General features: G+C 42.5%; 3 protein-coding genes and 1 pseudogene across 5 annotated transcripts in view; all 4 read left to right on the top strand.

Moving 5' to 3' along the window:
* pogza (pogo transposable element derived with ZNF domain a) overlaps positions 1-19304 on the top strand; it is a 31428-nt gene extending 12124 nt beyond the window's left edge. For all 3 annotated transcript variants that reach the window (XM_065471503.1, XM_065471504.1, XM_065471505.1), the window contains 13 exons: positions 8582-8716; positions 8908-8982; positions 9818-9915; positions 11498-11638; positions 11742-11801; positions 11897-12012; positions 12595-12673; positions 16743-16905; positions 17387-17788; positions 17876-18166; positions 18261-18461; positions 18538-18668; positions 18779-19304. In XM_065471503.1, coding sequence (XP_065327575.1) covers positions 8582-8716; positions 8908-8982; positions 9818-9915; positions 11498-11638; positions 11742-11801; positions 11897-12012; positions 12595-12673; positions 16743-16905; positions 17387-17788; positions 17876-18166; positions 18261-18461; positions 18538-18668; positions 18779-19040 — 2154 coding nt within the window. In that variant the 3' untranslated portion in view covers positions 19041-19304. The remainder of the gene's footprint in view (positions 1-8581; positions 8717-8907; positions 8983-9817; positions 9916-11497; positions 11639-11741; positions 11802-11896; positions 12013-12594; positions 12674-16742; positions 16906-17386; positions 17789-17875; positions 18167-18260; positions 18462-18537; positions 18669-18778) is intronic.
* An 11315-nt stretch (positions 19305-30619) lies between these two features.
* Positions 30620-47770, top strand: si:ch211-191i18.2 (uncharacterized protein LOC564095 homolog). Its single transcript, XM_065469985.1, has 5 exons — positions 30620-30826; positions 39550-39636; positions 40275-40444; positions 44365-44429; positions 47050-47770. The coding sequence occupies exons 1-5, from the start codon at positions 30748-30750 to the stop codon at positions 47054-47056; spliced, it is 408 nt and encodes a 135-aa protein (XP_065326057.1). The 5' UTR covers positions 30620-30747; the 3' UTR covers positions 47057-47770.
* Positions 47771-54440: 6670 nt separating this feature from the next.
* Positions 54441-56770, top strand: cart4 (cocaine- and amphetamine-regulated transcript 4). The gene is made up of 4 exons (XM_065469977.1): positions 54441-54549; positions 54623-54785; positions 55593-55676; positions 56476-56770. The coding sequence occupies exons 2-4, from the start codon at positions 54645-54647 to the stop codon at positions 56581-56583; spliced, it is 333 nt and encodes a 110-aa protein (XP_065326049.1). The 5' UTR covers positions 54441-54549; positions 54623-54644; the 3' UTR covers positions 56584-56770.
* A 1700-nt stretch (positions 56771-58470) lies between these two features.
* On the top strand, positions 58471-58586 carry LOC135933359 (5S ribosomal RNA; annotated as a pseudogene).
* Positions 58587-72089: the final 13503 nt, after the last annotated feature.

Below are 72089 nucleotides of genomic sequence, written 5' to 3'. Positions count from 1 at the left end.
AACATGTTCCTCCGAGTCCCTGAAGATGGTCATAGCAGTCATATGTCAAAATCAATGGAAACTGAACTCTATGGACATTAAAGCAGCTTTTCTGCAAGGTAAAGATTTAACCCGAGACGTGTACATCCGACCACCTGAAGACGCACAGAGCAAAGGAACTATATGGAAGTTGAATAAATGTGTTTATGGCCTGGCAGATGCTTCATTACAACAAGGTGAAAGAAACCAAACACAGTGTCAAAAGTCGATCCAGCTGTCTTCTACTGGCTAGATGATCTCTGTAAGGTGACAGGGGTACTTGCAAGTCATGTAGATGACTTTATGTGGGGTGGTTCAGACATGTTCTCCACAGTAGTCATCCCCAAACTGAAAGCTGCTTTTCAAGTTGGACGAGAAGAACATAACAGCTTCAACTACATCGGGATGGAGGTTCACTCTCTTCAGAATGAAATACAAGTACAACAAGATACGTACATAAAAAAACAAAACAAAAAACCTACAGCCTGTTCCTATTGATCCCACCAGGGGGCTCCTTTAACAGATACAGAGATGCGCATGTTAAAATCCAAGATTGGGCAGATACTGTGGGTAGCAAGACAGAGCAGACCCGACATCATGTGTGACATTTCCATCTTGGCATCAAGCACAAAACATGTTGTGCAACATCCTGGCGTCCCACCCACAGGCCAACCGGCTCATCATCCACATCGGCACCAATGACATCCCCAAACAGCAATCTGAGCTGCTGAAGCTGGACTTCCTCCAACTCTTCAGCCTCCTTGGTCAGTTGCAGGTGAGCGCTTTTATCTCCGGGCCCACCCCCACCTGCGGCAGAGGGATAGGCCGTTTCAGCCGGCTGCTCAGCCTTAACACCCGGCTTTCCTCCGCCTGTGTCTCCCACGGTGTGGGTTTTATTAACAATTTTGATGCCTTCTGGGAGAGGAGACATCTTTTTGGGGCAGACGGACTCCACCTCAACGCCTGGGGACGCCGTTTGCTGTCCGCCAATTTGGTATTTGGCGTACAGCACTCCCGCACACCGCCCTGTCATTACCCCAAACCGACACTACCCGCTGATCTGTCCGCCACTGACTGATGTCCCCCTGGTCCCAGCTCCTACATTTGTTCCACTTTTAACAGTAATACACAAAACTCTGGACTCGGACCTCTCTCTCCCACAGTCAACACAATACCCGTCATAATCACAAACAGAGAGCAACACAATTATCATAAATCCAGTAACTCCAAAAACATTAATAACCTCCGGCCTCTTCAAAACTGTCAGCATTCATTGAACTCTACTGTCAAAAATCCACCAGTCTCAATCAGTATGGCACTTTTAAATGTCCGCTCTCTGTTGAATAAGTCTTTTATTATTAATGATTTAATTTTAGATAATAAACTTGATTGTTTATTTTTAACTGAAACATGGCTGGGTTCGGATGCACCAGTTGTTCTCACTGAGGCCTCCCCACCAAATTTTCATTTCTCTTTTTCTATTAGAAGTGGTAAGAGAGGTGGTGGGACTGCATCTTTAACCAATAACACACTCACCACCAAACAAGTTTTATTCGATCATTTTACCACTTTTGAATTCCACGCTATTGTTTTTAGCAGCCCTCCAGTTTTATCTGTCACAATTTATCGACCACCTAAAGACAGTGCTGCTTTTATCAAGGAATTCTCAGAATTTTTAACAAACATACATTCAAAGTATAATATGATAATTCTAACCGGTGATTTTAACCTGCACATAGATAATCCTTCTGACCCTGCATCAAAAGAATTCTTAAACATTCTTCATTGTATGGATTTTACCCAGCACGTCACGCAGCCGACTCACAACAGAGGACACACTCTGGACCTGGTCATCACCCATGGGCTGTCCACCAGTGTGTCCTCTGTTGTTGACTTGGCTGTCTCTGACCACTACTGTGTGTTTTTTAACATCACCGGTTTTATTCAGCGGGAGACCTCGGTGCGAACTGTGAGGAGGCGCTATCTAACCCCTGAAGTGGCTGCAAATTTTACCAGGGTTTTAGACGAATGCCCCCCTGTGATTCTACCTGCACCCTGTGATTTTATTTTTAATCATTTTAACCTCAAACTGAAGAAAAGCCTTGACTCCGTTGCTCCACTCACCACCAAAAAGATTAACGTAAAACGTGTATCACCCTGGAGAAACGAAGAAGTCAAAACACTCAAAAGAAATTGCAGGGCAGCAGAAAGGAGATGGAGGAAAAATGAAATCAACCATCAAATACTTTGCGAGCATCTTAAAATTTACAATAATACACTAAGGAATTCAAGAAATTCATACTGCGCCAAAATAATCAGTAAAAACAAAAATAATCCCAAGGTCCTCTTCTCCACCATAGATCACTTATTTAACCCTGATTTTAACAGCTCCCAAAGACTCCCACAGACTCACTCTGTGAGCAGTTTGCAGACCACTTCAGGGGAAAAATCAACACCATCAGATGTGATATTTTATCTTCTCGTGTTATGATTTTAAACACATCTGAGGGCTCGATTGTACCTGAGGAGACACTGGACAGCTTTGTCCTGGTTAATGCTGAGAACCTTAAGTTTTCTCCACAGTGAGACCCACCACATGTCTTTTAGATCCAATCCCCTCTTTACTTTTTAAAACACTTTATGGATTTTTTGAAGCTGAGCTTTTATACATGATGAATTGCTCTCTTCAGTTGGGTGTCTTCCCTGCTGCCTTTAAAACGGCGGTGGTGAGGCCCCTTCTGAAGAAGAGCAATTTGGATTGCAATAATTTTAATAACTACAGACCTGTATCCAACTTACCATTTTTAAGTAAAATTTTAGAAAAACTTGTTTTTACTCAGATTAATGATTTTCTGAATGATAAACAGATCCTAGAGATATTTCAGTCTGGATTTCGGGTGAACCACAGCACAGAGACGGCTCTACTAAAGGTTTTAAATGATCTTAGATGTAACTGGGACTCCCAAAAGCTCTCAGTCCTGGTGCTACTGGATCCAAGCGCAGCCTTTGATACAGTAGACCACGCTATACTTTTAAACAGACTGAAACACATGGTGGGCCTCTCTGTGCTGTACACAACTGGTTCACTTCCTATCTCTCAGACAGAACTTTTATGGTGTGTATGGATACATGCTCCTCTAAGATCCATAAAATGACATGTGGTGTGCCTCAAGGGTCGGTTTTAGGCCCTGTACTTTTTAATTTGTATATGCTCCCTCTTGGCGGTGTCATCAGGAGACATGGAGTGAACTTCCACAGTTACGCTGATGACACTCAGCTGTACATCTCCGTGTCTCCTGATGACACCAGATCAATGGATGCCCTTTTTAACTGTATTCTAGATATAAGATCTTGGATGGCAGAAAACTTTTTACAGCTTAACCAGGACAAAACTGAAGTTTTAATCATCGGTCCTGAGGCTCAGAGAGAGAAACTCTTGTCTAAATTACAGGCATATTCACTATGCCCTTCACTACAAGTGAAAAACCTGGGTGTTATTTTCAACTCTGAGCTTGGTTTTATCCCTCATATTAAACATGTAACCAAAATTGGATTTTATCATCTAAAAAATATAGCCAGAGTCCGCCCTATTCTCTCTCGGCCAACACGGAGATGCTGATGCATGCTTTTATTACCAGTCGCATTGATTACTGTAATGCCCTGCTCTCTGGTCTCCCCAAAAAGAATATTTCACCTTTGCAACTTTTGCAAAACTCTGCAGCTCATGTGCTGACGAAGACCAGAGGGCGGGCCCACATTACACCAGTTTTAGAGTCGCTGCACTGGCTCCCCGTGTGTTTCAGGATCGATTTTAAAGTTCTTTTATTGGTTTTTAAATGTCTTAATGGTCTTGGGCCTTCTTATCTTTCAGATCTGCTTTTATCATATGAACCCTCGCGGACCCTGAGGTCCTCTGGTACTGGCCTTTTGATTGTCCCTAAAGTCAGGACACATACTCACGGAGAGGCAGCTTTTCAGTGGTATGGTCCTCGACTGTGGAACAGCCTGCCGGAGGAGCTCAGGGCCGCAGAGAACGTACATGTTTTTAAAAACAGGCTCAAGACCCACCTTTTTAATTTAGCTTTTAACTAACGTTTATTTATTTTATGCTTATTTATTCTATCCTGTTATTCTATTTATATTATTAATTTAGGTTTTACCTAATATTTATTTATTTTATTCTTATTCATTTTTTATTTTCTTACTCTGTTTATACTTATATTTATATTGTATCCCACTCTTATTTATTTTATCTTTTTATCCTGTTTATATTCTTATTAGGTCATATCTCCAGTGTTTCCTCAGAGGGGGCTCTCTGCACCGGGGCTGTGATCGACCGTGGCTGCTGGGGCTCTGTGGACCCTCTCAGCCTGGTTCGGGGGCTTCTTTGCCTCCCTCCTGCTGCGTGCCCAGCCTCGAAGCTGCGGTCTATGACCGGCTCCCGGTGCAGACGGCTCCCTGTGATAGTGTTTCCTCACTTGGCTAATGCGTACCCAGCCCAATTTTACTGTTTAAAAGTGTGTGTGTGTGTGTGTGTGTGGGGGGGGGGGGGGGGAGAATGTGTGTTGGGGGGGGGAGAGAGAGAATGTGTGTATCCATGACCGTTTATGTTAATGAGAGTGTGGGGAGTGAGCGGGAGGGTGGGGTGGGGTGGGCTGCTTTTAACCATGTAAAGCACTTTGTGCTACAGTTTTTTTTTTTTTTGCATGAAAAGTGCTTTATAAATAAAGATTGATTGATGTTACTATTCAGACAATGCACAAACAAACAAACTGATCAGAAAACTGAAATCAGAGGAGGTTATGCTGAGGTTTCAGTTCTTGGGTGAAAGCAAATCCCTCAAATTAGTGGTGTTTAGTGATTCCTCCATGGGCAACCTCTCAGACGGAGGCACACAAATGGTAAATAAATGGTCTGTATTTGTATAGCACTTTGGGGTCCTTAGGGACTAAGTAAAGCGCTTTACACATTCAGTCATCCACCCATTCACACTCACATTCACACACTGGTGATGGTAAGCTACATTGTAGCCACAGCCGCCCTGGGGCGCACTGACAGAGGCGAGGCTGCCGGACACTGGCGCCACCGGGCCCTCTGACCACCACCAGTAGGCAACGGGTGAAGTGTCTTGCCCAAGGACACAACGACCGAGACTGTCAGAGCCGGGGCTCTGACCAGGAACCTTCCGATTACAAGACGAACTGCCAACCCTTGAGCCACGATCGCCCATACACAAGGTGGACATTTTATCATGTTGACGGGAGAAGGTGGAAAGTTTTTGCCCGTATGTTGGCAGTCGAAACGGATCAGGAGGGTGGTACGGAGTACACTAGCAGGAGAGACTTTGGCCCTTGCAGATGGGATCGACAGTGCTGTTTTTCTGGCTGCACTGTATTCTGAGCTCACCACTGGTGATGGTACACTCAACATCTTGCCAATCGTCTGTGTAACAGACAACCATTCCCTTCTTGATGCTGTCAAGTCCACAAAATCTGTAACTGAGAAGAGGCTTCGGCTCAACATCAGTAGCATCAAAGAACTTATGCACAGAGGGACTATTCAGCACATCATATGGACATCGACCAAAGAGCAGCTTGCTAACTGCCTGACAAAAGTGGGAACATCAGCACTTGGGCTGCTAAGAGCCCTGAGAGAAGGGGAATGGCAACTGATTCTATCGCTGTGCCATTGAGAGCATCCTCACTGGATGCATCACCACCTGGTACGGCAACAGCACCGCTCACAACCGCAAAGCTCTCCAGAGAGTAGTGCGGTGTGCTGAACGGATAATTGGAGGTGAGCTTCCCTCCCTCCAAGACATCTACAGGAAGCGGTGCCTGAGGAAAGCGGAGAGGATCATCAAGGACTCCAGTCACCCCAGCCATAAACTGTTCAGACTGCTTCCATCAGGAAGGAGGTTCTGCAGCATCCGGTCCCGTACCAGCAGACTGAGAGACAGCTTTTTCCATCAGGCCATCAGACTGCTGAACACTTCATAGACACCTCACCCTCACTACTGGAACTTCAACATTATGCACTCCATACTGTATATAAATACCACTGTTTTGCACATACCAACCTCTGTATATTTTATATATCTTATTTTATTGTTTACTTTATTTCATTTGTAAAACATGTATATACATACTATATACACACTCAAACACACACACGTAGAAAAACATATTTAGTATACACATTCAGTAATGTATATACCTTTACATATTGTACATATATTTATTACTTTTTAGATTAGCCATTTTTATATTTTGCTTGTTTTACGTTATTGTATTTTGCACAACTCTGTTGCTTGTGAAGCTCGCACACAAGAATTTCACTCACATGTACTGTACCAGTGTACCTGCACATGTGATGTGACAATAAAAGTGATTTGATTTGATTTTGATTTGAAAGGACTAATGACTAAAAATAAAAAATAACACTCATAAAAAAAATTATTATTTTTTTAAACACTAGTTTGGAGTGTTATATTATGTTAAGCTGTTATATTGTTCAAAAAGAAAAAAATTGTTCTAATCTGTTTTCTTTTCCTTAAAAGAAAAAGGGGAGATTGTTAAGATGTATGTGTCCTACTGCGTTAGTGTCCAGTGGGAGTGGGGCATGGCTACGCGCAGGCGGGAAAGGGGCAGTAGAAGTTTGGAGTGTCAGTTTTTTTGTGGTTGTACGAAAGAAGGCAACCATTAAAGTAGGGGTGGGCGGTATAAACGGTATACGGTAGAAACAATATAAATTTGGCCAACGGTAGAGATTTTGACTATACCGCGATAGCGCATGTTGATGGTGTCATCAAGCTGCGCCTGTTTTGGTCAAAAGCATTGCAGCGGCTAAAAACAACATCATCTGCAAATTATGGCGGGCGACAGTAATAGCAAAGAGACGAAGCACTTTTGGAACATGGGGAAAGACGAAAACTGTGCTTCCTCCACTTCCGTACCATTGATTCATTAATGCTGAATTCTCTGCAGCTGCTCTATTCCCATGTTGTTGCAGTATATTAATGACTAACTCAGTTGTTCTCCTGACTGAAGTTTGGTCCGTTTACAGCATCCTGCCATGTGATAGCATTTGTCCCTGACCATCAGGAACCCTCACGTTAACGTTTGTCGAGTGGAAAAAAGTTAGCGTTCATCCTCCAGCTTCACTGTGTTTGTGTTATGCTAACATAGCTGTGTCGCTACGTGATATAGCAGCTAGCCCAACTTCAGTAACCCTACAAACGTCACTGCTGTTTAGTTTCCTGTCTTCATTTATGTTGGAAGTGATAGCAGAGCTGTACGTTTGAATTTTTTAGAAATCTCTCAGTCAGAACATGCTATATCATGTTTAGGTGGAAGCTAGCGAGCTAACTTCCTGCTAACTTCTAACTCCGTTAAATGTAATAAATTCTGTTTTCATGGATGTTAAACTTAATTGTTACACCTGGTAAAGCAACAACGCTGATCATTTTATTAAAGATGAAAGAATTTAGACAGTTTTTAACTCTCAGTGATGCTGCAGTGTTCGTTTGACTTTGGGACCTGAAGCTGACAGAGTTTAGGACCCAGATTACTCCCCAAGGCTCCTGACTATGGCAGCCTAATGCTCCGACAATCCATCAAGCGGTGCGGCTTCATAGCTTACCAAAGTCGGACTAAAACATTTTTTTGACAGATTTCTGTGCGCCGTGTACCACATAAAATCAGTTCGAGGTCAGTAAGCACAACCAGAATTCATATATAAGGCGCACTGTCGATTTTTGAGAAAATTAAAGGATTTCAAGTGCGCCTTATAGTTTGTAAAATACGTTATACAGAAGAAAAGAATATATTGCAATATATATTGTTACCGCACATGCTTCAAATTATACCGTGATACGGATTTTAGGCCATGTTGCCCAGCCCTACATTAAAGTTGGAGTTACTATGCCAGTTGTGTGATTATTGGACTAACACCATGATGACGTGGGTCCTTGGGTAGAGAGATTTCCAAAGGGTTGGTCTAGACTCTGAAACTCCACGTTCCATGGTTTTTAGCCTGGAGATGTAGAGAGGAAGAAGACCAGTGAGTGAGTTAGGAGGAACACCATCGGTGTCCTTGTAGTTGATATATCCCCGTTTCTCCTGGAATATCCAAATGTTCTTCCAGACCACATAAGACCACATTGGATATAATCCCTCCAGTAGGTTCTAGGATTTCGTCCTGCAGGTAAACCTCTGTAACCTTGTATGGCTTCACAGATATGCGAGCAGGGAGCCAGGAGTCAAATTCCCTCAATGTAACGTCCCTCTTATGTGAGCACACACAGAGCCTGAAACAGGAAGCCCGGCTTAACAGAGAAAGCTGACATCCACTGGTGCGATGCCCGTTATCCCTGACTGGGGTTTTAGGTTTTATCAGACCAGCTAATGCAAAGAAAGCCTGGCTTTGTTGAACTGGACAGATACCACCATCAGCTTTTGTTTTTGGAGATAAAGTCTGAGGCACTGAGGGTTTGTTGATGTAAAGCAATGTATCATCTGCACGGAGGTGGAGTTTAATTCTGTGTGTTGGTGCACGTTTGCAGAAGAAGCGCGAGCTTGGCTGTGATAAATGTCGTCTCCACTTCCTGTACATAAAAGAGCTGGTTGAGCACAGAGTTCTGTATCACAGGACGCACATCAGACCACCTCAGCTCAGCGGACTCAAATCTGGAACCAAGGTAGACCTCACACACCTGTCCACAGCACACCTGGCACACATGGCCCAGATTTGATCATTATTAGTGTTAAAAAATGAGGAAAATATCCTTCGATAATTACAGATAATTAATAAAGATAATTAAACTCCTTAAAGATAATTAAACTCCTGTTGGAGAAGCCTCACCTTTACTGAGTATCTCTCTGTCTGCAGGTGACAGTCAGGGCGTATTCTGTGGTTGGGGAATCTGAAGGTGAAGGACCTAAGACAACTGTTGCTTCATGCAAGGTGAGCAGCATGGAAACGCTCATCGCCTGAGCTTTCAGATCCAAATCATCTGCTCTCCCATCCAAGACCATTTTTTAGTTCGTTCCTGTTTAGAGACAGAAAATCAACCAAAAGGTGGTTGGTTTGTTTAGAAACAACTGACACGTTAACACAGACACACACTGTATGGTAAGTGCAAAGATGTTAGAATAAATAATTTGTCACACCTGATGGTTAAAGAACAGTTAAAATAAAACGTGTCAGTTCAGATTTTTTGAATTCAAAGCAGAAAAAAACATTGGATGGTCGATTTGAATGAGTTAAGCGCTGAAATTTTAGACACTATATGGTTGAAAATAACATTTGTCTTTGGAGGTTATTTAAACATATCGTGATGTGTATCGTGATGTAGCCAAAAAATATTGTGATGTTAGATATCCCCTCATATCGCTCAGCCCTATCTCTAAGTCTGGGTGCCTCCTGGCTGAGGTGTTTTGCACGTCCTACCAGGAGGAGGCCCCGGGGCAGACCCAGGACACTCTGGAGAGATTAAATCTCTCGGCTGGCCTGAGAACGCCTTGGTGTTCCCCCGGACAAGCTGGGGGGTCTGGGGTTCTCTGCTTAGGCTGCTGCAGAGGATGGAAGGAAGGAAGGAAATCCTCCATCTTTTCAATGGATTCTGTTTATTTCTTCTTTTTCTCCTCTGCTTTCATTTAGCTTTTTACTGTTTGTAGTTTTACCCACAAAATGCAGAAGCATATGGAGATGGGTGTATGTGTGAATAAAGTTTTTCTTTCACTTCTTTTATTCCCTCCTCATGTTCTTCTTCACGTTTTCTTTTTCTGCTGTTTTCCAGGTGGTGGATGTTGCTCTTCCTACGTCTTCGCAGGAAGTTCCTCAGAGGAAACCAGTGGAAACGCTGGGATCACTGCTGCTCAGCCTGAACCCGGACAGGTATCAGAGCTGGGGTTCCCCGGGTCATTGGAAAGTCTCAAGAAAATAAAAAGGGAAAAATAGTCCCAAAGCCCCCGGTACCGGATTCAAAGGGGGTCTTTTATGTAAATATGGACATGTGTGGCATCCACAGAAACCTCAAAATCTCAGCTAAATGCTCATATAAATAATTTCTATGACCCCCAAACAGCGAAAACAAGCCATGATTTTCAGAGCAGTTGCGTAATTGCATCCACTAAACGCATACAACGGAGCTACGAACTCTCCCGACTATGTAACGGGTTACCAAGCCGAGCTCTCACGGATTCCAAGCCTTCAAAGTTTCACCACGCTCCGACCAAAATTCACTGAACCAGCCGCAAAAGAAAACCACAAATACACGTAGCGTACCAAGTGCGCTAAAGCGGTAGCCGAAAGCTGCTGTAGCTACTGATAATGGCGCTCCCCGCGTCAGAGCCAGTTCCATCAACAACCGCCATTTTCAGCCCAGTTACAGACGCATGACTGGATACATTTAGGGCCACGTGGGGTATTCGCCTTACAACTTCTGATTGGAGGAACTGACATGAACACTACCTCATTACCGTGATTTTTATTGGCTCAAACGATGAACCAATGGATCAACCAATGGAAGCTGAACGTACAGCTCCTCAGAGTTTAAAGCGCCAGAGTCCATTTAAACTCGTTGATTCTGTTCATCTGGACGTTGCGTTTTCACTGGGAGAAACATTTTGTCACTCATCCAAGTGACTACTTCTTCCATTTAAACTGTTTAGCGCACGGTGTGAGGGGAAATCTTCAAAAAACAAGCATTTTTAAGAATGTAAATGACATTAAATAATTACTGCTGTTTAATACCTGAAATATTCTACTCGCATATGGGTCGTAAGAAGCACTTGTTTAGATAAAGATGTTGCAGAAACCCCAACAGAATTGTAGAAGAAAAATTTTTCATTAGCCCTTTTCCACAAGTACCTGCTTGGGTCGGTTTGACTCTGTGTTTAAGGTTTTTCATTAGAGGAGTCGCACCTTGTACCAGGTACTTGTTTAGTACCTGCTCAGCTGAGGGTCCAAGCAATCTAAGGCAAGCCAAAATGTGACATCAAGAGACTGTGTGCCACCGATTGGCTGGTCAGTGGCGTCACTCGTTGAGTCACGAGAGCGTGTCTTTCACGAATATTAAATCCAACTTCTTTTTTTTAACGTGGCATTCGAGGAAATGGTTGGATAAAAAACACTGTGGTCCACTCAGACTGACAGAAAGCCGTACACGAATCAGCAGATATACGTGGAAGTGCTCCACTGTTGTGATGTTAAAGTCACATACCAATGACGTCACAGGACTTTCGGCTGCAGTGCTCTAACAACCCCCCATGCACATTATGTGGGTGTCAACTGTAGTGAAAAAGCACCAACACCCAGTTGAGCAGAGTAGATTCTAGTAGAAAAGGGCTACATGTTATATCTCTGTGGCTCAGACTCTGCTGACAGCTTCATCCACCCAGCAGGGCGGCGCCACTGCACAAAACCTTTGTTGTTCAGCCTCTCTCTCACTCCCTCACTTCCTCTCTCTCTCTCTCAGGCTGTCTCGGCCGCTTCAGCGCTGCCTCGAGTGTCTGAACTCAGTCCCTGACCTCAGGACGCACTACCCTTCTCTGGTCCATTGCTCGCTCTGCAGGTTCATCACCTGCTGCTCCACCTCCTACGCCAACCACATGATCAAGTATGCTCCTCTGATTGGTCATCTCACAGTCTCTTTTAAATGTCTTGTTTTTGTTTGTTTGTTTTCCTGAACTGTGCGACTGTCTTTGTTTTTGTTTTTTTAGTAACCATGCGACCTGCAAGAAGGTGCCGCCGTACCAAACCATCTTCCAGTCTGACCCCAAGTAACCAGACCAGCAGAATCAGACCAGTGTGATCAATTATCTACAGGTGAACAGGAATACCTGAATAGTTGACCTGCTCTCGTGTGTGTTTATAGGCTGCCAGACATGTTGATGTGTGTGACATGCAAACTCTTAACCTGCAGAGGAGACTTCATGGCCAATCATCTGACAGAGAAGCCAAAGCACACCTGCATCATATTAGCGCACACAGGTAACGTGCACAGGTGAAGCACACACACTCAAGGTATAGGGCATAAAAAGGAAAAGGTTTTCATGCTGTGGGAGGTAAATGCATGGGTCAACACCTTCTGACCTTAAAAACGCTGCTGCCTGATTCAGATAATTATTTTGAAATGATTTAAAGTATTCTGTCAGGAACTGGTTCCATGTCCTGCACAGCTGTTCGTGATGTGACCACAAGGGGGCACCACAGCAAAATAACTCACCCTGATTGTGAGAGGGTCAGAGCTTCAGGTCAGGAAAGGCTGATCAGAGTGAATCAGCTCTATCAGGAATGGAGCTAAATAAAGGGCAGAACTCCATTTGAATACAGCGGACTACGTTAATGTGAACCTGGACTTGTTTTAATCACTATTATCCACTCACACATCCGTCCATTTACTTTCTTCCACTTACTCCACTCAGGGTTGTGGAGGGCCCGGAGCCTATCACAGCTGTCACATGCCTGGAAACCTCCCCAGTCTGTTACACAGCTCATAAATCTGACTTCAGTTTTCCCTGATAGATGATAAAGATGGAATCTTCCAGATTTGACACTCTTTTCCTCTTTCAGAGAGTGGGATGACTTATCAGAATGAAACTGTATCAGAGCCGAGAGAGAGTGGAGCCGACACACAATCACAGTCTGACAGGTAGCATGTGTGCGTGTGTATATTTGAAAACATGTTGCTACAAAAGATGTTTACATATTATTAAAATATGACAAATTAACATCAGAAAAACCAACCACACACACACTCTTTAACAAATGAATAAATCCCCCCCTCGCCCCTGTGGGCGGTTTATCCTTCAAGCTCGGGTCCTCTACCAGAGGCCTGGGAGCTTGAGGGTCCTGCGCAGCATCTTAGCTGTTCCCAGGACTGCGCTCTTCTGGACAGAGATCTCCGATGTTGTTCCTGGGATCTGCTGGAGCCACTCGCCTAGTTTGGGAGTCACTGCACCGAGTGCTCCGATTACCACGGGGACCACTGTTACCTTCACCCTCCACATCTTCTCCAGCTTCTCGTGTTCCTTCTTTCTGATGTTGCTGTCATTCGGAACCGCTACATCGATCACTACGTCCGTCTTCTTCTGTTTGTCCACCACCACTATGTCCGTTTGGTTAGCCACCACCATTTTGTCCGTCTGTATCTGGAAGTCCCACAGGATCTTAGTTCGGTTGTGCTCAGAGCTTGTTCCTGTGCTGCCATTATTAGTGCCTCTGTGCTGTCTTTCAGTCCAGCTTTGTCCAGCCACTGGTAGGATTTCTGGATGTCCATCCGACTACACTACACTCCAGTCCGAACGACATTCCGATGTCATTGCTGTATATCCTGGTGGTGTGGATCAGTGAATCATTGTCCCGTTCATTCTTGGCATACATCATGATGTCATCCATGTACAGGAGGTGGCTGACGATTGCTCCATTCCTTAGTCTGTATCCGTAGCCAGTCTTGTCAATGATCTCACTGAGGGGGTTCAGGCCTATGCAGAACAGCAGTGGGGACAGCGCATCTCCTTGCTAGATACTCCTTGATGGTGACTTGTGCTATGGGCTTGAAGTTGGCCTCTAGTGTTGTCCGCCACATCCCCATTGAGTTTCTGATGAAGGCTCTTAGGGTCCTGTTGATCTTGTATAGTTCCAGGCATTCCAGGATCCTGGTGTTGAGTCATAGGCCTTCTTCTAATCAATCCAGCCAGTGCACAGGTTGGTCAGCCTGGTCTTGCAGTCTTGAGCAATTGCTCGGGCTACCAGTAGCTGGTGTTTTGCGCCTCTGGTATTCTTGCCCATCCCTTTCTGTGCCCCACTCATGTATTGACCCATGTGCCTGTTCATCTTACCCACTATGATGCCTGACAGGAGCTTCCATGTGGTACTGAGGCAGGTTATTGGCCGGTTGTTGGATGGTACCGGTCCCTTCTGGGGGTCCTTGAGGATCAGGACTGTCCGGCCTTTGGTTAGCCATTCTGGGTGTCTCTCATCAACTAGCAGCTGGTTCATCTGTGCTGCCAGACGCTCGTGGAGTGCAGTCAGCTTCTTCAGCCAGCAGGCGTGAATCATGTCGGGGCCTGGTGCTGTCCAACTCTTCATACTGGAGACTAGGGCTGGGCGATATGGCCTAAAATTCATATCGCGATATAATTTGAAGCATGTGCGATAACGATATATATCGCGATATATTCTTTTCTTCTGTATAACGTATTTTCCACACTATAAGGCGCACTTAAAATCCTTTAATTTTCTCAAAAATCGAGAGTGTGCCTTATGTATGAATTCTGGTTGTGCTTACTGACCTCGAACCGATTTTGGCGTGCAGAAATCTGTTAAAAAAGGTTTCAGTACAACTTTGGTAAGTTGCACTGCTTGATGGATTGTCAGAGCATTAGGCTGCCGTAGTGAGGAGCTTCGCGGAGTAATCTGGGTCCAAAACTCCGTCCACTTCAGGTCCCAAAGTCAAACGAACACTAAGAGTTAAAAACAGTCTAAATTCTTTCATCTTTAATTAAATCATCAGCGTTGCTGCTTTATCGGGTGTAACAATTAAGTTTAACATCCAGGCATCCATGAAAACAGAATTTATTAAATTTAACGGAGTTAGAAGTGAACAGGAAGTTAGCTTGCTAGTTTACACCTAAACATGATATAGCATGTTCTGACTGAGAGATTTCTGAAGAATTCAAACGTACAGCTCTGCTATCACTTCCAACATAAATGAAGACAGAAAACTAAACAGCAGTGACGTTTGTAGGGTTACTGAAGTTGGGCTAGCTGGTATATAATGATGTGCTACGTGATCGCTAGCGACACAGCTATGTTAGCATAAACACAGTGAAGCTGGAGGATGAACGCCAACTTTTTTCCACTGGATAAAAGTTAACGTGAGGGTTCCTGATGGTCAGGGACAAATGCAATCGCATGGCAGGATGCTGTAAACGGACCAAACTTCAGTCAGGAGAACAACTGAGATAATCCATCCACAATACGAGGTTAGTCATTAATAAACTGCAACAACATGGGAATAGAGCAGCTGCTGAATCAATGTTATGGAAGTAGAGGAAGCGCAGTTTTTGGCTTTTCCCATATTTCAAAAGTGCTTCATCTCTTTGCTGTGACTGTCGCCCGCCATAGTTTGCAGATGATAATGTTTTTAGCCGCTGCGATGCTTTCGACCAAAACAGGTGCAGCTTGATGACACCATCAACATGCGCTATCGCGATAGAGCGATATAGTCAAAATCTCTATCGTTGGCCAAATTTATATCGTTTCTATCGTATATCGTTTATATCGCCCATCCCTACTGGAGACCCTTTCTTGGATGTCTGCCACTGTGATGGTTACTGGACCCTGCTGTGGTCTGCCCTCAGATCCACAAGCCACTGAGCATTGCTGTTACAGGTTGGGTCCTTCTCCCATATGCTCTTCCAGTATTGCGCCGTCTCCAGCCTTGGTGGTGCTGTTCTCATATTGTTCCCCTGCCACTGAGAGTACACCTTTGCTGGTTCTGTGGAGAACAGCTTATTCTCCTGCCTTCAATCTCTCTGGTGTACCTCCTCAAGCGGCACGCCAAGACTGTGAGTCTTTGCTTGGCAGTTTCCAAGGCCTCAGGTATGGACAGTTTGCTGTACTTCTTAGGCACCTCTGATAGTCAGCTAATCTCCCTCCATGGTCTTCCACTCCCTCTCTCCCATATATATGTACACGTGTACACACACACACACACACACACACACACACACACACACACACACACACACAGAAAACCGGTCAAAAGTTTTAGAACACCCCGATTTGTCCAGTTATTTATTGTAATTCAAGTTCAATGAATAGTTTGAAATGGTACAAAGATAAGTGAACTGCCAGAGGTTAAAAAACAAAACCAAACTGAAAGATAATGTGCATTTCAGAATTATACAAAAAGGCCTTTGTCAGGGAACACAACATAGATTAACAGTTTAAAGCTGTTCTGCAGCAATGGAGGTTGATCAAGCCTTGAAAGATGGTGCTACGAACTCCTACAGCTGTACTGCAGAAAGTAGTGTGATGCTACAAAAATGGCAAGACAAAAGCAATAAACACTGGAAGAGAGACAGACCATCATAACACTTATAAATGTAGGTCTGTGCTACAGAGAGACTGCGAAGAAAGTCACAGTGTCAGTGAGCACAGTTTCCTTCACCATCAAAAGGCTCAGAAACTGGGGCAAACTGGGTAATAGTGGTCGTAGTAAGAAAGTCTCAGTTTCTACTGTGAAGACTTCGAGGTGCAGGTTTGACAGGACGAGCTGCAGCAAGAAAGCCATCGTTAAGACATCAGAATAAGACAAAGAGGCTCGTCTGGGCCACTGATGAATCAAATGTGAAATCTTCATCTTCATCACGCAGGATCTTTGTACACTGTGGAGTAGGTGAAAGGACGGTTCCACCGTGTGTGGCATCAATTGTCAAACATGGAGGAGGAAGTGTGATAGTCTGGGGATGTTTGCTGGATCTGACAAAGGTGGCTACTTTGATGAGTCAAAGGTTTAGGTCTATTTAGGTCTTTGGTCTATAAACTGATTCTATGATTTCTGTTTTAACTCAAATTGCTTATTTGTACTATGCTTTGATTTCAGAGTGCAATGAGACATATATATCTGGGGACAACGATATTCAATTATTTTTGTTATTTAAAGGTTTTCATTGTTTTCCCTCCTGTTTGTTTTTTAAATATTAACCCTGCAGCACCACATGTTCTGGCAGTGAGGGCGGAGCCTTCATCCCCATCCACCTCCTCCCCTCCAGCTCTACCCAGCTGTCAGTCAGACCCCTTCTTTCCTCCTTCTCCTTCTCCTCCCAACCAGCGATGACCATCAAGTTCCTGGGGCCCCGCTCAGTCCCTGGTCAGGTGAGAGCGACTGTGTGATTCAATCCATCCAGTTCCGTTTTATATTCAGTTTAATTTTATCACCAAATCACAACAATCTCCTTAAATCACTTGAGATTGACAGTAATGAAGAGAAAGCCCCAACACTGCATTAATGCAACTCACTGATCCGTTCACTCTCTTGGTCTTCAGCTGGGATTTCATGCAGATTCTGACCACCAGTTTGTGTTATGATGTTCGGACTCGGGTGATTTTGATGGGAGGTGTTCTCACAGCATAACTGGTTGGCTGCCAGCTCTCATTGCATTTGCTATCCATGGATGTTGTGGAAGATCACATGTATAACTTTACCAATGTGCACAAAGGGGGGGTTATGATGTCTTAGCATGTAGATGGTGGTACATATGACACGGAGGACGTCAGGACAAGGACTCGCTGTGGGAGAGAGCCATACTCTGATGACCAGGATGATGTTGATGAAGGTGGTGTTCTTACTTCTCAGGCTCCGGTCCCTCTGTTGCTCTCCCAGCTTTCCATCGTGCTCTCTTCTCTGTGCCACGGCGTCACAGTGGCAGCTCATCATCACTGCACATCTCCCACCACGATCCGTTCGTGGATCCGACAGCAGCAGCGCAGCCTGAGGCACCGGATGTGGAGCTGGAAGACGGAGGAGATGGCGGAGTGGGTGCTGGAGCGGTGGGAGCAGCAGCAGATTGTGAGTGAGGAGTTACTGCTCTTGGCAGCGAGGGCAGCTCTGGGAGGGGATGGCCGGCCGGAGGACTGGTACAGCTGGACCGTGGACTTCATGCTGAGACACGACCTTGGACCGCAGACCACCAACAGAAATGTGCCGAATAGCCTCAACGACAAAAGCCGCTGCTTCATCGACATGCTCCGCTCACAGGTATCGACAGTTTATTGATTGAAATGCACCAACCAAACTTTGATTAGTCGTTGACGTTTATCGTTCTGGTTCTCGGACTGTGTGCAGAGTCGGTCTCCTCACTCTCTGGGCTGCATGGATGAGCTCCCCGTCTTCATCGATTTAGACAAGTTCTCCTGCCAGAGCCCAGCTTCCTTCCAGCTGTATGGTTTGCCTGAAGACAGGCCCGTGTTTGACGTCATCATCTCTGCTCTGTCTGATGGCGGCTTCCTCCCCCCCCTGCTGTTCTTTACGGGAGCTGCACCTGATATTCCTGAAGGGTTTCCTGAGAATGTGGTGCTGGAGGCTCGACCAGAGGGATTCACGGATCAGGACCGCCTGCGCATCTGGATTGAAAAGGTCTGACACTAGTTTGTTGTGCAAGCAGGAGGATTGGGATTGGTTCACCAAAAACTGTTGCAGATGATGTGATGTCCTGCTTTACTGCCTGCAGGTGTGGCACCCCTGTGTGGCCGCGCAGCGTAACAGCAGTTGTCTCTTGATAGCGGATGTCCATCGAGGCCACCAGACAGATGCGTTCAGGCGTGCTCTGTCATCGGTCTGCACAGACGTCATCTTCATCCCGCCAGGATGCAGCTCTCGTCTGCAGCCGCTCGACGTCTGTGTGACACGGGTGCTTAGGGACTTCCTGCAGGTAAGCTCACCTGTGCGACTCTGGCCCCCGTGTCCGCCCCTCTGATGTGTCGTTGACGTGTTTGTGGTCTCGACAGACCCAGTGGATTCAGCTGGTGTCCATTGGGGGTTTGGATGGTCTGGGTCTGGATCAGCTGGCTCTGACTCTGGCCTGTTGGCTCAGCGAATTTTCTTCCACGCTCAGCTCGGAGAAGCACATCATGCACAGGTGGGAATGCCTGGATTGAGGTATAGCTGGAAGGTATTTGACATCAGCTGTATATCAAGTGACTGTGTCATGTGACTGTGTGATGGCAGTATTGTTTTTTTTTTCTGCAGGTCTTTCACCTCAGTGTGTAGCCTTCAGCAGATGGACGATCAGGTGGAGATGGCAAAGATGATCACAGCTTTAACCACGGTGCTGATTCAGCCTCCGGATACAGGAGAACCAGAGCCGGGACCAGGATCAGAGCCGGGACCAGGATCAGAGCCGGGACCAGGATCAGAGCCGGGACCAGGATCAGAGCCGGTGGAGCTGCCCAAGCTAAAGGAGGAGGGCAGACGGGTGGAGGAGGAGGTGGAGTGTTCTGTTAGACTGTAGTACGTCACATTTGACCAGGATACGTTTCGTGGTTTCCATGACAAACACTACAAACACACCTTTTGCCCGCACTTTGATAAGAGAGAAGCTGATCAGTGTTATTGATCCTTGGCTGTACAACGGCAGGAAAAACCTCACATTCTCCATCATGCAAACAAGAGGTTGTCATAATGTCTCGAGTAAAATCTTTTCTAACAACATTTTTGTTCTGTTACTTTTACATTGAAAAGAATGATTGGGATGTTTTTGTATTGAAATAAAGAAATGATGCTGAAGGACTGCTTAATGCTTTTATTGATCAGTAACAAAGGAGAAAACTGGAGTTGCTGCTTCTCTGATGGTTGGAGCAAACACGACTGCATTGTTCACGATATTTGTTGGCAGGAAGTTGTTTTCCTTTGTCTTCAGCTGTTTGAAAACAAACTTCAGTCCCACTTTGTCAACACAGAGGTCGTGACCCAACCGCTGTGTGACACAGAACAGGAAGTTGGTTCAGTGTTTTCTGAAGCCTGTTCACATCTCTGCTAATATGACATCATTCTGATTGATTTAATGTAAAATCAGCTCGAGATGATCCAGACCAAACTCCACTCACATACTTGTCAATTTAATGTGGCGCTGACCAAAATCGGTTGTCCTGATGTAGAAACGCTCCAAAAAAGCAGCACGCTGACCTCAGCAGCTGCATTAATGTCCCCGTTGTCACAATCAAATATAGAAACCATGAGAACACTACCACTTTCCCAGCATGCCCTGGAGCAAGGCAGCGACCCTCACCCCCCAAGGGCAGTCTTGAGCTGCATCATAGGAAGGATTTGAGAATCGTTTGGCCTCCGCTGTCCTGTTTAAATATAGTTTTGCATTTACAAATTGACTCTGCATTCATGTTTTCCCAGTTGGGAACATTTTTCTGGTTATTCCACGACCACGCAGCAGCAACACTCTAAAACAAGTACACCCTCACAGCTGTTTAATCGTCCCTCACCGGACTCCAGCACAGCTCATTTATAAACCAGGTACAGTGGGCCAAAAAGGATTTAGTCAGCCACCAATTGTGAAAAGATGAGAGGCCTGTAATTTTCATCATAGCTATATCTCAACTATGAGAGACAAGATGAAGAAAAACAAATGCAGAAAATCACTTTTTTTTTTTTTTAAAGAATTTATTTACAAATTATGGTGGAAAATAAGTATTTGGTCACCTACAAACAAGCAAGATTTTGGACTCTCACAGACCTGTAACATCTGTAAGAGGCTCCTCTGTCCTCCACTCATTACCTGTATTAAAAACTCTACTTGTTTTGTGCTGAGTTGCATCCAAAGAACAGCATACCTGCTGTGAAGCATGGGGGTGGAAACATCATGCTTCATGCTGTTTTTCTGCAAAGGGCCCAGGACGACTGATCCGTGTAAAGGAAAGAATGAATGGGACCATGTATCGTGACATTTTGAATGAAAACCTTCCATCAGTGAGGGCACTGAAGATGAATCGTGGCTGGGTCTTTCAGCATGACGATACCGAACACACCACCCGGGTAGCGAAGGAGTGGCTTTGTAAGAAGCATTTCGAGGTCCTGGAGTGGCCGAGCCACTCTCCAGATCTCAACCTCATAGAAAATCTTTGGAGGAGTTGAAAGTTGCAGAGCGAGAGCCCCAAAACATCACAGCTCTAGAGGAGATGTGCATGGAGGAATGGGCCTAAGTACCAGCAACAGTGTGAAAACCTTGTGAAGACTCACAGAAAACGTTTGACCTCTGTCATTGCCATCAAAGGGTATAAAAAAAAGTACTGAGATGAACTTTTGTTATTGACAAAATACTTATTTTTCTCCATAATTTGGAAATAAATTCTTTAAAAATCTGACTGATTTTCTGGATTTCTTTTTCTCATCATAGTTGAGGTATAGCTATGATGAAAATTACAGGCCTCTCATGTTTTTAAGTGGGAGAACTTGCACAACTGCTGGCTGACTAAATACGTTTTTGTCCCACTGTAACTGTTGATGTTGGCAAAGAAAGAGAAGGCAAACTGAGGCAGGTCAGCTGTTAACATTTAATTTCCAAAGAAAGTTGAGCAGAGCACAGCTCTCGCATTAGGGATAGTTTAGGTGTGAGCAGCTGTTAAAGACAACGAGTCGGCGTCAGCTGCGACTCCACATCGATCAGAATGACCCAGCACACCTCGACGATTATTGTGCGATCTACTGTACAATATAAAGCGCCTTGAGGCGACTTTTGTTGTGATTTGGCGCTGTATAAATAAAATTGAATTGAATTGAATTGAATTGACACGGTGAACTGAAGAGAAAACAGCCAGACAAGCCTTTCTAAATGATGTGACACAGGCCGTGTGGGAGATATGAAAGGCATTATTTACAAGGCCAACATATTTTAAAACAGGATTTCACAGCTTAACTTTAAAATGTTGGTAGGGTAGGTTGGTAAGCTCTGCAGCAATGGCTGTGTTTGTTGAGCCTTGTTCTAGTCCAGGGTGCAGGTTTTAGATGTGTCCTTGATCCAATACAGCTGATTTAAACGGCTAAATGACCTCCTCAACATGTCCTGAAGTTCTCCAGAGGCCTGGTAATGAACTAATCGTGTGATTCAGGTGTGTTGACCCAGGGTGAGATCTAAAACCTGCAGGACACCGGCCCTTAAGGCCAGGCCCTTGAGCCAGGGGCTGTTAAAAAACTGAGATGGCCTGTTTAAGATGTTTTTCTACCACAGGAACCATCAATACTTCATACAAATGATAAAAAATAATAATGCACTTTTAAGCTCTTTGGAGCTTTAAGTGCCCCCACCAACAACCAAAAGTTTTTTTTACTATAAACTATGCTAACTGCATTCTAGAGTACAATAAGAGATTTTAAATTATGAAGTCCAGAGCCACCGAAAGGTGACTTTCAGGGTTCAGAGTTCACCTGAACACACCTGATTCAGTTTTTAAGGTAAGTTCAGCTAAATGTCCCCATGTATGCAGTGTGGCTTGTGTGATAGAACTAGCAGCACTGCAGCTAACAGCTGATAATGATGATATAATTGTTTTAGAACCATTTGTCTGTTAACTTCAGTTCCTACAATATTTAATATTTAATCCATTATTTACCTTTTACATTGTCTTTATTTTAATTTAGTTAAATTATTATATATAATGGTGTGTGTGTATATGTGTGTGTGTATATATATAAATATAATATATATATATATATATATATATATATATATATATATATATATTTAAGTGTTTGTGTGTGCGTATTTGTATACATTTTTTTTCTTTTCTTTTTTTTTTACCTGGGTATGAATCATTTCAGCTTCTGTTTAATTTTTATTGCATTATTTTAGTATTTTTATTTTGCAATAAACTGATTGGCTCTCGTCGTTCAGGTGGTTGTGTGTTTGTAGCTGGTGTGTGAGTGTATGTGTCAGACCCTGGAGGTGCAGACAGGAGTGTTTAGTTTGTTGCTGCATGGTTTTAATGGTCGTTATTGGGTGGCTTTATCCTGCTTATGCTGTGTTTCCCACGATGCATTTCAGCAGCTACACTGAGCCTTTGATCCTGATGTATTAAAATGAAGAAGTGAAAACAGCCTGAAAGTCACTCATCTGCAGCAGCAACGCTCCAAATATTTTCCCGTTTCTAACAGCTTCATCTGAGTCACACGGGTAAAATGAACACAGTGACGACGTTTTATTAGAAATCGTCACTTTATTGTGTGCTTGAGCTTGTGTGGTCTCGCACGTTTGCATCCTCAAGTGTTGGCTGCTGTGACCTCACATGTGTTTGGTGCACAATAAACAAAACAAATTACCATTTAAATATTGTTCCTGTGCTTTATCTCACATCATGTCTCAGAATGAGCAGGCCCGAAAGTCCCCTCAGACCCCCGTGCTTTTGTCCCCTTGCAGCTGCCGGTCGTCGATTACAAGAGCCATTAGCATCTATTAGCATGTTCATCCCTCTACATAGCATTGTGAATGGCATCCCAGCATGCAGTCTGCTGAGAGGGTGAACGACAGGAAGTGGATCAGAGCAGCTCAGATTAGTTGATTCTGGAGACAAACTGATGTTCTGCTTCTAAATGCTGCTCCAGCCTTTAATGTGATAATCCTCGCTGCCTCGCAGGGATAAAACCTCCAAATCTCAGATAATTAAAGCCAAATCGTGTGACCCGAAGCCCAGGTCTGCACACAGCTCCAGCTGATCTGAGGTCAGCTTTAATCCCAGCTAGGTAATTTTCCTCTGGACAAACCTCTTAATTCTGTAGGAAGAAAAAAAATCAGGCTGCTAGTTTAATCTGACTTAACCCATCTCTCACAGCAGCACCAACCATGTGACGATGGTCACCTAAGTTAGTGCCTCAGTCCTGGTGGTGCCTTTAGTTTCCACACTGTGAAAGAGAGATTAATAATAACTAGAATGGTGAGTAAACACATTTGAAAAGCAGTGAAAATGTATGCTGTGTCTTCTAATGATGCTGCCTAAGGGAAGCATGTATAATATAAACAGAATTGGTCCTAGCACTGAACCCTGTGGAACTCCATAATTAACCTCAGTGTGTGAAGAGGACTCTCCATTTACATGTACAAATTGGAGACTATTAGATAGATATGATACAAACCACTGCAGTGCAGTACCTGTAATACCTACAGCGTGCTCTAATCGCTCTAATAGGATATTATGGTCGACAGTATGGAACGCTGCACTGAGGTCTAGCAGGACAAGCACAGAGATGAGTCCACTGTCAGAGGCCATAAGAAGATCATTTGTAACCTTCACTAAAGCTGTTTCTGTGCTGTGATGAGCTCTGAAACCTGACTGAAACTCTGCAAATAAGCCATTCCTCTGCAGATGATCTGTTAGCTGTTTGACAACTGCTCTTTCAAAGGAATCAAAGTAAGCAGTGAAATAATTAGCTAAAGAATTTCAATTCAGTGTTATTTATATAGCTCCAAATCACAACAACAGTTGCATCGAGGCACTTAATATTATGAGATAAAGACTCAATTAATACAGAGAAACCTTTGAACTAAACAGACAAATGACTGAAAGCTTCAAATTGGCTTAATTGTTAATCTACACGGACAGTCTAGTTGAAAAAGTATTTATGGATAATTTGATTTAAAGAAAATGGATAAAGCATTTGGCTCATAGCAATTCTACTGACCTAAAGTATTCATGTTAGCTTAGCCACCCGTAATTAATTATAAGCTAAAATTAAGAGAAATTATTGAAAAATGTAATAAATATTGGCTTAATGTTCACTGTAAACAGCTGCTCTCCATCGTGGACGATCCATCCCAGCAGCTCCTTCTCCCTCACGCTGATTTAACCTCGCTGCCATGAAGAACACTTCAGGAAACATCTGCATTCTCTATAAAGCTGTATGATAACTCTTCATTCTGTGACAAGATCCATAGAGGCTGGGGTCTTATGGGCAGGTGCAGGCTGTGTAAAGATGCCCCTGAGACAATCCAGCACATAACAGCAGGGTGTAAGATGCTAGCAGGAGGGCATACATGGAACACCCTAACCAAGTGGCCGGCATAGTGTACAGGAACATCTGTGCCGAGTATGGCCTGGAAGTCCCGAGGTCAAAATGGGAGACGCCCCCTAGGGTGATGGAGAATGACCAAGCTAAGATACTGTGGGACTTCCAGATTGACAAAATGGTGGTGGCTAACCAACCGGACATAGTGGTGGACAGGCAGAAGAAGACGGCCGTAGTGATCGATGTAGTGATACTGAATGAGGCAACATCATTTGATTAATGGAAATAATAGTAACAGCAAATAATACTGTAGAAGCTATGGAGAGGAGAGCTGCCTCTGTCAGCACAAAGATTGGGGAAAAAGTATGAACTGTTAGCGCAGTGTTATTAAAATAATATCCTTTGGCTGTATTTTGTCATATCTCATATTTTCCTCTCGCTAACACTCCTGGTAAAGCGAATAAAAACATTTTACACTTTTTTTAATTGTTAAGAGTCTCTGATTAGTGCTGCCCTCTGCTGGTCAGTGGGAGTGGTTCTATAAAAGGACAGCCGCTACATCTCGTCTGGAGGCTGAACAGAATGGGAACAAATGAACAGGTTTCCTTACACACCTCCATATTTGGTCGTGTCTGACATCAGCAGTGAGGTCACCGAGCAGTAGATTTCCCTGAGAGCTGAGAATAGAAACCAGAGTCTATTGTTCAACATCCAGCTGCAAACAGAAAACAAAGGGCCTTTTCTGTTTTGCAGGTTTTACCCTGAAGATATGGAGCAGATCAGTGTTGACTTTGATGCTGTGGTGGAAACACGAGCTGCAGCTGTGGCTTTTTCCTGCCATCACTCAATGTGAAGAAGACAATAGGTTTGAGGAGAGGGAGACAGGACCAGGCAGGAACAGTGACATAACAACATACCTGTTTGAGGTGGAGGCCTGGAACTGATCTCAGAGACCTCATAGGCTGATGCTCATAACAGCAAAGCACCAACAGCTTGTACACCTAACAACAGGAGCTCCACTATCAGCACAATATCTGCTGTTCGTTTTATTTACAGTGAGCAGGTGTGGAGGCGGTCTGTGGGTCTGTTTAAACTGTCAAACGAGGCTCAGACGACCTTCAGACGAGGGAAACGCTGACGTCTATGAATACAGACGTGTATCAGTATGAGACATTATAACAGACTTTTCTCAAAACTCCTTTTGTTCGCTGCTAAAATCTTATTTTTGAGTATGAATTTGATGTTTCCTGGTTCCCGCACTGAGTGATGGATCTGCACAATGTTTACAAATATGGACACAGACAAACACACACATGTTCATGGTCACAGTCTGTGTGGTTATTACCTGACACTAAAAATAAACAGGTCTTGTGAGTGTTTCTGTGTCTGTAACACCAACATCAGCAGAGAAGTTTAAAATCCCTCCATTCTGACTTTTGCCCCCAACAGAGGACGGCAGACTGCAGTGAATGACAGACGTTGATGGTACTGCTGACACTCTCAGGGCCCTCGTTTACATTCTGTGAATTGCTGCGTTTTGGAAAGGTAATTTTCTTAAAGCGGACAACCATAGCTACATTTTGATATCTATATTATTCACATAGAGCAAATGAGGGACCTGTTTAAAGTTTGAACGTATGCTGAAGTAGTTCCATTTCAAAGTAGTATGGGTTTGAAGAGGATTTGCTCCAATGGAAAAAAAGTTCATAAAAAGCAAAACATTTTGAAAAGTTACAAAAAAGAGACAGACATGGTGCCAGGGTAGGGAGGGGATAGGAACTGATAAGAATTTAGTGATTCCATTATCAATATAACTTATAGATTGGATTTTCTCGTAGCAGTTTCTAGCACCAATGCCCAAAGAACAATCACCACGGCGATGCTACCGTAGAAACACGAGCAGGTAGAAACAGAGGCTGAAGCTCATCCTCTTGTTACCTGTTAAGGTTCAGGCTCTGGCTGCTGGTCTGGGGTCAGCATTTACTCAGCTTTAACCTCACTCTGGGCTTTTGACTAGCTTAGCGTTAGCATCCATTAGCATGCCTGCAAAGCGCTGAAGGTGTGTTAGCAGTTTGTTTCTGTTCTGGATGCAGTTTCCACTTTACCATCACACTCCCCTCCTTGTGTGCAATTAAATCTGAAAATGAAAATGGCCATGTACTCACCGCAGAGTAATTTCCTCCAACATATGAACTGACATCAGCTGATTGTAGCGCAAATGGAACTGATAAGCAGGAGTGACAGACAATACTAAGGAACTGAAATGGGAACAGGTTCTTGTAGAGAACTGGGTCTCGATTCCCATCCCACAGATCTACAGACTGGTCTGATACCATCTAGCAACCATCAGCAGTGAGAGGTTGCTGGTTGCCTCCCTGTGATTGCTTTGGTTGCTAGCATATTGATACATCGTAGTTTGAATGAAAGTGATGGCTATAAACACTGTCCAGCTTTCTGTGCACTGAAGAAACTGAGATACAAACCAGAAAGAGATACTGTGTTCTTTCAAATGTAAAGCTTCTCTGAAGCGTCCAGCAGAGTTGTTAGCTAAAAATCACTTGTTGGTGTGTGAATGTGCAAATGAGGCATGTTGTATGCTGTGCTTTGAGTGCTCAGGTAGAGTATAAAGGCCCTATGTAAGAACCAGTCTATTTAGCAAGACTGTTAGCCTAGTTAGCATTTGTGCTAAGCTAGCTGGAAGCACTGTTAGCACACTGAAACAGAAATATACTTCTGGGGCACTTTGTTATATTTTGTTGAACGACAGGTGATTACATCTATAAAATAAAGATGTAAACAACTTAAATGTACACTAAGACTAAACTTTTGTATCGCAGGTTGTCTGCTGCTGCTTGCTCCACTGCCTAAACAAAAATGTTTATTTCCCAAGGAAATGCCCCCACCCCCAGCTCCTTTTTGTCCCCCAGGTTTAAACGATTGTAGAAACACCTCTGCTCTGATAAATATCTGGGACCTGAACTGTTCACTGATTTATGGGCATGCTATAAAAATATTTAAGTAAACATGCGAAGGCTGGAAGTGCTCTGGGCTTGTCTGAACACACACGTACAGGCAGCAGCTGCATTATTCACATTCAACTTATATCTTTATTTGGACTTTCTGTCTTTATGAGAGATGAAAACATCGATAATTTGGTCAACGTGTCCCTGGTGAAGGTCACCAGTGCTGGGAGATGACGTATTCAGGGACAACTGAGAAATCAGAGTTTCCCTAACACAATTAAATGTCTGATTTCCTCCTCATAACTCTGGAAATGTTTTCCCACAATTATTGGTTAGTTGTCATTTTGTTTGTAACAGAAAGAAAGTTCACTGTTTTGTAAACCAGCAGATAACTTTGACTGAATTCATGCCACTCCATTATAAAGTTGGTGAGGTAATATATATATGTATGTATGTAGTCAGGACAGAGAGGATGATATTGTGAGAAAAGTCAGATTTTGTGTGATTAAATGAAAAGAATGTGAGGAGGTGCAGCAGCAGCAGGGATACTGTAAACACTGATACTCTTCATCTGTCCTTTTTGTTTGAGTTTTCTCCAACATAGAAAAGATTCACAGCATGTTTGTCTCCGATCAGATGGAGACTGTGGGCTGAAATCACTTATGAATGATTGTTGTCATTGGGCCTAAACAGGTTTTCTCACTGAGCTAATTTGAGAGAGCTGAGAATAAACAGAGTCTGAGATCAGACAGATGATATTCACAAACTAAGAGAGCGTGTGTGGGGCTGCTGATATTTGTTCTGCTGCTGTTAAACCATTTATTTCAAAGCGCTACTTCTGGTGCTGGAACAGTGAGCTGGGGAGTTTAGAGGACGATGGTGTTACACATGTCTGTGGAGAGTCACCGTCTTTCAGGATGGAGTGCAGATCCATACTCACTGTTGTCTGCTGACCTGCTGAACCTGTAAGCAAACGATGTAAAAGTGATATAAGGCTGATAGACTGCTGCCGCCCCTCCCCGGCCTGTGCTTTGAGGATTCTGACAGCATGATTCAGGCATATTAATCCATTTAAACTAACATAGTCATCCTTCTGTAAGCAGGCTTCAGAGAAGCAGGATATTTAGTACAGTGATCATTACAACTGAAGGATCTGAAGAAGCCATATATCATACCATGAAAGAAAGAAAAACTGAAGGAGAGCTGAGGAGCAAAGCACTCATGATCAGTCAGTCTGGACAGGGTTACAAAGCTGTTTATAAGGCTTTAGTATTTCATCACTCTGTATTGAAACATGTGTAACGACAATAATTAGAATCCTAATCCTAATTTAGTACGTACAAACTCCAAAACACATTTCTAGCGTTAACTGAACTTCCAAAACAGAGCTACCTAGATCACTTAAATTACACAATTAAAAACATATATGTATTGTTTGTGTATTTATACACTAACACTCATATATATTCAAATATTAAAAACAATGTTCAAATACCTGTTACTACCACACACCAAATCTGGTCGTTGGTACTTGCTGGCTTGTGTAGCCACTAGGTAACAAAAGCTCAACACTGCCCCTAGTGTCCTGGAGCACTTCTGTTGTGTTTTGGAGTTTGTACGTGTTTTGTCTCTAGGGGCCACCGTAGAATTACAATAGTGAGCTAACATGACTCACTGACATCACACAAGCAGTTATTACACACAGGGTCAGTGTTGGGAAGGTTACTTTTAAAATGTATTCCACTACAGATTACAGATTACATGCCCCAAAATGTATTTCAATGAGAGTAACGTATCCGGATTACTTAATATATTATCATGCTTTTTACAACTACATGAATGTCTTGTTGCTGTGTGATTTATTACTATTACTGAAGGTTACTCGCCATTTTTGCAGCGATCTCGTATAGAAAACTATTCCGCGTGTATATAAAACAGGTCCGCGGCTCCGAACCATAGTAAAGGGACCTCTGGCTAATACGTCGGGTTCGTGTCGGGCTCGTAGCTGAAAACTAGCTTTACTTTGTTGTCTGGGTCAACTTTGCTAGCAGAGACAGAGAGAGGCGTTGAAAGGCTGCTCCAACGGAACTTATTGTTTCAGAGGAAAACACGAACACGGTGTACAGTCGAGTCTTAATAGCTTACTTACAACTGGGCTACACTGCCCATGAGGCTACATGCTTTAGGCCTATGCCTGTAACACTCTGCCTGATGCCTTCATATTAAATCATTTTTTGAACAATAATTTTTAAAAATATTTCTTCACGTCAGTATGCGGCTGCAAGTAGAGGTGACATGGGCCGTGAGATTGAGACACAGACATTAGAGCCTCTTAATGTGTGTTTTGTTTGGGTTTCCACCGGCGTGGAAACTAAACATAGAGAGAGCATAGCCGAACATATGAAACAGGAAAAGACCGCTGTGTAATCCCTTTATTTCAACAAAGTAACTGTATTCTGAATACCACCTTTTTAAATGGTAACTAACGGGATACAGTTACTCATATTTTGTATTTTAAACACGTAACGCCGGTACATGGACTCTGTTACTCCCCAACACTGCACAGGGCTGATGAAATCATCACTTATAGACTGCTTTTTGTCTATTATGAATATTTGTGGACAAAGTGTGACAAATATGCAAGAAAGTTAAAATGAGGGGAGCCAATACTGTGTGACAGCAGTGTAGCACAAGCACACACAGGTTTGTGCGCGCCTGAGCTGTCTCTCTTTATTTGATGAACAAACATATTGTATTTACAGTCCTGGTGATTTTTATATGTTTGTGTGAAAAACACAGTTCAGTGTTTTCCATGTGAAATGCAGCTTAACTTGAGTTTTTCTCTTCAGTGGGACTGACAAATGTTTGAGATGATCCTTTGTGGGGAGTGAGACTGCACAGAGTGTAACGTTAGCCTGACTCACTGACTGTGAAACTCTGGAAGGACCCTTTAATGCTGCAGTTTTCAGTGTGATTCATGTGTGTCTGTTTCTTCATGTTTGGCAAACGGGGAACAAACTTGGCAGGAAAACCAGAACCCCCCCCTGCCTTCTCAGTGTCCTCATCCTCCTCCCCCGCCCCCTCTCTCCTCCCCTTTTCTCTGTGTTCATATTCATTCAGACCTCTGTCGCTCAGACCATCACACCTCTCTGTCCTCTCTCTGCTCTCTGCTTTCTTCATCTCCAGGTCTCCCATCTGTCCCTGTCTCTCTACCATCCTCATCCTCACTCTGTCTTTCTTTGTCTCTCCATGGGAGTCATGTCCTCCCCCAGGTTCCTGTCACTTTATCTGCTTGGAGCCTTGCTGCTGCCGCTGCTGCTGCTGCCTGGTGAGTCTGTTGCAGCTGTTCTACTTCCTGTTCTGAATGTATTTGACATGTTTGCCCCCCCTCCTCACCCCGGCTCTGTTTGTATGTCAGGCTGAAATGAGCTCCCCTTCTGTCTGTGTAACAGGAAAAGTGATTGAGTAAGAATACAGCGGTGTCATGTGTTTTAGAGCCCACACTTCCTCTGTAATTGCACTAACCCTAACTCTAATATTCTGATGAAATAGTCACAGAAAGTAAATGAATCTTGGCTGATGCTGGAGTTTCTAACACACAGCCTACTTTTTTTAGACCAGGATGGAAAATGCAGCGACTGCTGATGTCTAGTTTACTGTCCTGCAGGGGATTGTTGCTCTGTGAGAAATCTGGATCTGATTAAAGCTAACAGAGCAGAGAAACCTTCCTCCTTAAAGCCCACTCTGTTCTGATTGGCTAACTTGTGGAAGCCTGCCGGGGGGCAGAACACAATGAAAGAAGGCTCCTTTCATGGCTCCTTTACTCTGATTGAACACAGAGTGGGTGCGGCCTCTGTCCTCTCTTTATGACATCATCCAAATTTAGCAGAAAAAAAAAGTCTGTATGCGAGCTGTTAGCTGACAGGGACTGCAGGTACATCCACAGACCTCGCTATTCCATGACCATCCACCACTGCATCCACCATACCTCTTAGCAGTAAATCTTACACCGCTGGAAAAGCTCTTTGTTCCTCCTTAAATTGAGCCACATTTGTAAGGAAAATGCATCTGTGTGCTGAGCAACAGAGGTGAGTATGGAAGTTGTGCCCATGAAAAATGGTTCACGCTCAAAATCCCTCCAATGTGGCTGAATATGATGCTTCCAGCCCACTGCTGAAAGCGTTGCAAGTTTTGGCCAAAACAGCTGGAAAAGTGACAGTTTTCACAAATGTTTGATTGCAGTTGTTGCTGCTGAGGGGGCCCAGCCAGTTATTAGGTTTTGGGGCACAATCACTTTTTCACACATGGAGGTTTGAATTTTCCATCTAAATAATAAACAGCTTCATCGTGTTTACTCATGTTATCTTTGTCTGATATTTAAATTTGTTCGATGAACTGAAACATTTAAGTGTGACAAACATAGAAAGAAACTAGGAAACGAGGCGGTACCTTACCACTGTACTTACAGGGTAACAGCTTTTGGTGGAGTCAGTGTGATGATGTGGGGAAAGCAAGCTTGTCATCACTGAAAACAATCTAAATGCAGAGATATCAATATGAGATCCTGCAGTCCCACATCTCCACAGTCTGTGCCTGAACTCTCTCCTCCACGATGACAACGCTCGACCCCACCGAGCAGATTTGTCCCAGGCTACAGTGGAGAGGATGGATCAGCCTGCCTGAAGTCCTGACCTCAGCCCTCTTAAACACTCGTGAGCTCCGAGTGTGCCGGTAGTGCCACAGTGAACAACACAAACCACACTGGCTGACTTGTGATGAACGCTGGCTGAACATTGGGGTTCCATCCACAGCCGTTTGTGACCAAGCTGGTCATTTAAGAGGAAATAAACACATTTTCTCAGCAATGTAACGCTGAGAAAGAAATAATCAACCAAACACAAATTTCCCTACATTTTTCTGCAAAGTTACTTCTAATTGAAATACTTTTGTGATAAAGTTGTGACAATTCAAACTTCCCACGGTCTGACAGCGCGATCAGAGACATCACCTTTGTGTCCTGCTGCTGTGAACTGACAGAGGCAGACATTAGTCTGTGTTAAAAAGGTCTGTAACACAAAAGAGATGGGCTGTGTGTGTGTGTGTGTCAGCTGGTCTTCATTTCCTCCTGTATAATGCACCTTTGTGATTGACAGGCTGCTAGAGATGACATACTTCCTGACTTCCTGTTTGGAAACAATTAATAATCCACCCCCACAGTTCCCATCCACCCCCACCCCCACCCCCTAAAACCGTGTGTGAGCTTATTGAAATCTGAGAAACAGAAAATTAAAGTCACATGTACACAGTCTGAAACACTCCTACAGACTCTCAGAGTCCAGGAGCCTCTGAAGCCTCATTCCCCCTCATCCACAATGACCGTGATACGTCCGGTGTCAGCGCATCATCGACCCTGACACTTGGTTTAAGATCATCATGAGTGTACTGGGTGTTTGTGTGCACTGTCCCTTTAATCCCGTGTAAAAGAGCAGGTGTAACATGTTGGTCGACATGGATCAGATCAGATCTGCCAGATCATCACAGGCTTGACCTCATTTGTTCTCCCACATTTACACCTTGAAGAGTTATTTAGAGTAAAGTGAGGACTCCTCTGGGCTGTAACTCAGGCAGTAGATCTGGTGTCCTATATATCCAGAGGCTAGTGGGTCGATCTCTTAAGTGTGCTTGAACAGTATGTTGAAACAGAGAGTCGGCCTCTTTTCTTTTCCAAACTGTCAAAATGGATGTTTGGTCAAACTGGCTGGAATCTCCAAATTGTGCACATCCTGTCCTGGTGTTGGTGTTGGGCTTCTGGCACTATTACAAATATGTAAATGCTCTTGTTGACCACAGACTTTCTATCAAACCCAGTGAAGGAGACCTAACAGGAAGTGTCCAGTTCAAACTCATTTCTTTTTTTTTTTTGTCTGTCCCATTTGGTTCTTTAGCCGTCAGAATTGTTGTCTGAAGACCAACAAGGATACCAAATGGATTTATTTTGCCAAATGGATCATCATGGCATTGCCGTATTGGTCCATTTGATCAACTTTTGTTGTTATTATTTATTTTATTTTCAGTTGTTACAGATGAGACAGACATGATTGGGGGATAGGAAAGGGAGAAAGAAAGAGAGGAAGGAAAAGAAAAACAGAAGGGAAGAGGGACAGTGAGAAAGGGCACTTACAAAGACAAAGAGAAAAAAGAATCTCCTGGATCACCTGTTGAGAGAAAAAGAAGAGAAAACAAGCAAAATAACAAACAAACAAAGCAACATACTAAACACAACACCATCACGTTAATCTAGCTAAGTGTGAACAGCAGTAAATACTAAATATTAAATGTGGTTGTGCAGCACGCAAGACAGACAGCGCACAATGTGCTTTGAAGTAGCAGCTAAGAAAGGTGTAGTTTATGTCTATGAACAGTTAACACCTGTGTGCAAACCTGTGTGGATCAGCGCGCTTGTATTCAGAAGGTTTCCCCATGTAACGGTCTGCTAGAGGATGTAGAGGGCCATAGCCCCGTTACAGTTACCGGCAGGGAGTGTGGTGAGGGGAGATAGGCCTCCACACTTTGGAGGGCCTGGGTGTTCCCAGAGAGGTGGAGTCTAAGACCTGACCTGACATATAGACACAGACAAACAGGCACACACAGACACAAACATGCATTCCCACCCTCATGCACACATATACAAATACTCAGCACTCACCCAACGTAGGGATAGACATACATGGACATGTACACACAATCATACTCCCCAAACATACTCTATACCCCGGGTCCAGGTACCCTCACCCCCAGAGGGGGAAAAGGCACCCAGACCCAAGAGATGTGACCCTTTCCCCCGGGGTGGAGGCAAGCAGACCGCCCCAGGCTCCGCGGCAGCAGGGAGGCCAATCGGACAGCCAACACCTCCTCCCAGCCCCCCGCCCCGATGGCTAGTAGAGAACGGGGGTGTGTGAAGACCCCATACCTCCCTCCTCCCGCTCATGTGTAGTGTTGCTGCGTGTTGTTCTAAAGTGCATTTAAAACAAGGGAGGGCATGGTGCTGCTGCCAGAGAGCAGCAGGTGTTAGCACGGCCCCTCCCGAGAACCCTCAATGTCTTCATGGATTTAAAATTGAGAGGTGGGCACCGGCGCCAGAGGTAGGGTTGAATACACAGACCGTCCACTGGACGCCGTTAACGTGGTCACCCTCAAGGCCCTATATATATGTGTGTGTTATGAGAGTGTGAATAATGTGGATGTCTAAGTTGTGGAATAAAATTGAGGCACAGGTGGCCAGAAGGGGACAGAGGGGGGGGGAATGCCTCCCCTGCACCCTGGTGACACACCCGCACCCCAAGGCTCTACCTGTGTGGGTGGGTGTGGTGGAGCGGGAAGAGGGAGGCAAACTCAAACTCAAACTCATTTCTGGAAGATTGATGGCTGCAGCTCTGAGGTGGAAACTTAACTGCAAAGCAGCTGTGCTTCCATTTGTGTGTTAATTAGGAACACCAACATCTCTGAGAATGCAGGCATCATGTTGAGTTTCTAATCAGACCTTCAGAGGTCAGCTGAAGGGTTTCGATCAGACTTGAGTTCCTGTCCTCATGTTTTGCATGTGTTTCAGAGGAAGAAGAAGGAAACAGTAGCAAGAGGAAGTAAATTCAGGATCAAGTGCAGTCCAGCAGCTGTTTTTATATTTAAGTAACTAAGTAAGTAAGTAAAATGTATTTATGTGGCGCTTTTCACAGATAAAAAAATCACAAAGTGCTTCACAGTAAAATAAGAGATGAATATAAAATATATAACAATGTAAAACAGAAAACAATTAATTAAAAGCTTGTCTATATAAAAATGTCTTCAGCTGATTTTTAAAAGAGTCAGTGGAGTCTGTACACGCTGCCTAATCACCACCAGCAGCCCTGATGACCTTAGAGCTGGTTTCAGCAGGTCAGAGATATACTGGGGAGCTTGATATACTGGGGAGCTTGATATACTGGGGAGCTTGAGCATGTAGGGTCCTACAGGTTAAAACCAACATTTTAAAGTGAAACCTAAAATTTACTGGCAACCAATGAAGAGAAGCCAAACCTGGAGTGATATGTGATCTTGTGTTTGTGCCAGTTAAAAGTCTCGCCGCAGCTTTCTGCACAGTCTGAAGACGATCTGATTCATTAAAAACAAGCAAAGAGACCGTTACAGTAATGCAAACAGGAAGAAATAAAAGCATGAAGAATCATCTCAGGTTCAGCCTCTGACACCAGCAGGCTGAAATATTCCTTAGGTGATAGAAACAGTTCAGAGATGCTCTCACCACGTTAAACTGTTGAATATGACACCGAGGTGTCTGAGGCTCGATTCAACAGAAGAGTCTAAGAAGCTGACATGCTGCCTGATTTCTGAAATCATGTTATCAGTAATCAAAGTTTCTCTTTTATGAGAGTTTAGCTGGAGAAACTGTCGTTTAACCATGGCTTGATGTCTGACAGGCAATTTATAAAACTCTTTGAAAGAACAGTATAAGTCAATGTCATCAGCACAGAGATGATTGGAGATATTTTTGTAAGGCCTAATGATTTTGGCCTAGTGGGAAAATATAGAGCAAAAAGAGAACTGGACCCAGGACAGATCCCTGAGGGACCCCACAAGGCAGACATCACAAAAACAGTAAAAGATCTTTCAGATAAATATGACATGAACCATTTTAAAACACCAGCAGTAATCCCAATCAGGTCCTTGAGCCTGTTTATCATGATGCTGTAATCTACAGTATCAAAGTGAGTCCAACAGAACCAGGACTGTGTACCCTCCATAGTCTGCAGCAAGACATCATTACACACTTTAAGTAGAGCCGTTTCAGTGGAGAGCGATTAAAGAAAACCAGACCTGAAAACATCCATGACAGCAGTTTTCTCCAGGAAAGAGTTAAGTTGTTTTGCTACTGTTTGGAAGAGCTGGATCCAAACGAGGTTTTCGTTAACTAAAGTCCTGTGTAGATGTCGACCTCTACAGTGTGTTTCCATGAGAAACAAGTTTCTCCTTAATCCAAACTACAGTTTGGTTTCTGGCTCCTGGCGTTATTTTGGTAAAAAGCCTGATATTCATCAGATGACAGCAGATGGTTTTGTTTTTTCCCACGACTGGCCAATGAGAAACAAAAGCTCCTGATGTGTGAAACTCTGTCTGGTGACAGCCACACGCTGTTTATACAGATCACTCTTAGAGGACTGAACTTGTGACAAAGTCAGTGGATTTAACGAGCTGCAGAGTGAACAGGAAGTGAAGTTTTATTTGTGTTTGTGGAGATAAGACTCTGAGACTCTTTCATGAATCAGTTTGATGGTGTTCAGACAGTGAGCAGAAACCTTTTGCCAGAGAAACTCTGGGCTCAGCTGATGTATGTGAGGGAGGAAGAGGAGCATCCTTGGGGACCAGGATTCCCACCAGAATGTGACTGAAGGCTTTTCTCATCGCTTTTCCCTCTGCGATTGGTCCTCTTATTGTCAGCGCCTCGATCCACCTGCTTCAGTGGCACAGAGCGGAGAATCAGCGCCCCCTGCTGGTTGTGTCAGGGTGCTCATGTATACACACATGCTTGCATGAATGTGTGTGAGTGCGTGAATGAGGCAAAATGCTTTGAGTGCTCAGGTGAAGTAGAGAAGTCCATGTTTTTAACTATGACATCCAAATCTGGGCAGACCACAAGTCTTATTCTGAGACTTGTTTTCCCATCTTTCCCAACTTTCCCGACTTTTCCTAGACAGAAACTCAGTTTTGAGATTTCCCAACAGCACAGAAATCTATATTTCATCCCTTTAAAAAAAATGTTTAAAAACCTTCCTGTATGCTGAATATCCATGTTGTTCCCACATTGATGACCTTCACATGACTTGCTTTGATTTTCCAACTCTTTATGCGTTTTCCTCCAGATGGATGATCTAAGAGAAGTTTGTCCTTCTTTGTGGTAAACATGTTTTTCTGTGAGACCCCCTCTGCTGTCTGCGCATGCTCAGCCGTGTCCTGTGCGAGGCTTGTGGTTGTCGGACGCTCCTTGATGATGTGTCTCTTCACACGGCAGCGTTTCTGGGATGTTTGGAAGAAAAGTCCAAAATCTTTCAGCTGTGATGGAAGCTGCAAACTTTTAATTCACACAGTGAAAAACTTTAAAGCTGTCTTACTATTAATGTTCCAGCTTATTATATTTTAAGCAGTCTGAGAAACAACCCCAGCACACCCTTCAGGCCCTGTTTATAACCTGTGGTGACCAAAGTTTACCCAGTCGCATCGTTTTGGGCTCACGTCTTTGTTACAGAAAGCAGGAAATGTTACCAGTGAGTTCAAAATCTCAGAGCAGCATCTGAATCTCATGTCAAAGTCAAAAGTCAGCACTGTCTCAGTATGTCTGGATGCATGCTCAATAAACCAGGAAAGAAAGCTGATCAGTATCCAGGTGACTTCTCCAGTCTCGCCTGACTGAGCCAAGGTTAGCTGAAGACAGTAATGACACCAATTCAAACCAAAACCACGATGATGACAGCACTGTTGCCTCACACCAAGAAGGTCCTGAGTTCAGTTCCCCCATCAGGTCTTTCAGTGTGGAGTTTGCATCTTCTCCCCGTGTACTCCGGCTTCCTCCCACAGTCCACAGACATGCAGTTAGTGGAGTTAGGTTAACTGGAAACTCTAAATTGGCCATAGGTTGTCTCTCTGTGACAGACTGGTGACCTGTCCAGGGTGTACCCCTGCCTCTCGCCCTGTGCTAGCTGGGATAGGCTCCAGAGCTGCAGCTTTCACTCATTTCTTGAATAAAATGACCTGTTAGATTTGGTAAAGTTTTCCTTGAAGGTTAAACTTGTTCTGCACCTGTGCAGTGTTAGACAACATACAGCATAGCTCAGACACCACCGCTGTGTGATTTAACATTACGTTTACAGTAAAGCTCACAGCTGGAGAAGGTCACTCTTGGAAATGTTAATAACTTGAAACAAGGTGCGGCAAAAGTGGCGTCCAGGCTGTACGAGAGCAGATAGATTCATAACAATAATACGTCTGTGAAAACATGCTGAGGCTCACATCTGAAGACAAACACTCCCCACAGTTTCTTCTGGAGGCCAGTGGAGAAATAACTTTGATGCATGGAGAAATGGAAACAATCCAAAACTCTGAAAATATGAGACAACTCCTCAACGGAGCTTCACGGGGTCAGAGAGTCATATTTACTCCAGTCTGCTCCGTCAGATGCACTTTTTACAAACTTTAACAGTTATCCAGAGCTCATGGAGCATTTCTTAGAGTTTCCTGTTTTAAATACATACAGAATATGAATCTATTAGATTATTTAAGGTCAGCTTTACCAGCTGCAGCTTAGTGATGGACAGACGAATGCTTCTCTATTTATAATCAAGTCAAACTGAAACTTGTGATGTTGAAACGGTCCCTATAGCTCATGTTTTTCATTGGGCATGTGGTATGTGGTAATGTGATGCAAGATTTTTATATGATTTGAGAGACATACAGACGGTTTGTTGTACTGCTGTTTGGGCCTGGGGGGGGGGTATTATTGCAAGAAAACAGAAACTACAGATCGATTCAAACCTTCACAGAGCTCAAAATACAAGGAAACAAGATTAAATTCAAGTTTTCTAAGATAAATCAAATGCAGAGCTTCATTTTGCTTTATATTTTTTTCTCTCTTAACACAATAGGATATAAAAAGGATAAAATAATCACAATGTCATATTACAGCTAAAGAAAGCATATTAAGAAATTTGTTTAAATCAAATCAAACTTATACGTGTACCTTATGAAAACTAAAAATGTATATATGTATTTTTATTTTATTAAATTCTTTCACAATTAAAAGAAATGAAAAAAAGAAAAACATAAATTTGAAACAGTCTAAAGTGGAAAATGATTATTTTGAATATTTTTCTCCTGATCGTTTGTTTTTCAGAGAACAGCGTTAGTCTCAGTGTGAAGCTCAGCTGAAGCTCTGCAGAGGAACTTTCACCCTGTAACACTGAAGCTGTCTCAGAGACAGACACTCATGCATCTGCATTTTGTTCTCAGGTTCTTGGGCTCAGCATTATGATGATTTCACATCATCTCCAGATTACGACTCTGACTACAACTCCACCTTTGAATACAGCTTCTTCAGTAAGTTCCTCTTAAGTTTCTTCACTAACAAAAGAAAATTATTTCTCTCCCACAAGGTCGCTGCGTCTGAAAAACACCGAGGTAAACCAGGCCTTTATATTTACTCTTTAATTACAGTTAAATTAAAGTACATATGAAGTTAATTTAGACTCTTCATTATTGACATGTTGTTCTCTTAAGTACACAAACACAGTCGGTCATTGTAGTGACATTCTTCAGCTGTAACTTTACCTTGATATCAATACTGCATGGACTGATGTTTAAATGACATCACTGTTTGTCAGTGTGACACGTGCAGCCTGACAGGGCAGCCCAGTGGAGGCATGCTGAGGGTCTATAATGGTGGGCCACAATATTAGCAACAGTGTATACAACATGTACAAATATGCAATAAACTGAGTTCTCAGTCGCATATTTGTTACACTTGCATGTTTGAAATGATCCAAGTAATCTACAAAAAAGGTTTCAAGATTCATCAACTCAAAAACTAAGAAAAATGTATCAAATCCAACATGGAATTAAACATTTTATTACTTCAAATCTGCAGCCCATTAGTCATTATTATTATTACTGTTTCCAGTGAAACGATGGGAGGACGCGGTGATGCACAGCTGATGGATGTTTGTTGGTGTTTGCAGGTAATACGAGCAGCGAGGACCTGGACAGACTTATGGAACGCTTCCTCGATCCAGAAACTACGGAGGACACTGGAGGACCAGAGGAGGAAGTGACTGTAACCATGGTGATTACAAGAAGAACAACAGAGGGGGTCAACGCTCATAGCACTGCACCATTTCCTGTATGTTTGGTAAGAGCGATTATTGAGAGGCGGGGCCCGACTGTGACTGAAAATTGGCATTTTTGGTGATTATTGAAGCAGATTTGAATCAGGTTGGTACAGTTGTTGCTGGGTTAGAACATCTTAGTTGCACTGTGACAATTAAAGGTCACCCTTTAGCTATTAGCAGTAGCTCATGGTCAAAGCAGCCATTCACTTTACCTGAATCCTAGAATCTCTCCCCTCCTAATTATGTCCCTCTATCTATTTTCTTACTGCTTTAAATGAACCTTCCTCCATGTCTCCCTCATCCTGTTGGGCCTGCCTGTAAAATGTGAAACAAAGTGACTTTTATAAATATCCTTATTTATCCAGTTTCTCTTCTGAACAGAGCCAGTTCACAACAGCATCTCTTTAAAGTCTTATGCTTATGATAATGTGGTGATACTGAGCCAAAATCACAAGTATTCCTTTGTTGCTGAATCCAGTTGAAAAGTATAAATGAATTATGTATTTTAATGTTGGCTTAACAAACAGCTTAATTGTTTTCTCATTTCAGTGGCTCTCATACACCTTCGTAATTTTCAGCTTCGCCACTTCTTCCACACTAAGGGTGTGTGAGTGCACAGCGTAGGTAGTGGAGGGTCCTGTTGTTTTGAGAGATTTGATTAGACAGTACAGTATCAGTATTGAAAATGAGTGACGGGCTGTGCATCCGACCTTCAATTGACCCAACTGTGCATCTACCTACCGGGAGAAGCCCGGTGTTCAGAGATATTGATCATGTTCTGAGGAAAATGAACTCTTTAGCTTCTGCTGAGCTCCTTCATGATTCCTCAGCTCTGGGTTTGGATCGGAGCTGCAGGACCTGCTGATCCACATCCAAGCTGAGCTCTGCTGGTATTTATAGATGTGCTGACTGAGCAGCTGCCTGCAGACTGAGCCCATCTGCTTTGTGTAAAAAAGAATAGGTCTGTTCTCTGCTGGCACCAACAAACACAACGCTTCTCAAATCCGTGAATAAAAACAACTCCAGTGCAGTAAAAAAAAACAGAGAAGAAGAAAAAAACAGCAGAAACAGGACAGCAAAGTTCATGTTTAAACATTACATAGAGCTGATCTGAGGTCTGCTGTTCTTGGTCTTGTCAAGTTCACTTTGGTTGAGTTCCAGCATTCATTAACTCACAAAAGAACCATAAATCTGCACCACAGAAGAAGAAACGAGTTCACAAACTGCTGTTGATCTCTGAGGAAAAACATTTCATAATCCTGCCTCTGTGTCCCCGTCAGGTTTCTGTGGTCAGGCTGAAAACAAAGTCTCTGCAGAGCCTCATGGTTGACCAAAACCTGAGTCAAAGCCAAACCTTCAGGTTTAAACTCAGAAAACCACACACGGTTTCACTTAACTCCCAGTTTATGAATTAAACAAAATTTTTAAAATATGTTTCTCTTCCACTGCATGTCTGTATCCTCCATCTTTGGTCCACTGAGGGGTTGTTTTGTGACGTCTGGTTTTTTGACGTCCTCTGAATGTCTGCTGTTGTTGTCGGTAGGACCTCCGTGTACGGGCTCTAAATAGTCCAAATTTGGTTGTTGTACAAGTCTTTTTAAAACTGAGACACCTTTTAGACATCGTGTTCATAATGCTGCTACATGTATGTAATCCACAGTGATCTGCAGACAGCTTTCCAAATGTGCACAAAGAGCGTCGAGCAGATGTCCAGTTGATGAACAAACCTCTCAGACTTTCTGTCACAACGTCTCTCAGAGCAGCGACCATCACAGCACCATTCACTCCCTCTGACAAGGCTTTTCACAATAAAACAGGATACTTAAAAATGAACCTTATATAATGCAAATGCTCTTTTAAACTTATGAAACACATATTTTAATAAATGACAATTGTAACCTGGTTACAAACAAATAAGCTGATTAACTAAAATAAATAAAACATTTAAAGAAAATCAGTAAAATGTAAAATAACCAAAAATGATCCACATGTACTGAATGAATCAACAGGCTAAGATATAGTTATCCATGTTCATGTTGATAACAACAATGTTAACATTTGTAAATTAAAAAATATTGCATTTATTAATCATGTACATTTCCTGCACCTCTCCACAATGTCCAAATAAGTGTCCAGGTTGGGTCACTGTTGGACGTCCAGAACTGGTCATGGACCGACAGACCCAATATAGACCTGACGTCCAATGTCCAGTGGGTGAGCTCTGCCCTAGGTCTCCCCTCCTACAAAGTCCACAGTCTGTGATTTGTGCTCTGATTTGTCTGGATCAGTAGAAACATTTAAATCAGTCAAACGTTATTCATACAGCAGCTTTAACAAAAGTCCTTCAAAGAGCATTACGAGTGACTGCTCAGACGTAAACGGTAAAACAATTACAGACAACAACCAGCAAAGAAGAAATAAACATAACAGTAACAATGCTGATCATATAAATACAACCTCAAAAACAGCAGCGATGTGGAAAATACAGTAAACTTCTATTTATTGGAAACAAACCAAAAGTGACACCTAGTGGTTTTAACAGGATATGACATCAGATCGCTGCAGACCTTCATGTGAAACTATGAGAATAACAACTCTTCATTATTCAGAGCAGAAGCATCACAGTGCGGCACAAACAGAGGAGACAGAGATCTCTGTTCCTGTGTTTCATACACAACCATAGGATGAAGCTTTATTAGCACAACAACACCAAACAGAACTCCATACTGTACATTAATGCCACTGTTTTGCACATGTCAACTACCGACCTCTGTATATTTTATATATCTTATTTTATTGTTTACTCTATTTCATTTGTAAAATATGTATATATACACACTCACATACACACACACACACACACACACACACACACACACACACACACACACACGTAGAGAAACATATTTAGTATACACATCCAGTAATGCATATACTCTTATATATTGTACATATATTTATTACTTTCAGATTTAGCCATTCTTATATTTTGCTTTTTTTTACGTTATTGTATTTTTGCACAACTCTGTTGCTTGTGAAGCTCGCACACAAAAATTTCACTCTCATGTACTGTACCAGTGTACCTGCACATGTGACGTGACAATAAAAGTGATTTGATTTGATTTGAGAAACAGTGACAACATGTCACTAACTGGTGCACCAGTCTCAGTCACAGTGTGGTTCACACTCAGTATAGAACAAACGGTTATAAATGAACATTAAGAACAAGAGATTCAGTTTTATTTATTCAGCATCAAACCACAACAACAGTCGCCTCGAGGTGCTTTTGACTGTAAGGTAGAGCCTACAGTCAACAATTCTACTACTCTCAGTTCTATAAATATCAACACTTCACCGAGTTCTTCTGATTCCTCAGAGGCATCCGATGGAAGACAACACACTGCTCAGTAGACCGTTTAACACTTTATTACTTCTAGAAGGGAGATGCGTCCTGCATGACACGTTGCCGCAGATCTCAAAATGGTGATGTGGCCCTTTATTACAGGAGCTCTGTCATTCTAGTCTAAACAACAGTGTCTCAGTAACTTTCCACTACAGATGGTCCCCTCTATCTGCATTTTCCCAGGTGAGCGTGAGTGAGAGTCTGCAGCTTTCTACTCCCCAAGGACACATGGTCTCATGTCTTTATTTTCAGGGCTGTGTCCACTTAATACTACTCTATATAACTTTATAACACTTATTAATAAAAAAGCATAGATTACTGAGGCACTGAAAAATGATTTATTCCCAACAGTTCCCATCAGTTATTTTACATATAATCACAGTAAACTAGTAATAACAAAACAACTAACAAGGTTTATGGTCGAACTTTCTAACAAAAACAATAAATATGTTGTCAAATGTCACTTATGACCCACTGAAGATGATGATGACGACTATTTAACCATTTACAAACTGATGATGTGTTTACTGTCTGCAGGAAATCAGGACACTGATCTGGACTCTGATGATCCTGTTGGTCCTGCAGCAGCTGCAACACATAATGTGAGCCAACACACACACGCACACACACGCACACACACGCACACACACGCACACACACACGCACACACACGCGCACACACGCACACACACACGCACACACGCACACACACACACGCACACACACGCGCACACACGCACACACACGCGCACACACGCACACACACACGCACACACGCACACACACACACACACACACACACACACACACACAGGTTCCCTGTTTCAGATCATTTAAACATTAGAACCAAACTCTTCACAACAGGATGAAGATCTCTTTGGGATCTGGTGGCTTTGTGCTGATTATCTGGAACATGGCAGCTTTGGACTGCAGCGTAATAATTAAACCATCGTAATAATCCAGAACATGCAGAGTTAAAGCTGAAGTTTCCTCAGTAAGAACGATAAATGTGGCTCAGGTCCGATCCCGGTTCAGTTAAACCTGAAACTTTTTGCTGTTGGAGTCATAAAAACAAAGACTTCATGGAGGTTTTAGCTTTAATAATGAATCCAAATGTTACAACAACTTGATAAAAAGTTGGAACTGTGTCTGACAGATTTTGTGTTTTTAGGATTTAAATCTAAGATTCTGAGTGTGAGTCTGACATTTCCAATGATTCAATCAGATAAAAGTTGCTGAATGAAAGTTTGTCTGCTGTCAGGAGGAAAGGTTTTCCCGCTTCTTCTTCCATGTGGAGTCTTTTGTTCCTTTTAGTTCATGAATAAATGAAAATCATAGAAATGTCAGATTTTCTACTTTTAGTATTTTCAGCTTCCACCGGAGCTCCTTTGTTTAACGGGCTGACCACAGGAAATATATTTATCCAAAGCATGTTTCGGTAATTATATGCAAATTATTTAAGTTTCCAGATTTGTTTGGGCTGACTTTGCTCTTTTCGGTGACATGTGTGTAATTTTTAATATAGTTGATTTATGGCCCCTTTTAGATTTGTCAAAACATAATATGTGCTTAAACATGGAAATGCACAAATTTCAGTCTAAGTGAAAGTTGCTGACCAATCAGCTTCTGTTGTCACAGCATGAATGGATGGAAACAAACATTCAGGCTGTAACAGTTGCTCTTGTGGCTGTTGTAATGCAGTGTATGGTGGCGCCGCTTGTGTCATGGCTGGTAGGTCACCCCCTTTTTCTTCTTCTTCGTTAAACCATCTCTGATATGGATTCCTCTGTGTGTAGGTGGACTAGTGTGCTCTCGAGTAAGGTGTGGTACACTGAAAAAAAGGGATCAGCCAGCTCTTGGATTTATGTAAGCATCTTGCGTGTATTTAACACAATTGCCTCATGGTTTAAAGTTAAGTGTAACTATATAGTGTAGAAACTACATAATATGCAGAGCGGGTAGATTAAATTGTTCATATCATGTTCGAGTGAAGTAAGTCAATGATATAGCAATGTTAAATCTCGCGACACCGCACAGGATTTCAGTCTCGCGTGCTTTGGATCGTGGTTTGAGGAAGGCATCTATCTCGGTCAAGTCGAACAGCTCTACTGTTTTTTGGTATACTGAAAGAAGTAAATTGGGTGGTTGTTACATTAAAAAAGTCTACCTTGTAATTTGAACACAAAAATTTCATGTTTCTATCTTGAACTTAATTAAATCATGTAGGATCTGTACGAAATTCAACAACTTAATTTGTTCTTGTTGAGATGACCTGATACAATCTAGTAAGAGTGGTTAGTTGCTGGACTCATGAAATTAACAAGATCACATGAGATTTCAAACTGCAGGAAAATCACTGGAGTTATAAGAGGCAGACAACGACACACACTCCACGTGTATGCTATCACTATTTATTGTGATTTAACCTGTCAAGGACAAAAACATAAAGAAAATTCTGCATCAAGCCTTGAAATCATAGCTTTCCTACTTTTGATAAGCCTGGATTGGTGGCATGGTGGTTAGCGCTGTTGCCTCCCAGTAAGAAGATCTTGGGTTCAAATCCACAATCTGGTGCAAATGGTTGTTTGTGTCTATGTGATAGACTGTTGAGCTGTCCAGGGTGTACCCTGGCTGGTAACCTATCACTTCAGGGTTATGCCCCTGCAACCAGGATAAAGATAGGAGGATGGTAGATCCATTCAATTTTCATGGTAACCAGACTCTAGACTTTGAACATTATGAAGACAACATGTAGTATTTAAGTAATCAAGTAGTACTGGGCTAAAAGTTATTGAATAGTGTTGAAATATAATGACAAAATTGTGAAGCATTAAAATATTCCAAGAGCTCAAGTTACTTCATCTAAACATGTTTCAATTGTGTTTTATAAACACAAAATGCACAGGTTTATTGAATATCAATAAGATGTGTTGATTGAACTCATTTGTTTAAGTTTCTGCCAAAGCAAAACATTTGTGTGCAACCAATGTCCACTATTGAGACAAGTAAATCCAACATGGCCTTTTTTTCAGTGTAGAGCTGGCTGTTTTATTTGTAATATTTCAGACAAGCGAGTACTTGGAAAGTTAGAAGTCGTGGCTCATTCGCTGTCCACCTGCACACCTCCACGGCTGGCTTCATCTCCACCACACGTCACAAGGCGTTTGGTTTTCTTTGAATTTGCACAGTTTGATGTTTGATTTGATGTTTTTCATGTTGCAGCTGGTGACAGGTGTCGAGTCGAGCCCCTCAGCTCCGTCCTCACTGAACATGGCTCCTCATGAGCACGGCATGGGAGTAGGTGGACCAATCACAGAGCTGAATCATTTCAGAGAGAGAAAGTTTGCAGACACACGCCTGGAAGATTTCACTACATGGTGACATTTTTATTATGTGTAAAGACGTTTTTTAATGGAACTGCTGATTAAGCCATACTTTAGAAATGATGTTTATATTTGTAATAAAAAGATGTTTTTAAAGACAATATGAAGTTATTTTGTGTCCTTATTGTGCAAACAAACAACATAAGTGTTTGTAGTTGAGTGCAAACAATCACTGTGTTACAGAATAAACATGTTCATGGATGGGGTCAGCGGGGGCCTGCAGCATATCCCTGCTTTCATTTTGTTCTCCAAATCATAAGTGTTGTTGGCTGAACTGTGAAACGTCAGCTGAAAGATTTCTATTACAACAGAACCGTCACTGTGCAAATGTTTGCATCTGTTCATGTTCAGGATCCAGGAGCGGATTTGGATCCACAGTTTAATCATACATTTATTTTACTTGCGATACATTTTTGATTGTGCTGTTTATAGTTTTCCTCTAAATCCTGTTTGTTTGCATAAAAAAGACACAAAAGTGACAGAATAAAAACACGATTGTATGAATGAACATATTTGCAGATACATTTATATATAAACATATTAAAGATGAAGTATTTAAAGTGGACCCCAGCATCCTCCATGGTTACAATCATCAGTTTGTCAGCGACATGTTTGATTGTTTATTTGGATGTTTGATCTTCCTGTTTGAAAAAACAAAACTGCAGTCCCATCGACAACATGCAGAAAATTATTTTTATTAAAAAAAGAAACATTTTCCAAAACATTTCAGATCTAGCAGCAAAATAAGTTTGACAGAAAATCAGCATGAAGAAGAAAACACCTGGACTTCTATAGGTTTGTGAATGTGTCAGCTCGCATCCAAGAGGCTTCCTAGTAGCGGTAGAGACGAAGAAGACGGCCATAGTGATAGATGTAGCAATTCCCAATGACAGCAACATCAGGAAGAAGGAACACGAGAAGCTGGAGAAATACCAAGGGCTCAGAGAAGAGCTGGAGAAGACGTGGAGGGTGAAGGTAACGGTGGTCCCCGTGGTAACCGAGCACTAGGTGCGGTGACTCCCAGCAGAGTGGCTCCAGCAGATCCCGGGAACAACATCGGAGATCTCTGTCCAGAAGAGCGCAGTCCTAGGAACAGCTAAGATACTGCAGGACCCTCAAGCTCCCAGGCCTCTGGTAGAGGACCCGAGCTTGAAGGATAGACCACCCGCAGGGGCGAGGGGAAAGAAAAAAAAAAATCTATATATATATATAGATATCTATATCTATATATATATATACATATAGAGATGTGAACATGTAGAGATGTGTCTGCTACTGGAGCTCTGTGTGGCATCTATCTGGGCTCTAATCTGAGGCTGGTGACTCAGATGAATGTATCCTCAGCAGCAGAGGTGAGTCTTGGTCTTCCTTTCCTGGGGCGTCCTCATGTGAGACAGTTTCATCGTAGTCTTGATGTTTTTTGTGACTGCACTTGGGGACACATTCAAAGTTTTAGCAATGTTGCAGACTGACAGACCTTCAGTCCTTAAAGTAATGATGGGCTGTTGTTTCTCTTTACTTAGCTGATTGGTTCTTGCCATGATATGATTTCTAACAGTTGTCAAACAGAGCTGTGAGCTGTGAACCAACCTGACTGCTGCACAACACAACTGATGGTCCCAACCCCATTAAGAAGGCAAGAAACTCCACAAATGAACCCTGACAGGCACACCTGTGAGATGAAACCATTTCAGGTGGTGACATCATGAAGCTCAATGAGAGAAGGCCGAGGGTTTGCAGCGCTGTCAACAAAGCAAAAGGCAGCTACTGTCAGGAATCTAAAATATAAAACATATTTAGAGTTATTTATCAATTTTTTCTTTGCTACATAATTCCAAATATTTGATGTCTTCAGTTTGTATCTATAATCAAATTCAAATATTGTTTGTCACACACACAACCATACACAGTATGACATGTGGTGAAATGCTTATTGCTGTTCAATGGCAGACCATTAAACAACAGTAAAGAATTTACAGATTTACAGATCATGACAAAATTGACAGATTTTAACTTAGAAATTTACAGTAAAAAGAATGTGCAAATAACAATTTAAGAGAGAAATTATAAGAAGTGTGCAGATGAACAGAGTGTGTGCGGTGAATGAGAGTCCAGTCCTACACCTGGACAGCAGGTCAGAAAGCTCTGATCGAATGATGCCTTCACCACTCTTTGCAGATCTGTCCTGCTTGGTGCTGTTTCCCAAACCAGGTGCAGATGTTCCCGTCAGGACGCTCTTGATGGTGCAGGAGTAGAAGCTCTTGAGCACCGTCAACCACATGATGGAAGTCTCTAAGTCTTCTGAGGAAGAAGAGGCGCTGGCGGGTTTTCTTAACCAGGGTGTTAATGTTGCAGGACCATGACAGGTCCTGAGTGATGTGGACACGCAGGTACCGGAAGCTGTCCACTCTCTCCACTGACGTGCCACTGATGATCAGGGGCTTGTAATTCCTCGTGGAAAGTAGTAAAAATAAAGAAGAACCATTAAATGAGAAGGTGCGTCCAAACTTTTGACTGGCAGTTACTCATACAGACGTGTTTGTATGACAGCTTATAATCAATAGCAGATCTCAGGACCGCCTCCCGTGTATGTGTGTGTAATTTTAATTATTTAATAGTAAATGTTAGGGGGTTGTACATGTGTACATCTTTAAATTACAGCATATTAGAGGATAAGGATCTTCTGTTACTGTTATCATTTAATGTTCTTTCTTTTATCTGACGACTGACAGAAAAGTTAAGTTAAAGCTTCTCACACAGCAGCTCTTTGCACATCACACACACTGCACACATCCCTGCCATCCTCCTATTCCAAACACTGTTTCACAGTTTGTGTTGTCTTTGTCTCATTCTGCTGCTATCCTGTTGTGTTAAAAGGAAATAAAATACAAACAACCTTTTGTACAAAACCCAGTCAGAGGCACTGTGAACTACACGATACAGAATTCCTGTTTTTCAAAGTTAAATCCATGAATACAGTGTTAAAAATGTGATCACTGGATAAAATCATAAAAACATTCTCAACTTTTAAAAAAGTCTCTTTTTTTCTCCCAAACATACGACATGTTTACCTGTGATATACCTGTGTTTGTTTTTTCAATTCAGGCTTATATATAACACCAAATCACACCTCACGGTGCTTTTATAGTGTAAGGTACAAACGCTTCAGTAACACAGAGAAAACCGAACAATCAAACAACAGGAACTTGGTGACAGTGGAAAAAAGCCACAACCATCTGGGGGGAGAAGGACGCTCCACGTGTTCCTTTATTTTCATTAATTATATTAGTACTAAATTTTTCTACATTTAAATTAAACTAATATAATAATATTAAACAGGAAACGGGACAAACGTGTGTTTAAGGCTGCTGGTCTGCACATTTTCTGCATGTAAATATTTGTTCACTTACATTTTATTTCTTTATACCTGCTGTGTATTTATCTGCAGATCGAGACGTCATTTCTCCTCCTGCAGATAAAGCTCTGCTGTTTCTGACTCTGACAGACTTCATTTGTTTTTTAGTTTTAGTTTTTTGTTTGTTTCGTGTGGGGGCAGCGTGTAATAGTGACAAGGAATGATGTTACAAACTCAGAGCAACACCCTCTTATTCTCTGCATGAAGCCTTCCAGCTTCACACATTTTGGGTTTATTTCTGGTGTCGGCCGTGCGACGGCGGTTTGATCGTGATCGGAGGTGTCTGCTGACCAGGAAAAGTACGTCAGTGTCAGAATTCACAGTGAGTGTTGATAAAGATGCAGAGGAGAAGCTGATGGATGCCTCAGGCGGAGAAGTTATTTCAGTCCAAGAGGAAGCTGCACGACAGCGTGAACCCCAAACCTGCGCACTGAGAAGAGTTTGACTCTGGATTTAAAGATTTCATCATGTAAACACAGAAAACAGGAGAAACATTCAGACAGGAGAAGAAACCAGCTCCAGCTTTTACACTGTGATGACAACAGCTCAGGTTTATTTTCACAGAGCCAAATCACAACAACACTGTAAGCTAAAGACCCTAAATATTCACACTACACAGGATTAAACTACACAAAGAAGAAACTGGTGTTGTGGTGTCCTCCTCCATGTGGGTCACAATCATGCCCACGGTTTTCACAGCGATGTCCTTTTAATCCAGGACTGTCTCTGTGCAGAAACGTCCTCAGTATGAAGGTTTAGGTCTGACATGTGTCTACACAGAGTCCTGTAGACACACACACACACACACACACACACACACACACTGAAGATGAAAGGTGTGTTTGATGTGTTGGGTTGTGTCGCTGACCTTCATCATCTTCATCATCCTAGCTCCAGCTCTAAAATCATCATCGCTGTGATGATGAAGTCTCCTGATGAAGATAATGAAACATTCCTTGTCCTTGGCCGTTTGCATATCTGTGTGGAGCTCAGTGAAAGTCTGTTTTATCTCGTGCAACCTGAAAGTTCAGTCATTATGGACGATAATGAGCTCACGCACAGCTCAAAGACCACAGAGGAGCTGACTGTCAGACCTTCCTCCACGGTCACCTGACCTTATCTGTCCTGATTATTTATGAGGAAAGATAACGCTCTGAAATGTGGCTGAAGTTCTGTATGTGTGTTTGAGGAGGACAAGGACTGCTGCTGCTATTTGTTTGATTTAATCTGCTGCTGCTGCTGTTTCTCATTTCTCTCCCAAGGTCGCTGAAGCTGCAGCCAAACAGGTCGAGCTGTCTTCTTCTTCTGCTCTGCTTTCTGAGTAAACAGCATCTGCGTGACGTCAGCTTCAGCCTCAGAAATTTATCTTTGTCTTTATATATAAATAATAAATGAAATAAAAAAATGTTCCTGGGATCTGCTGGAGCCACTCGCCTAGCTTGGGAGTCACCGTACCGAGCGCTCCGACTACCACTGGGACCACCGTTACCTTCAGCCTCCACATCGGCTCCAGCTCTTCTCTGAGCCCTTGATACTCCTCCAGTTTCTCGTGTTGTCATTCAGCATCATTACGTTTGTCACTACGGCCGTCTTCCTCTGCTTGTCCACCACTGATACGTCCAGTATATACACAGTCTCTTGTCCTGTGTCCAGTGTGTTCAGTTTTGCTTTCCCTGTTAGTCTGTATTTGTTCCAGCTGTGTTCCCACCTGTTGTCCATCCTCTCATTATCCTGTGTGTATTTTAGTCCTCAGTCTCCCTCCGCTTGTTGTTTCCCTGTGCTTCCCTCCTGACCTGAGTTTTTTGTATCTTTTATTTTTGAGTGTTTTTGTCAGAGAAATAAAGCTTTCTCTTTCAGTTCATCCTCTTCTGTTTGAGTCCTGTGTTTGGGTGCTGCCACACCTCCCCCTCGGCCTGTGCTTCGAGGACTCTGATAGTTAGAATGACTCGGGGGTGTTGATTCATTTAAACTAACATGTCTGTGAAGATTCTCAGTCATCCAGGTCACGGTGGTCTGAAGAGCTTGGAAAGAAAAGTGTCTGGACTTCATAATCATCCTGCTGTAACCAGGTTTCTGTGAGGCAGAGTAAATCGATTTGTTGATCAATTATTAACTCATGTAGCAACAGAGACATCTCACAGTTTTTCTCTTTGGTGCTGTTGTGGATACTGTATTGTTTTTTCTTTGTGATGTTGTATTTTTAAATTATTTTTTGTCGGACACTAAATGAAACATTTGTGTGACAAATATGCAAAAGCCTAAGGACCCCCAAAAGTTGATCCTCTTCATCTGGACGTAGCGTTTTCAGCATTTTCAACGCTCATCACACCCACTGACATCATCCATGATAACACATGTCAACAATTCAAACAACACAAACTCAATAACATCAGACAAAATCATCACTGTGTATCAAGAAAAATCCCTGAAACCATTAAACACAAAAACATTCATGAACAAAAACAGTTCTTCATAGAGACATATTTATGATCTACTGAGTGATGTAATGATATTAAACATCATTTATATGACACTGGCTTGATGTTCAGTAATTCGGTTTCTGTACATTTGGAATAAACACAGGGAGTGTGAGTTGATGTGGCACTCCTGATGAAGCGGTGCAGCAGAGCTGGCGTGGAGATGTGAGGTTTTCGTCCGTCAGCGCGGCTGTGGTGTGACATTTAGTGGTTAATGAGAGTGCAGATGAAAGCGGAGCGTGAACGAGCGGAGCTGCAGGTCGCAGCGTGATGTAGATCAGACAAAGAAAAGGGCACAAACGGTTTCTTCTGCGTCATTACCAAACTCTGAGCCAAGGGCAGCTAAGGTGCATCACGTACGGCACATCACTAAACAACACTGAGTGAACAAAACAGTGAGCAACACCTCTGACCTCTGACCTGTGACGAGAAGGTGCAGCCATTTAATGAGCAGATGGAAACAGAAGCTGCTAAAGAGTCCAGGTATTAGACATGGCCCCTGGAGAGCAGCGGCTTTTAGTAGCAACCACATGTTTTCATGGTTTCAACTAGCTGATCCCAACAACACAAACACGTTTGTTAGCCATATACAGCCACATATTTCAAGATTAAACTCTTACACATAATGTGTTTTAGCGATGCCATAACATTGAAACAGCACAGCGTGGTCAGTAAGTCAGAACAAACTACAACATAAGGAACACACATTTACACACTAACTGATTTAAAGAGCATCCAAGAAGTCGGAGCTCCGGTCCGTGATATTCTACTCTTTGATTTGGATGGTGCTGAGCACGACTTAGCAGCTATCTGTGTAAAGTCCTTTAATAGCCAGGCTGGAAAACTTTAGCTGATAACTTCACCCTCTCATGCAGATGCAGCGGTGATGTCACATGACCTCATCCAGCTGTTATATGCAGTGTTTTGTTCATAGACACATGAAATGTGCTCACACTGACAGTGAAGAAAACAGCGTTTATTTGTTTAAGTCTGCGATTAAAGCGGCTTTAAGTCGGCACGATCGCCCGACCTGAGTGTGATCATTAAGGACAAAACACTTCCACCTGATGAGCAGTCACACGAGTCCTCCTCTTCTTCAGCTGTGCGTCACACGGTGACCTTTTGACCTCTGTGCAGCAGGTAAACATTCATGTAAACACTCAGTATTGACCTGTTTAATATGAACTCATGGACACGCCATCAATCACAGCAGAGCACATCCACACAGTTTATCTCATAAACTGCATACATGAATAATCTGAGCGAGGGAGAGGAGGCGGAGGCGGAGGCGGAGGTATAAATAGAGGAGACAGACAAACCAACACTCATGAGGAGGAAGGAGAGGGAGAGGAAAACCTAAAGAGAAACAACTACCTGACTGAAATCAGACACCACAGAAGAAGAGTTTGTGACACCTTCCTGGAGGATCTTTAATTATTAGTTTAAAGTGAGTTTATTCACCTTCTCATGACGTTAGTGACAGCTGACATGAGAAAACTCATTCTCTGATTGTTTTATAGGTTTTTAAAGGTGCTTTTGGAGATGGAGAGCAAACGAGCCGTGGTCTATCTGTCCGTCTGTCTGTCTGTGCTGACATCACTCTGTCAAGGCCAAAGGTCAGGCAACAGCCACCTGCTGTCTGCGCCCGATGACCCAACCCTCGGACTCACAACCAGTGAGCTGGTGAGTCATCTGTCTCATAAGTGATCTTTGTATGTCTTTTATTTTGAAAAGGTCTGCTTGTGTTTTTTAATCAAATAAGATTCAAATGTTTAATCTGATGACGTTTGTGCTTCATTTTAAAGATTGACTAAAGGAAGCAATAAAAATACAGTTTTTGACTGTAGGCAGAATATCATGTAAACCTGATTCTGACTTTTTAAACTAGTAAAAGAGAAAAAAATTAAAGTCAAAGAGACAAAGTGTGCTACGAAGCACAGTTAAAATAAAAATAATTAACAACAGTTTTTTAGAGTGAAATATGAAAAATAAATTAAAGACGGTAAAACTGAAACAGACTGAAACCAAAATTGTATTAAATCAGTTTTATGAGGCATTCCTGATATTTTGGGGTTAATTTGAAACACTGATGAAGGTTATGAAACAATGTATATATATGTAGAATAGAATAGAATTCAACTTTATTGTCATTGCACATGTCACAGGTACAAGGCAACGAAATGCAGTTTGCATCCATCCAGAAGTGTGTTAGCCATGATATAGATATATTACAAATATATATATATACATATATGAAGTCACAGCCATTACTGAGTCCGCAGACACAAACTGAATGAGAATTATATTTCTGAGGATTTAAGGAGAGAAAACATTCATGTTTTTTTATTAAATATTTGCTGTTTTTATTTTTATTTTCTGTAAATTACTTTTTAAAATTTATATAGTTTCCCCATGAAGTCTCAGAGATGAATCTGTGACACCAGTAATATTTCATTTTACAAGTGTGTGTGTGTGTGTGTGTGCGCGCAGGCTGAAGCTCTGCAGGGTCTTCTGGATGAAGCTGACAGCTCAGCCGGTCTCTCTGTGGAGAAAAAAGCCAGCGTGATCCCGCGGGTGAGAACACTTTGACAGGGTGTTATTTATTTATTTTTTTAAGCATCTTCTGAAAAACCGTTTCCAAAGTGCTTCGACTGAAAGCAGCGAGCGCAGATCCAAATAAAAAAAGTTCTTACATGATTCAGGATCATGAATGATGAGAGACGATCATAAAGATCAGGGGAGTCGTGATGAAAAAAGACCATGTAAAGGACCTGAGGCTGAGAACTGACTCGCAGTTCTGAGCTGATGAAGAGCTTCAAAAGTGATCAGTAGAATCTGGCAGGATGGGGCTGATGTGATGATTAAACCCATCAGAGGCTGAGAGCCTGGATGGACAAATAATAGACGAACTGGACCCAGTCCAGAGAAAATACAGCGAGCACTGGTTTTCCAGTCAGGAATGAGAAACGTTTCTGCTCAAAGTTTAGAGCTGCTCAGCTGTGCTCAGGACAGAGAGGCTTTTTACATTTACTTTAGTTAGTTATACAACTCTTTTTTAAAAAATATAGATTGACAAAGATTACAACTCAGAATACAAATGACACAACTACATCATAGTTTTGACTCTACAGCAGAGGAAGTTTAAAAGGCTGTGAGGACAAATGCAGCCGTGAGTCTCCACTGCCTGACTTCACCAACCCTCCTTTAAACTCATGTTGTGACGGTGAGTCCAGGACCTGTGGGCAGTCAGTACTTAAGCTTTGTGACCCTCAGATGTTTCTCAGTGTTTTTTTTATTTTTCTGAGGAAACGTCTGATTCTGAATCGGTCCATTGTGATGCACCCTGAATCCTCTCTCTCTCTGTCTTCATCAGTGTGATGTGGGTGAGCGGTGTGCGATGAAACACGGACCTCGGATTGGTCGGCTCTGCGACTGTCTGAGAGGAACAGCCTGCAACACCTTCTTCCTGCGCTGCTACTGACCACTCGCACACATTTTCCTCATGAGGACCTAAACTCGGTCTGGGCGCTCACACATACAGTGCTCAGAAAGACAGAAGTGCACTCTCTCACCAATCGTCTCGCTGCATATTTTAGTCTTTGTTTTAAAGTTTTTGGTGTTTGTCCTTCAGATTAATTTATTTTTGTTAATAAAGATTCTTCATAAAGCTGCACGGCTCCAAAGACTTCATGATTTACAATCTGTTCACGTCTTCAGCCAACACCTGCAGTTCCTCTGACGTCCAGCAGAGGCAGCAGTGAGTCTGTCCCCATAGACTTTCATGTTAAAACAGAAGAAAGAAATGTTTACAGTCTGATACACAAACTGTTTGGTCTTTATAGATAATGTCTCCCTTCATAACACCTGTACAGGGGGACAATGTTTTTATAACTCACCTGTTTGGATTAAGGTTTGCAGTTTGTTAGGGGCGTGGCCTCTTTGACTTACAGGTGGATGGTGACACAGGTGTCTGTAGCTGCTAGCTGTCTTGACCTCAGCTAACAGGAGTGATTGAACTGGACCTCTGGACCATGTTTGAGCTGTTGAAGCCTTTTGGAGCATTTTAATGCCATTTTCATTGTAATATCATTTTAGTAAATAATGATCTGACAAGTAATTATTGTTTGTCAGACCATCATCAGACCATCCAAGAGCTCAGTGCTCCAGTTTGGTGAAGGAAATTCATGGATTTTATTTGAAAGTCCAAAGATTGAAAGTTTTGCAAAATTACTGAATATGACATGTAATATTTAATATAACAGTAGACCCTTATATGTACTGATGGAGGACTAAACACGATGAAAGTGATGCAGTTTTATATCGAAGCAATAAAACGCAATCGTCTGATGCATCAGACGTAAAGAGCGCAATGATTAGATTTACAGGAAACCTTGAAGTTATTGGGTTGGTCAGGCTGGTTGAGCTCAGCTGTCAGAGCTGCAGGTGTGTGAAGGTGTAGCAGGAATCTGGCATTCAATGAGCTTCAGTTTGAAATAAAAAATCAGGAGCCCAAAGGGGATCTGCCCAGTGAGACCAAACACTTTCCTCCCACATTCATCTGCTGCTCACTGAGAAGTCTCTGACCCCCCCGACACAGTTTAGGATCCTTGCTTCGATCATTCACACCCACTCTGAGCCTTAAATCAGACGATAACATGGAACCCAACAATTAAGGTTTGCTTGTTTTTGTCCAAAGTAAAGTTCATGGTTACATTTTTTTCTGCTGTTTTCATTTTCAGCTGCTGTTTCAAGTTTAAATTATAAGCTTATAAATGTATGAACCTCCTGAACATGTGTTCACTTTAAACCGGGACTGTCTGCTTTCTCTGCTGTTTTTATCTGACATCAGACTTCCCCAATCAGTCTTCTCTGATTAGACCTCTGGAGAGGCTGATTGGGCCCGAGGGCTCATCATAAACCCTGCTAAAAAAGACCGACAGCAGCAGCACACCATTGCCTCATCAAACCTTTATTAACAGTCATACTGGCGAGAGACTTAAACCAACTACTGCTGTGAGAATTAATCAACCACCTATTAGTCAAAATAAAGACACATGAAAATATTAAACTTAAAGTCAGATTCTTTCATTGATATCAGACTTCAACATAAAAAATCACAAAGAAAGAACAATACAGTATCCTCAACAGCACCAAAGAGTAAAACAGTGAAATGTGGATTATTAAACATTAGGTCTCTCTCTTCCAAGTCCCTGTTAGTACATGAATTAATAATTGATTAGCAATTAGGTGGTAGAGCAGGTTAGCTGCTGATCGGAAGGCTGGTGGTTCAATCCCTGGCTCCCCAAGTCTGCATGCCAAATATCCTTGGGCAAGTTACTAACCTCCACTTGCTCTCGATACATCCATCGAGTATGAATGCGCCCTGAACACCCCCGATCTCGTCTGATCTCGGCAGCCAAGCAGGGCCGGGCCTGGTCAGTACTTGGATGGGTGACCGCCTGGGAATACCGGGTGCTGTAAGCTTTTTAACAGTGTTTCCTGAAAACCCTCTGCTGTCTGATCATTTCCTGATAACATTTACATTTACAATAATTGATTACACAGCAGTGGAGAGTAGACTTTATCAAACTAGATGTCTTTCTGATAGTGCTGTAACTAAGTTTAAGAATATAATCCACCCACTGTTATTATCTTCAATGCCCTGTACCAACATAGAGCAGGGCAGCTATCTGAACGCTACTCCAACAGAGGTCGATTATCTTGTTAATAATTTTACCTCCTCACTACGTACGACTCTGGATACTGTAGCTCCAGTGAAAACTAAGGTCTCAAATCAGAAGTACCTGACTCCGTGGTATAATTCTCAAACACGTAGCCTAAAGCAGATAACTCGTAAACTGGAGAGGAAATGGCGTGTCACAAATTTAGAGGATCATCATTTAGCCTGGAGAAATAGTTTGCTGCTTTATAAGAAAGCCCTCCGCAAAGCCAGAACATCTTACTATTCGTCACTGATTGAAGAAAATAAGAACAACCCCAGGTTTCTCTTCAGCACTGTAGCCAGGCTGACAAAAAGTCAGAGCTCTACTGAGCCAACAATCCCTTTAACGTTAACTAGTAATGACTTCATGAACTTCTTCAGAAATAAAATTTTTATCATTAGAGAAAAAATTACCAATAATCATCCCACAGATGTAATATCGTCTACAGCTACTTTTAGTACCATTGATGTTAAGTTAGACTCTTTTTCTCCAATCGATCTTTCTGAATTAACTTCAATAATTACTTCCTCCAAACCATCAACGTGTCTTTTAGACCCCATTCCTACAAAACTGCTCAAAGAAGTCCTGCCATTAATTAATTCTTCAATCTTAAATATGATCAATCTATCTCTAATAATTGGCTATGTACCACAGGCCTTCAAGGTGGCTGTAGTTAAACCCTTACTTAAAAAGCAATCTCTAGACCCAGCTGTCTTAGCTAATTATAGGCCAATCTCCAACCTTCCTTTCATATCAAAAATCCTTGAAAGAGTAGTTGTCAAGCAGCTAACAGATCATCTGCAGAGGAATGGCTTATTTGAAGAGTTTCAGTCAGGTTTCAGAGCTCATCACAGCACAGAAACAGCTTTAGTGAAGGTTACAAATGATCTTCTTATGGCCTCTGACAGTGGACTCATCTCTGTGCTTGTCCTGCTAGACCTCAGTGCAGCGTTTGATACTGTCGACCATAATATCCTATTAGAGCGATTAGAACATGCTGTAGGTATTACAGGTACTGCACTGCAGTGGTTTGTATCATATCTATCTAATAGACTCCAATTTGTTCAAGTAAATGGAGAGTCCTCTTCACATGCTGAGGTTAATTATGGAGTTCCACAGGGTTCAGTGCTAGGACCAATTCTATTTACATTATACATGCTTCCCCTAGGCAGCATCATTAGAAGACATAGCATAAATTTTCACTGCTATGCAGATGATACGCAGCTCTATCTATCCATGAAGCCAGGTAACACACACCAATTAGTTAAACTGCAGGAATGTCTTAAAGACATAAAGACCTGGATGGCCGCTAACTTCCTGCTTCTTAATTCAGATAAAACTGAGGTTATTGTACTCGGCCCTGAAAATCTTAGAAATATGGTATCTAAGCAGATCCTTACTCTGGATGGCATTACCTTGGCCTCCAGTAATGCTGTGAGGAACCTTGGAGTCATTTTTGACCAGGACATGTCCTTCAAGGCACATATTAAACAAATATGTAAGACTGCTTTCTTCCATTTGCGCAACATCTCTAAAATTAGAAATATCCTGTCTCAGAGTGATGCTGAAAAACTAGTTCATGCCTTCATTACTTCCAGGCTGGACTACTGTAACTCATTATTATCAGGATGTCCTAAAAACTCCCTGAAAAGTCTTCAGTTAATCCAAAAAGCTGCAGCAAGAGTCCTGACAGGGACTAGAAAGAGAGAGCATATTTCTCCTGTTTTGGCTTCCCTTCATTGGCTTCCTGTTAAATCCAGAATTGAATTCAAAATCCTGCTCCTCACTTACAAGGTCTTAAATAATCAGGCCCCATCTTATCTTAATGACCTTGTAGTACCATATCACCCTATTAGAGCACTTCGCTCTCGCTCTGCAGGCTTACTTGTTGTTCCTAGAGTATTTAAAAGTAGAATGGGAGGGAGAGCCTTCAGTTTTCAGGCCCCTCTTCTGTGGAACCAGCTTCCAGTTTGGATTCAGGAGACAGACACTATCTCTACTTTCAAGGTTAGGCTTAAAACTTTCCTTTTTGCTAAAGCATATAGTTAGGGCTGGACCAGGTGACCCTGAATCCTCCCTTAGTTATGCTGCAATAGACGTAGGCTGCCGGGGATTCCCATGATGCATTGAGTTTTTCCTTTCCAGTCACCTTCTCACTCACTATGTGTTAATAGACCTCTCTGCATCGAATCATATCTGTTATTAATCTCTGTCTCTCGTCCACAGCATGTCTTTATCCTGTTTTCCTTCTTTCACCCCAACCGGTCGCAGCAGATGGCCGCCCCTCCCTGAGCCTGGTTCTGCCGGAGGTTTCTTCCTGTTAAAAGGGAGTTTTTCCTTCCCACTGTCGCCAAAGTGCTTGCTCATAGGGGGTCATATGATATGATTGTTGGGTTTTTCTCTGTATTTATTATTGTGCTATCTACTGTACAATATAAAGCGCCTTGAGGCGACTTTTGTTGTGATTTGGCGCTATATAAATAAAATTGAATTGAATTGAATTGAATGAATGTTAGTTAGAAGAAAAGCACTGAAAAGTATAGACAGTGCTTGTCTGAATGCGGCGTGTTGTATAGAGTGCTTTGAGTACTCCAGGAGAGTAGAAAAGCAGGGTATAAGAATCAGTACATTTACCAAATCGATTTCCTCTGCCTTACAGAAACCTGGTTGCAGCAGGATGATTATGTTAGTTTAAATGAATCAACACCCCCGAGTCATTCTAACTACCAGAAACCTCGAAGCACAGGCCGAGGGGGCGGTGTGGCAGCAATTTTTCACACCAGCCTATTAATCAACCCAGACAGACTTTTAATTTATTTGAAAGCCTGATGCTTAGCCTTGTCCACCGTAGCTGGAAAACTCATTCAAGTAAAGTCAGTCTTTATTTGTCACATGCAAAGTTACGCAATACACGTACAGTTGCTTGCAGTGAAATTGGACCCCTACCGACCACACGTACATAGCACAAACTTTCACATTATCCTCAGTAAAGAGTCAAAACACAGTCCTGTTATCAAGGAGAATTTTGTTGTTCCCATCAGCCTTGGCCTTCGGGGATCCAGCTTCCCGTTGCAGAGCCGTGAGCTTCTCCAAGATCTTATCCATATTGCATTTGATAAACACAGTCTCAGTACTCACGGCTTGCCCATCGTCAACCCCAGCCTTCCGGGGTTTTCAACAGCTGTAACTGCTTTCTTTGTGCTTTGATAAGCCAGGTCCAAGCCAGATACCATCAGCCAGAACTCTGTTATCATGGTTCTGAATGGTAGATGTCGTTCAATGTCCTCCATTGAGAGTGTCGCCAGGCACACAATACAACTGACCACCGCGTATCAGGCAGCAAACATCTCTGCAGGACAATCGGACTCTCCCAAGCCCAGGCTTCTCGTCGAGAATAGGCTGTCAATTTTGTTGAGGGACCAGTTGATCAAATCCATAATTCTTTAGGTTTTAGAGGACAAGACTGAGAGACTCTATTCGTGATCATCTATCGCCCACCTGGGCCTTACACAGAGTTTCTGTCTGATTTCTCAGACTTTTTATCTGATTTAGTGCTCAGCTCTGATAAAATAATTCTCAAACACGTAGCTTAAAGCAGATAACTCGTAAGCTGGAGAGGAAATGGCGTGTCACAAATTTAGAGGATCATCATTTAGCCTGGAGAAACAGTTTGCTGCTTTATAAGAAAGCCCTCCGCAAAGCCAGAACATCTTACTATTCGTCACTGATTGAAGAAAATAAGAACAACCCCAGGTTTCTCTTCAGCACTGTAGCCAGGCTGACAAACAGTCAGAGCTCTGTTGAGCCAACAATCCCTTTAACGTTAACTAGTAATGACTTCATGAACTTCTTCACAAATAACATTTTAATCATTAGAGAAAAAATTACCAATAATCATCAGATGTAATATTATCTACAGCTACTTTCAGTACCATTGATGTTAAGTTAGACTCTTTTTCTCCAATTGATCTTTCTGAGTTAACTTCAATAATTACTTCCTCCAAACCATCAACGTGTCTTTTAGACCCCATTCCTACAAAACTGCTCAAAGAAGTCCTGCCATTAATTAATGCTTCAATCTTAAATATGATCAACCTATCTCTAATAATCAGCTATGTACCACAGGCCTTCAAGCTGGCTGTAGTTAAACCTTTACTTAAAAAGCATCTCTAGACCCAGCTGTCTTAGCTAATTATAGGCCAATCTCCAACCTTCCTTTCATATCAAACATCCTTGAAAGAGTAGTTGTCAAACAGCTAACAGATCATCTGCAGAGGAATGGCTTATTTGAAGAGTTTCAGTCAGGTTTCAGAGCTCATCACAGCACAGAAACAGCTTTAGTGAAGGTTACAAATGATCTTCTTATGGCCTCTGACAGTGGACTCATCTCTGTGCTTGTCCTGCTAGACCTCAGTGCAGCGTTTGATACTGTCGACCATAATATCCTATTAGAGCGATTAGAACATGCTGTAGGTATTACAGGTACTGCACTGCAGTGGTTTGTATCGTATCTATCTAATAGACTCCAATTTGTTCATGTAAATGGAGAGTCCTCTTCACACACTGAGGTCAATTATGGTGTTCCACAGGGTTCAGTGCTAGGACCAATTCTATTTACATTATACATGCTTCCCTTAGGCAGTATCATTAGAAGACATAGCATACATTTACACTGCTATGCTGATGACACCCAGCTCTATCTGTCCATGAAGCCAGGTATCACAGACCAATTAGTTAAACTGCAGGAATGTCTTAAAGACATAAAGACCTGGATGGCCGCTAACTTTCTGCTTCTTAATTCAGATAAAACTGAGGTTATTGTACTTGGCCCTGAAAATCTTAGAAATATGGTATCTAAGCAGATTCTTCCTCTGGATGGCATTACCTTGGCCTCCAGTAACACTGTGAGGAACCTTGGAGTCATTTTTGACCAGGACATGTCCTTCAACGCAAATATTAAACAAATATGTAAGACTGCTTTCTTCCATTTGTGCAACATCTCTAAAATTAGAAATATCCTGTCTCAGAGTGACGTTGAAAAACTAGTTCATGCATTTATTACTTCCAGGCTGGACTACTGTAATTCATTATTATCAGGATGTCCTAAAAACTCGCTGAAAAGCCTTCAGTTAATCCAAAATGCTGCAGCAAGAGTCCTGACAGGGACTAGAAAGAGAGAGCAGATTTCTCCTGTATTGGCTTCCCTTCATTGGCTTCCTGTTAAATCCAGAATTCAAAATCCTGCTCCTCACATACAAGGTCTTAACCCTCTACTGCATAGCGTTGCCCTGAGGCAACAAACCACATTTTCATGCCTTACACTGGCCCTTCAAAAAAAAACAACTTTTTTTTTCAAATAATGCTACCAGGCACATCTCTTTACAATAAAATGATGAGTTGAAGGTGGTGTGACTTATATTTGGGGGGGGGCAGGACCCCTTTCTGCAAGCTGCAGTACATGAGAGATGTCTCCATTCAGAGGCAAGATAAAGATCACTATTTTACATGTTTATAGTGAAATAAATGTATATTAAAAAATACTTGTATGTGCATGAATATGTTAAGAAGCATATTTGATTGTTTTTTCTAATTTTTAAAATTTATTTATATAGTAAAACTGTTAATTTTCATTCGTTGCCTCAAGGCAACACTGCGCAGGTCGCCCAATTTTTTTCAGGCACTATAGTGCATTTGCATATGTGTGTAGAGATGTGTTTGTGTGCATTTATATGATCATAGTCAATGCTTTTTACTTTACAATCTACTCATAATTACAGGACATGGATGTAAATACCTTTTATGCAAGGAAACCAAGGGAATGTGCACTTTCTGTCCTCAGAAAGTAAGGACAGTGAGCTTTCAGGGAGTGACAATGAAGTAGAGGAGTGGATGCCTGAATGAGGTTTGAAGGACACTTAGGAGCTCAGGGGTCAGGGGTCAGTTGGTAAAGTAACTGTGTCTGTGTGTGTGTTAGTGCCCACATAGCAAGCAGGTCTGGCCAGGATCTGGTATCAAGTCGGCACTTCTGGGAGAGTAGAAAAGCGCTATATAAAAATCAGTCCATTCACTGTCTGAACATTTTCGGCATGTTACTTTTGCACTGTTTTGCATGTTCCGGCACATGTTGTTATTGCATGGCTTGATTAAGGTACACATTATGCTGACATCTGAGGCCAGAGCTGAAACTGTTCTGGGCCAGCACAGGGCCAGCAGTGTGTCTACAACTGGCCCGTGGCTGCATACCACCTACAGATGGCCCACATACCGCAATGAATAACGGCCCTTTGGTGGCCCAGATCAGGTTTGCCAGAGGTAATCCACACATGGGCCAGCACAGGAAGACTAGGGTGTCTGAAACTGGCCTTGTGCTGGCCCATGTGTGGACCACCTCTGGCAAACCAGGTCTGGGCCACCAAAGGGCCGTCATTCTTTGCGGTATGTGGGCCATGTGTAAGCACATTGTGTGGGCCTGATCCCTGCCATACCAATATTGCTGTGCGGGTGTCAGTGTGTGTGGTCGTGTATTACTTATTGTTGTGGGGACACAAATTTGTTTACACACTCACATTGTGAGGTCTCGCCTACTTTATGGGGACAAATTGCAAGGTAAATCATTCAATTTTAGGGTGAAGGCTTGAGTCAGGGTTAGGATAAGGTTCAGGCAGGGACTTGTGATGGGTAGAGTCAGGATAAGTCTCCAGGAAATTAATGTAAGTTAATGTAATGTCCAGTGATGGAAACACAACGTGTGTGTGTGTGTGTGTGTGTGTGTGCACGCGCGTGCATAGGGTTAGGGTCAAATGTTGGATGCATTTTGGTGTTTTATTATTTTGTGAAATGTTTACATTGTTTATTTGTTGTTTATTTATTTGTTCATCCTTGTTGTACTAATACAACTTATTATAGAATAACTTGGCATTTTACTACCCTTGTTGCACAGTGTTGCCTTGAAGCAACAAACCAATATCTGTTTGGGGGGGGGCAGGGTGTCAAATTTTATGATTGATATATTATTAGGAACCCTAAAGCTCCCCCAAAATAGGGAGAAATAATTTTTTCCCCAAAAATTAAAAAGTCATGCAGTAGAGGGTTAAATAATCAGGCCCCATCTTATCTTAATGACCTTGTAGTACCATATCATCCTATTAGAGCACTTCGCTCTCACACTGCAGGCTTACTTGTTGTTCCTAGAGTATTTAAAAGTAGAATGGGAGGCAGAGCCTTCAGTTTTCAGGCCCCTCTTCTGTGGAACCAGCTTCCAGTTTGGATTCAGGAGACAGACACTATCTCTACTTTTAAGATTAGGCTTCAAACTTTCCTTTTTGATAAAGCATATAGTTAGGGCTGGACCAGGTGACCCTGAATCCTCCCTTAGTTATGCTGCAATAGACGTAGGCTGCTGGGGGATTCCCATGATGCACTGGGTGTTTCTTCTTCACTCACTATGTGTTAATAGACCTCTCTTGGTGCTGTATAAACAAAACTGAATTGAATTGAACCTAGCATTTCACGTCATTTAGCATTGTTATCATAAAGTACTTTATTATAACTCAGATTTTTGACTTGTTTGTAGAGAATGTGTGTTTGATTAAACTTCATTCACCCTCCTCTGATCATGCCCTACCTCCAGCTGTGTTTTCAGTTTGATCGTCCAATCAGAGACGAGCAGCGTCTGCTTCAGAGAACCTTTCCTGCGAGCATGGATCAGACAGACGGAGCTTATCTACCCACATCACAGACACACTGGCATTTAGCTCCCAGCGTCCACCTTATCCAGAGATAAGATGGGTTAATTATTGCAGCGAGTGCACACACACACACACACACACACACACACACACACACAAGCACGTTCAGCTATCTTAGTGAGGACCTTCATTGACATAATGGTTTTCCTAGCCCCATACCCTAACCATTAAAAATGAATGCCTAACCCTAACCCTAAACCTAACCATAACCTAATTGTACCCCTGACACTAAAACCACATTTTGAGCCTCAAAAAGGCTTCAAACTTGTGAGGACCGGGTTGTGTGTCCTCACAAGTGACTGTTGGTTCTCACAAGTATAGTAGAATGCAGATTTTGGTCCTCACAAAGATAGCTAGACAGGAACACACACACACACACACACACACACACACACACACACACAAGCACGTTCAGCTATCTTAGTGAGGACCTTCATTGACATAATGGTTTTCCTAGCCCCATACCCTAACCATTAAAAATGAATGCCTAACCCTGACCCTTACCCTAAACCTAACCATAACCTAATTGTACCCCTGACACTAAAACCACATTTTGAGCCTCAAAAAGGCCTTCAAACTTGTGAGGACCGGTGAGTGTGTCCTCACAAGTGACTGTTGGTTCTCACAAGTATAGTAGAATGCAGATTTTGGTCCTCACAAAGATAGCTAGACAGGAACACACACACACACACACACACACACACACACACACACACACACACACACACACACACACTCAGATGCAGCGGAACATGAATCATTACAGCGAATAATGAATTATACTATGAACTACTGCAAATATGACAGTGAGACACTTTCAAATAATCATTCTCAGTTTTCCTCGTTTAGTCTCTTTCTTCTAGCGTAACACACACACTGACTTCCTCTCCTAATCTCAGTAAGTCAGACAGTAAACAGCTGGTTCTTTGTGTCACCTGTTCATGTAAGTGATAAACTTATTTACTTTAATTAATCAGAAAATGTCATGTTCAAAATGTCCTGCACAATTAGAGCACACATGTCCAATTTTTGAAAAAGAAACTTCATTTATAAATCATAAAAGTGCAAAATAAAACCATAAAACGAAAATAAAACAGTTTTGGCAGTAAGTAAACAGAAATCATTTAGATGCAGGAACAAGAGGAGCTTGGCAGAGCGACATGGAGTGGTGTGAGACACACTTGAGCGACTTTGTGAAGAGAAATGAGGAGGAAGAGGAGGCTGCAGGAGCAAAAGCTCAGTGAGGAAGAAGGTGCAGGTGAAGCAGTGGCTGTGGGCTGCTAGGAAGTAGGAAGTAGTCCTAAATGAATATGAGGAGGAGAAGTGGCCTGCACCAATGCTCCCTCTAAGCTGCACGCGTGCGCAATTGCGCACTGCTGGCACGGTCTGTGCGCACAGAAAATCTGTGTTGCAGTGTGAGTCAGTAAGTGACCGGTGACTGGCTGCTCCGGCCAATGATGCGATTCACATTCGTATATACACAGCTAATCAACGTCGTTGACAGGCTATGAAGGCATCCTTAAGTGCCGCTAATGTTTTAGCTAACAAAGGGGTGTGGCCGATGTGGAGTGCTGCTTATGTTGAACCTTTATAATAATGGCAAAACGAACGGGCAGTGGCATATCCTCTCACCAAGCCAAAGTAAAAAAATAATGCGACTCTTTTAAGAGTCTTCCATCGAATGGCTGTCAGAATATGTGCAAACGGAAGAAAAAACTGTGAATCTGGGAGAGATTTTTCCTTTTTCGAGCGAGAAAGGTCTGGTCTGCAAAACATGTTGCGAAGCTAAAATCGTGAGTTTTCAGAGGGAAAAGTGTGGCCAGAATGGAAGCTGGAATACCTCAAGCGCCACATTCAACAGAAAAGTCATTTGAAAGCAGTTGGAATTGTGAGAAGATGTACGATGGGAATGGGGATCGGTACGTTGTTGGGAGAGAGCGCCAAAGACCGAGAGAAGAGGAACGAGCTGTCACTCATAAAGAAATCCAACCCCGAAGAAGTTAAAGTTCTCATCAACAATATTCTACTAGCCATCAAAATGAATTCTTCTATGCTGTCGGTTCAACAAATTCACAATCACATGGCAAAGTGTACCAGAAAGCTGGCGAAGCAAAAATTATGCCTTTGAGTTTGTGAATTCAATTAATGAAGTAGTGCAGAATGAGACAATGTGTGAAGTTAAAAATGCACCTTGGCACACCCTGATCATAGATGAGGGCACAGACATAAAAGTGCACAAAATGCTAGTCCTGCATATTAAATACAGGGAGGAAAATAACGTCAACCATAAAACTGTGTTTGGTGGCATCATCCAGCTGACAGCATGCACGGCTCAGGATATTGTGCAGGCAATCACTGAGTTTTACACCAAGCATGAACTAGACATGCAGAGAATGGTGATGCTGACCTCCGATGGTGCCTCAGTAATGCTAGGAAAGCACAACGGAGTTGCAGCTTTATTAAAGCGGCAAATACCACACTTAACTGAACAATACTGTGTGGCCCATAGAGAGGACTTGGGCATTGATGATGCGTGGAAAGATGTACCTTTGATGCGTGATGTGGAAACTCTTCTTAGAGCTGTTTACTCCACTTTCTCTAGATCCACTGTCAAGAGGGGAAAATTGGAAGACCTAGAAAGGTTCTTGATGAGGATGCACTGTCATTCAGGCCTCTGAGTGAAGTACGATGGCTGTCGCGTCACCAAGCTGTGAATGCTGTTCTGAGGAACTACACTGTACTGGAAGAATACTGCAAGAGAGAATCCAGTGATAACAGAGATCCAGTGGCAAATTACTGTTACAAGAAGCTAACCGATTCAAACGTCAAGGTTACGCTCACCGCTCTGGGAGATGTTTTGGGTGAGCTGGCACACCTGTGTCTTTCTTTTCAAACCTGACTGTGATGGAGGAGCACTGCTTGGCAAGAGCAAAGATTGAGAAGTTGTGTTCCCAATACTTGACAGAGGAAAAGGATGTTAAGTGGAGTGACCGTGTCAAAGAGGCGACGAGGGCCTCATCTGCTGATGGCAGGAATACTGGTGAGATTACTCGTGTTATTCGTAAGCTTTGTGATCACGCTCGTTTTCCAGCGGATGAATTAAAGGAGTGGTCTGCATTTGACATTGAGGCATTGAACTCAGACATCAGCTTTGAGTATGGAGCAGCAGACATTGGCTGTGTCCCAATTCAGGGTATGCACGCTTGAAGTACGCGTACTACGGACGGTGCGTACTATAAGTACGGGAAGTGCGGAAGTGAGAGGCTTGTGAAATGGGACGGTCTAGCCTTCGTCGCGCTGTTCAGGTTGCCTAGCAACCATGATACTAACCGCGAGAAACGTGTCATACAGCAGTGTGTGACAGAAATGAAGGAGAAAAATGTTTTGTTGGTCCTTCATTTTTGACATGACATCACTTTGATTAGTTGAGTATCTGAGGCTGAGACCACGGGACTGTAAAACATGGTTGATGGGCTTCATTTCTGTACTGAACAGTCATTTCAATATTAGTTAGTAAATAACAATCAGCTATTGTTGTTCATGAGACTAAAATCATCTCACTGTGGTAATGTAAATATAATATGGCCAATATTATATGTATTGTCAGATTATTATGGTATATATATGTATATATATATATATATATATATATATATATATATATATATATTACAGGATATATTACAGCAGTGAGCTTGAACTCTGGGTCAAAGATTTAAGTTGCAGTTATTTATATTTCCTATCACCTTAAATCTTCACTCAAAGACAAGTACCTTTGACAGTGTATATATAGATGTATTATACATAAGAGACAAATATTGTTCGTCTAATATGTTGGCATTATTACATTTGGCTCAATGCTTACATATATGTGTAAAAAGGAAAATGTACGAGCTGTAATAACTGTTTCTGATGGAATGAAGAGTAGACTGATATATGAAATATTCCTTTATTGGGTGAGAAAATCAGACCATGTCATAACTGCTTTAAGTCATACAGAATAGATATCAGAGCCTTAAACAGGCTGACTTCTGCTAAATGGGTCAAACTGGGCAGAAAGTATACAAACACATAACATCCTTATAGAATATGATGTAACACTATAGATCAACTTACCTCTGAGTATATAAAGCATATAAACAATTACAGCAATATGATGCAACAAACACAGCAGTGCTACTAATCCAAAATACTCAAAGCTTCATAGAACTGAAACAAACATTTATTTTTAGCTCCATTCTGCTGCTGATACATACTTTAGGTTTCTGAACATTAAACTTGTTGCTGCCTTTCATAGTGTGTAACTTGAAGGCCCTGAGTACTTTCTCCCACACTGAAAACACTGGAATGATAACATTATTTGAACATTACCTAATAAGACTGATTCAGGACAGACAATTAGTTATGTTAAACTTTTCTAGCAGTCCTTCACAAACAGGGAACCGTCTGTCTATTCTCTCCATCTGTCAGCTGCTGCTGGCTCTTCCTCCTCCTCTTCCTCACACACTGCTGAGTTTGTCCTGGTGGATCATCAGGGGTGCAAAGCCTCACAGATGATGTGCAGCAGTGGGTCCCTCAGTCTGTCCTCACTCTGGACACTTGCAGTTGTCACACATGGAAATCAAATGTGTGATAAGCTGCAGGATTCAAACACAAGTGTAACTTATAAATACATGTTCATACTTTTATTCCACAATCAGAGAGAAAGAAACAGAGAGAGAGTGCAGGACAGACAGACAGGTGACAGTCTCAGGTGTATACACTGCTACAAAACAGCACAAGAGAAGGAGGATTTAGTGTTTGTGTTATTACGAGTGCTAAACAAGAAGAGTTCCCAGATGGTACAGTGGACACATGTGTGACTCCTGTGATTAAAGCATCTTTCATTCAGCTTAACAAGTGAACCGTCAGCTCGTTCAAACACACGTTAAAGTCCGTTTGGCTCGACACCACCGAACAGAGGCAGCAATATAACATAGCTAACATTAACAGTGCAGTGAATCCTGCTTGTGCCGTGATATTCAGGACTGCAAAGTGAGCAGCATTCACTGACTTTCAGCTTGTTGTGTTTGTGGATATATGACTGACTTTAATTATCCATAAAATCATCACATTCTCTGTAAGATTAAGGTCGACTATATATATATATAGAAGTAAAGGCTTTAAAACCAAGTTTACGCTGAAAGTACAAACATCACTAATGTCACATAACTTTGCCGACATGTGGCCAACAGTAATGTTTTAATGTTCTTCATTATTAAACATTCGCACATAAATAAGTGACATCATATTCAGTACTTACTTTTGCCAGTTCACTCTTCGGCCGCTCCCTTCTGCCGTATTTTGCGGCAAAATTATCCACACCCACCGCCGCGCTATGAATTGTGGGATATACGGGACCACGAAGCGTGCACCGGACCACGCTTGATATTTGGGGAAATCGACGGCGCATTTGGAGTATGCATTTGAAGTACACTTTGAATTGGGACAGCCGTTGTCGCGTGGCGGTGACGTAT

The sequence above is a fragment of the Pelmatolapia mariae genome, linkage group LG22 (genome assembly GCF_036321145.2).
Source record: "Pelmatolapia mariae isolate MD_Pm_ZW linkage group LG22, Pm_UMD_F_2, whole genome shotgun sequence".
Lineage (NCBI taxonomy): Eukaryota > Metazoa > Chordata > Actinopteri > Cichliformes > Cichlidae > Pelmatolapia > Pelmatolapia mariae.
Note: the sequence above shows the minus strand (reverse complement) of the source record. Positions and strands in the feature narration are given on the sequence as shown.

Bases quoted from the DNA above. Each gene is read 5' to 3' on its own strand.
- si:ch211-191i18.2 (XM_065469985.1), top strand. From the start codon at position 30,748: ATGGGAGTCATGTCCTCCCCCAGGTTCCTGTCACTTTATCTGCTTGGA. The intron at 30,827-39,549 runs GTGAGTCTGTTG...TTTTGTTCTCAG, and splicing joins GCCGCTGCTGCTGCTGCCTG to GTTCTTGGGCTCAGCATTAT. The intron at 40,445-44,364 runs GTAAGAGCGATT...TACTGTCTGCAG, and splicing joins CACCATTTCCTGTATGTTTG to GAAATCAGGACACTGATCTG.
- cart4 (XM_065469977.1), top strand. From the start codon at position 54,645: ATGGAGAGCAAACGAGCCGTGGTCTATCTGTCCGTCTGTCTGTCTGTG. The intron at 54,786-55,592 runs GTGAGTCATCTG...GTGTGCGCGCAG, and splicing joins GACTCACAACCAGTGAGCTG to GCTGAAGCTCTGCAGGGTCT. The intron at 55,677-56,475 runs GTGAGAACACTT...TGTCTTCATCAG, and splicing joins AAGCCAGCGTGATCCCGCGG to TGTGATGTGGGTGAGCGGTG.